Raw genomic sequence first — 72,089 nt, 5'->3', positions numbered from 1 at the left:
TCAATACCTGCACATGGGTGGGAGCAAGTAAACAAGTAAGTGAGGATACGTGCAGGCTTCACTCAATGTATACGCTAATAAACTTTAAGAGTGCTGGCCTGGATGCAGGGCCGGCGATTGCTATAGGCCAGCGGTTCTCAAAGTGTGGGGCGCGCCCCACTGGTGGGGAATAGAGACGTGACAGGTGGGGCGCGCCAAACGGGAGGAAATTTTCCTTTTTATGCCTTTATATCTTTATCCAGACATCCCAAATGTCCCGGAAGTTCCGGGAGTCTCCCGCATATTGATAGCGGCTCCTTGACGCCCGCAAATGAGATCCAATCTCCCGGAATCTGGAGCAAGACCGCGCACTAGAGTAGAGAGTGACTGCGCGCGCGCTCGTGTGTGTGTGTGTGACTATTAATGCAGCGCGCGTGAGAGCAAACCGTCCTTATAGCTGTGTGTTGCCGCTTATTAGACCGATCACCCCCGGGGGCGAAAACAAGTAACAGGAATTCCCCACCCCCAAAATAATGATTGATGTGACGTCGGCATATTAATTGTAGCGGAACAAACTTTTGCGCCCATAGATATGTAGCCTATGTTTCGCGCCGATGGCCAGGCGCGCTGGAAGCTGTTTCATGCGTAAGTGGGGGCTGAGGGCTGGGTTGGAAAATATGTGACGTCATTATGTTGTGGCTTACGACAAGACATGAAATTTCTCTGAACATTGAACATGATTTGAGAGTGGCAGTATCAAGCCTGCAACCCTGCTTTGAGAAATTGTGCAATGCAAAACAGGCTCATTGCAGTCACTAATGCAGGGATAAATAGACCTGTCTTGCCAAATGGATTTATCTTCTTTTCTTTTTTTAACAGATTGCAAAGTGGCACTTTTATTTCTTATCTATTTTTGAGGCACTTTTATTTTCTCTATTTTTGAATTTCATGCAAGTTATGACACAGATGCACTTCATTTTCTTTATTTTTGAACTTGCTGTTATTTGATGTAGATAGTTAGTTTGTATTTAGATACAACTTGTTACTATACTGATACTACTTGTTACTTCAATAAATTGGAACATTTTAAGCTTGTTACGTATTTCATTAGCATTGTGTCGGGGCGATGGGGGCAGGTGGGGCTTGAAAATTCCCCCTTGTCCAAAGTGGGGAATGACCGAAAAAGTTTGAGAACCACTGCTATAGGCGAACTAGGCGATCGCCTAGGGCGGCAACTGTGTTGGGGGCGCAGGCGCCCTCTAGTGTCGCCCTTTGCCTACTAGAATTAGAATGACAAGCGAAATAAAACATGTTTATTAAACATGATCATCATAAGGCGCCCCTCAGCCACACGTTTAATTACTTGTCAACTTGATTATTAGATTGAATTGATGATTATTGTCGATCATTTCCTAATGGGGGAGGGGGGAGTTGCGTTACGTTACGTTAGGTTAGGCAAGGCAAGTGCTGGTGCGTTGATCGAAAATGAAGCGGTCTAAACCCTCTGGTGCACAGGGTAGAAAAGAAGAAAGGAACAAGATAAAAAGAAAGCCCAGTATAGAGGTAAGTCTTCTCATCTCAGCCATTAAGGTGTCAAACGAAATAAATTTACTTAGTATTGTGCAAAGGCATGTACTGGCCATCGGGACTACCGGGAGATTCCCGGTGGGCCGACGTGCTTTTTGGGCCGATACATCTCAAATACTTTTATATATTTATTTTTTGTCTGAACGGCCCATAAAACTCGTACATCGGCGGTCCATTCGTTTTGTTTTGTTTAATTGGTGGCGCTGGGTTGTAACTTGCTTTCAAGTATAGAAATGTGTACAAAACTTATTAGGCTATGAAAGTTTCCTTTATTTTTATTATTGCATTTGTTTTACAATATATGGCCGTCACAGGTCGGGGCGGGCCAATCTGACCTGTACCCACCCCTAAAACCCGTACCACCCTTGGGGAGTCGGACGGGAAATGGAACAAGGAGGACAGACCAAAGAAATTAGTTAAAAACAAGGTCTTTATTCAGGATAAAATTATTCAGAAGAATGCAGGGTCCGGGCTACTCTGTGTCAACTTCTCCAGGAGTCAATCCGGGGGGAATTATAGCTCCTTGATCCTTTCGTTACAGGCTGGTGGTCGCCAACTTGTTGCAGGAACCCCAGGTTAGAGGGCTTCAGGCTGACGTTTTCGCTGCAAACAGACAGGTAAGTATGCAGGTACGTACTTCTCTTCAAGTGTCAAACAGTAGGTTTACAGTTGGAGGTTTTACTGCAAAGCAAACAGGTAAGTGTGCAGGTACGTGCTTCTCTTCAAGCATCAACAGAGGGCTTACAGCTTGAAGTTTTACTGCGAAGCAGCCAGGTCAGTGTGCAGGTACGTGCTTCTCTTCACTGACAGGGCCAACAGACACCGGGCTCACTGCAGGGGAGATTTCACTGCAAACAGACAGATAAATATGCAAGTACGTACTTCTCTTCAAGTGTCAAACAACAGGTTTACAGTTGGAGGTTTTACTGCAAAGCAAACAGGTAAGTGTGCAGGTACGTGCTTCTCTTCAAGCATCAACAGAGGGCTTACAGCTGGAAGTTTTACTGCGAAGCAGCCAGGTCAGTATACAGGTACGTGCTTCTCTTCACTGACAGGGTCAACAAACACAGGGCTCACCGCAGGGGAGGTTTCACTGCAAACAGACAGATAAGTATGCAAGTACGTACTTCTCTTCAAGTGGGCTGCCAAATGAACACACTCAATGATCCAGGGAGTACAACAGTGTGAGCCTCTTCTATACAGTCAGAAAGAGATGGAAAGCTCAGGTAAGAAATGGGCATCCAGCGGGTTTAGGTTCACTCTTCACACAGCAAGTAGTGCACCACATCACTTCATCTCAACAATTCAACACTCAGTGGAAGATATATATATATATATATATATTAGGGGTGTAACGATACACGTATTCGTATTGAACCGTTCGGTACGAGGCTTTCGGTTCGGTTTTCGGTACGCATTTTTGAACCGAACGGTTCGTTGGACCATTTTTCCTGCCGACCAAAATTTCGTTATTTCAAATGAAGGCGCGTCACGCGTGGCAAGCGCGCTCATAATGTGCGTGACCACAACATTGCCCAACATCAAATGGCAAATGTAATGTAAGCGGAACGAAACCACTCGTTATTGTGTGGTTGAAGGACCGTTTATCAGTTTGGACAAATACAGCGCGAGCCGATCTTAATCATCAGCACTGTTACTACACAGCCAAATCCAGTAAAGAAAGCATTTGAATTCGCCACTGAAGTAATAACATCGCTGCAAGATCTAGTGAGAAACATTCGCATTTCTCCGTTATTAACGGATCAAACAGCGCTGACGTGGAAACCAGGAAGAAACATTGTGCCATGAATGAACTATCCAGTGTCCACAGATCAGCAACATTCACCATGGGTTTACTGTAGTAACACTACTAACTGTAACCATGGAAGTTTGGCAGGAATAGTAGGCTATAATGCTTTCAAGTAACATCACGTCGGTTTTATTTTGACATTATGAATACAATTGCTGCCCTCAAATGTTAATCTGAACTAAAATAAACCTTTGTTTATAACTACTACAATATTACATTTAATTTTGTCCAAGGAGCTGTTTTGCTTTAAGCTCCTAAGAAAAGTCAAGTATAGCTCCATCATTGCTCAAAGTTAAAAAATATCATACTTTATGATGTTAGTTTTAATAAAAATATAATTAAAAAGATTAAATCAAGGAAATTTCTCTGGCATTTCTTTCTTTTTGCTGTATCGGAAACGTACCGAATCGTACCGAACCGAACCGTGACACAAGTGTATCGTATCGAACCGAACCGTGAATTTTGTGAACCGTTACACCCCTAATATATATATATATATATATATATATATATGGCCGTTACCCATCTCCTGACCGGGCATTTACATCGAAGATCTCACTGGCACAAGGGAGGCAGATGGAAATTGATTTCGATCACTCACTATCTCTCACAAACGATCTTCGGTCCCGAGGTTACCACCTTTCCATTGAATCAGCCTGCTCATCCTCCTCTTCGCCTCCCCCCCCCCCTCTCCACCCCCCAAGGAATGGATTTTGTCACCCCGTGACATGGCTATTTCTGTCATGGGATTAATATTATAACTATTATTATGCAGTAGTGTAATGTAGACAGACACTGTAACAAAATAATAATAATAACCTTTATTTTATAAAGCGCCTTTAAAAGCAGTTTCTCAAAGCGCTGAATAGGCCTAAACAATGGGCAATTGTTAAAAAGAAACACATCAACAGGTGAATGCAAGTTTAAAAAAGTATGTCTTAAGTTGACCTTTAAAAATGGCATAAGACTGGGCTTCCCTAAGTTCAAGAGGCAGATCATTCCAAAGGACAGGTGTTAAATTCATCAATCTGGTGCACTTTGAGAGTTCAAAATTAAAAGCTCCAACCCATATTCAGTGTTCAAATTTAACAGAGAGAAAATTAAAATGCACAACATTTTCTTAAACCCCCTTAGCCTTGTAGCAGCCCATTAGATTAGTAATAATGATGGTAGAAATTGTAATTTATCTACTACAAGTTACATGGTCAGATAAAATGCATTTGTACAATGCAACTGAGGGGGCGCAAAACTCAATCTCGCCTAGGGCAACCAAAGGGCTGGAGCCGGCCCTGCCTGGATGATTAGAATACCAAAAATAGGAGAGAGGCTGCACTATGCATATGTTCTTTTTATTTTTATTTTTATTTGCACAGACGCATTTCGGCACGTGCCTTCTTCAGATCTTCAATAAAAAGAACATATGCACAGTGCGGCCTCCCCTTTTTTTCGGGAGCAAGTAAACCAATGACCAATCACAAATAAAAACATACATGCTGGTCAAACACAAATTGTTTTACCGTATCACATAAATATTTACCGTAATCTCTATAACATTAGAATGAGTGAAATGCAATACAAATATACACTCACCTAAAAGATTATTAGGAACACCTGTTCAATTTCTCATTAATGCAATTATCTAATCAACCAATCACATGGCAGTTGCTGCAATGCATTTAGGGGTGTGGTCCTGGTCAAGACAATCTCCTGAACTCCAAACTGAATGTCAGAATGGGAAAGAAAGGTGATTTAAGTTATTTTGAGCGTGGCATGGTTGTTGGTGCCAGACGGGCCGGTCTGAGTATTTCACAATCTGCTCAGTTACTGGGATTTTCACGCACAAACATTTCTAGGGTTTACAAAGAATGGTGTGAAAAGGGAAAAAAATCCAGTATGCGGCAGTCCTGTCGGCGAAAATGCCTTGTTGATGCTAGAGGTCAGAGGAGAATGGGCCAACTGATTCAAGCTGATAGAAGAGCAACCTTGACTGAAATAACCACTCGTTACAACCGAGGTATGCAGCAAAGCATTTGTGAAGCCACAACACGCACAACCTTGAGGTGGATGGGCTACAACAGCAGAAGACCCCACCGGGTACCACTCATCTCCACTACAAATAGGAAAAAGAGGCTACAATTTGCAAGAGCTCACCAAAATTGGACAGTTGAAGACTGGAAAAATGTTGCCTGGTCTGATGAGTCTCGATTTCTGTTGAGACATTCAGATAGTAGAGTCAGAATTTGGCGTAAACAGAATGAGAACATGGATCCATCATGCCTTGTTACCACTGTGCAGGCTGGTGGTGGTGTAATGGTGTGGGGGATGTTTTCTTGGCACACTTTAGGCCCCTTAGTGCCAATTGGGCATCGTTTAAATGCCACGGCCTACCTGAGCATTGTTTCTGACCATGTCCATCACTTTATGGCCACCATGTACCCATCCTCTGATGGCTACTTCCAGCAGGATAATGCACCATGTCACAAAGCTCGAATCATTTCAAATTGGTTTCTTGAACATGACAATGAGTTCACTGTACTAAAATGACCCCCACAGTCACCAGATCTCAACCCAATAGAGCATCTTTGGGATGTGGTGGAACGGGTGCTTCAATGTCCTGGATGTGCATCCCACAAATCTCCATCAACTGCAATATGGTATCCTATCAATATGGGCCAACATTTCCAAAGAATGCTTTCAGCACCTTGTTGAATCAATGCCACGTAGAATTAAGGCAGTTCTGAAGGTGAAAGTGGGTCAAACACAGTATTAGTATGGTGTTCCTAATAATCCTTTAGGTGAGTGTATAACCACATAGCATGTATGCCAATTCAACCCATGAATGTCAAAAACATATTTACATATTAGGAATTGTGCATTTAGGAGATAATAAATAACCCTACCTGGGCTACATTTCTGGGCTACACTGTAAAAAAATCTCACAGAAAATAACTGTGATTTTTTTGACGATCATTTTCTTTCATTTTAAATTGTACTCAAAACACTGTAAAATTACAAATAATATCTGTAAAATAAAAATGCTGCTGTTATTTTAGGAATTGTGACATTAATGACAAATTCCAGTCATTCACATGTTTTATACAGAAAATGTATTGTATTTTTCATACAGTATTTTTTCTGTTTTCTTAAATTACATAAAAATGTATGTAAAATTATAAATATAATCTGTAATTAAACAGTAACAAAACAGTTAAATGATTAAACGGTTAAATGACTGGTTGCCCAAAAAACTGTAACATTGAAGTAAAACATCATAAATTAAATACACTGAAAACACTGTTATTTACAGGTATTTCCAGCATTATTATGATCATATACCTTCATTGTAAAAAAAAAAACGTAAAAAAAGAGTCAAATGACTGGCAGCTACGGCTGCCAAACAAAAACCATAAAATTAAAGTAAAATTTGCTGATTTAAATAAAGTGCAAACATTTTTTACAGAAATTTGATGTCACCATGATTGAGATCAGTGTTTGCTTTAGTTGGGCTCATGACCCTTGAGTTTTTAACATTAGTGTTTCTCTGGCTGCTTTAACTGTGTATTTGATATGCGTTTGTTATGGCAATAAATGCAGGAGAAAATATCAGCTGAAGTAGGTCATTTATTGATGATGTTATAGTCATCATATGGTGACCTGATTTACTGATATAACAGTGAAATTTCTGAATATATTAGTTGAGATTACATTATATATAGATGGACTTTAGTTTTAAACAAAGTCTATAGGGCCGTTTCCATTACAGATTTGCGCAAAACTTTTGCGATTTTTTCTAAATGTCGATAAAAAACTATTGCGAAATGACGGCGTTTCCATTAACTGATGTTATGCGACTACAACGTCCTTTTTTTCCTCTCGCGATGAGTCATTTAAACATCAACGGGTAGGTTTGAATGGTTTTCTAAAGCCAAATTAGAACCTGAAAATTATATTTTTCCCGCAGTGCTGAATGAGAAGAGCCACATTTAGGCCTATGTCTCTGGAACCACAGCCTACAGAAAGGTGATTTAGGTGAGTTATAGGTCAATGATAATAACTGTGTCTGAAAAAATAACGAGGCATTTTAATTTGATTAATAAACTATTGTTTTCTAAATTAGTGTCGGCTAAAAACATATCTCCATCTCCGCTGAGGCGCGCTGCGCGAATGCACCTTTAGAGAGAAATGCACCTTTCATACGGATTACATAATCAGAAGGTATTAGCTTTCGATTCGAATTTGTTCGTTTTAAAGTGGACATTTCAAGCTTTAGCCTACAGGCTATACTTTGTTTCAGTTCTCGCGCTACAGTTCACGGAGATCATGAAAGCGCGCATGATTGTTTTATTTTATTTTACAAAAGCACAACGTTTTCTTGTTATTGTGAGTTTACACAAATAAAAGCATAGTTGCGAATAATGTATTATTATTTTCTGTATGACCAGAAATTATAGAGTATTTTAAATTGTTTCCACTGTTGATAGGAAAACGCAAGTGTTCGCGCCCCCGTCTCCCTGCCTGCAGCGCGCTCACACCCCGCACAAACACTTGGATATGCGTCAAAATCTTGTGTTTATTTGTGATAATCTTAGCCCTGTATTATTATTGTCTAACCATTATGAATGACATTTGACGAATTGCTTTGTTCCTTTTTTTGGATAAAAGCATCTTCTAAATATGTAGCCTAATAAATGTTATAATAAGGATGATAATTATTAGCCTATTATTATTTGCGTATACCACGGACCCCAAACACACCGCGTCTTCTAAGTCAGGTGAATGTAAATGCGCAAAAACTGTTTCCATTGCAGTTTTGCGAAATATTCCTTTTTCGAATTGCCTGAAAAACCTCCTCATGCGAGCGTAAAAACTTTTTTGCGATAAATGGGAGTTTTTGCGAAATTGACGTGTTGACGTGTTGAGCGTAATTTCAATTCGCAATTTCAATTTGCGCAATTTGAAGGGTAATGGAAACGCGGCTTATGATTAATGTCACAATTTTTCCCATGAACCTTGAAATATTGAAACATCAGTATTAAAAACAATCTGAAATTTACTTTTTTTAATTTATTATAAAGAAAATGTTTTTACCTGGTTTTAGTATAGAGACATCAATAATCAACATATGAATCTCAACAATGGTGACAATCAACAAAGCCTTTATGTGACTTTATAGTAGTTTAACGAGTTCGTTTGCCCATAAAATCTTTAAGATATTAGGTTAAACTTATTTGGCTTGCTGTCCGCTGGAGAGGGGCTCAATGAAGCAGCTTCAACTCGAGCTCTGATATACCCCCCAGTGGCTAAATGTAGGACCTGTTAATTAAAGGGCAAGGTACCTAAGATGAAGGTGGAGTTTGGGGAGGTGGAGGGATACTGGAACAGCTGATACTAGGGAGAGGTAAGCGGCTGCTTATATACTCTGTTTGTTGATTGAAAGATTGGATGGGCTCGCTCCTCCCTAACTTACGTTTAGGAACTTCTTTTAACGAGTTCGTTTGCCCATAAAATCTTTAAGATATTAGGTTAAACTTATTTGGCTTGCTGTCCGCTGGAGAGGGGCTCGATGAAGCAGCTTCAACTCGAGCTCTGATATACCCCCCAAAAGTGTTGAATAAATATTTGGGACAGCAAGTTAGAATAACGTGATCAAATACAGGATGCCTATAAGCTTAAAGTATGTTACCCCCCAAAAGAGTTAAAATTGAAAGCTGTATGGAGCATGGATGGACGCTGCTGCGGCAGTGATATGTTTAATGGGGCTCCTGGCTGGAACTGCCTCTCCCTACTATGCCCACCATGTGGGGCTATGAGTGGAGCTCCGGCGGGAGCTGTGTTTGAAAGAGTGTGCCTGCGTTCGTTGTGGAGTGAAACGACATGGGCTTGTGGAAATTTGACTGGGGTACATCTCACCGCTGCACTGCTGCGGCAGTGACTTTCAGAAATTACTCCTGCGGGAGTATCTTGGGACTGGAGGTTTGAGTACGAGGTTGGAGAACGCCCTGCCACATCCATGACATGGAGCTCCATGGAGTTAGAGAACATAGGGCTTCCAGATGTCACAAACGGGGAAGAAGGTCCTCGTCCCTAAAGGCAAACGGGCCACCTGTATCTGAAGCGAAACTCCCTACGCAGCAAGAGGGAGCCTACGGTATACATAGGAAAAGCAGAACCACCATCCTTCTGACGCAGGGTTCGGAGATCACATAAAGACGTAATGGCCCGTCGCGTTCGAGGGACGTACGATCCTTGGTACCTCCAGTCCTGTTTTTCGGATAGGAAGGCCCACACTGCGATCCGAACGGGAGAGCCTCCATGGTTAAGAACATGGAGGATCACACAGCGATTCGGAAAGGGAGAGCCCCCACGGCGCCCGAACGGAAGCTCATACTGCGATTCGACCGGGAGAGCTCCCACTGCGTTTCGAAGGAGAGAGCCCCCCCATATGTATAAATAGGGAGTTCACTCGGCGATCAAAACGGGAGAGCCCACACAGCAAGTCGAACGGGAGAGCCTATGATGCATCTGAACGGAAGAGCCCACACGGCGATTTAGATGGGAGACCCCACTCCAGGAGTGGTAGGTCACGCACATCTGAAAAGGGAGAGCTCTCACTGCATCCAGATGAATACACGCCCTGCGGGGCTAGGTAAGCGGGGAGATGCAAAAATAGTAGGGAGAAGCGGTCCAGACTTAGAGGGATGCTAGTGTTTGCTGTGCTTGTCTAATGTTATGCAGATCTGAACGAACGTATGTTTCGAAGGCGAAGGACAACCATCGACCTAGAATTTTGATTTGGTGATCGGAAGAAAGCCAAATTGAACATGGCGTCTGGGGCTCTTGTTTTGTTAGGAAAAAAAGACCTGAGCGGAGAGTGGTTAGCTAGACGCTAAGAATGTCGACGGTTAAAGTTAGCTGAGGAGCGGTGCACAGGGCACATAGAATGGGCGTGAGCTCCGCCACAGAAATTACAGACATGGAGGAAGTGGCATCGTTGTCTGTTGCAACGTGATGAATTAAAGCTGTTGCACACTTGTCTGCCTGGAACTGAGGTAAAAATCTGGTTACGGTCATTCCTTGATTGAGGGACATATGAAGTGGATTTTTCTTGGAAAGGAGCTGGATGGGTTGGAAGATCTGAGTTGGTTTGGGGACATTCTGAACATAGAATGAATGATAGACCTGCAGATGGTGCAAGAAGGGCTTCGAACGCCTAAGAAGACTCTGTTATATAGTTCGAGGTCCAAGGCTCCCCAGTAAGGACACTGGTTCCAGTGTGTGACGCGGGCGGCGCATTTAGCTGGAAAAAGCTTATGGTATGTATAAAAATTACTACCTCCGAAAGAGAGACTGAGCTCTGCTATGGTAGAGAGGTAACGTTAGTCATTTAATTCCTTGCGTCTGGCTGGAAATTAAGTGCAAATTACTTCTGTGTATCTGGCAAAAGCAACGCAAAATTCTGAAAGTGTGAGAACTCGTTTTGAAGGTTGTACAGAATTTGTAAGATCAACGATTTAAGTCAAACGAGCGGTGGGATTCATTGAGAGGGACGAAAGTCAGTAGAGAAGGAAGATCGATAGTTGCACCTGATAGAATTAGGGAACGGAGATGGGCTGGGACTGGTAGTGGTTCCATGGCGATTGCATTGTTAGGAGCTGGAAGATGGACTGCTGTTGAGAGTGAATGGGCTGGCAAGCGGATTGTACCTGAGGAGCAAGTGTTAGTGTTGAGAAAAGTAACTTCAGAGATGAAGTTGACGATGCTGACTCGCGATCTTTGCGCCAGAGAGAAATGCGCATTTCATACGGATTACATAAACAGAAAGCAGACGACTAAACCTGAAAATAACTTACTTTAAGATGCTTCTATAGGTTGGAGGTGGAGTCTTTGGACGCTGAAAGGAGGTTGGTTGCTGGCAAGCAGAGGTTGCACTGCACAGTTAGGCTATATTTCGTTCTCCCTTCTCTTTCTTTAATGTGAAATACTGTTTGAATTTCCGAGATAGAAACGCATTCTTGCCCTGTCTCTGTTGTAGTTCCGGCTACATCTCTATTCTAGCTCCCGATGCTCCTCTTCCGACTCATTGTGACTGATCACGCAAACCGCGCATTTTTTCGTTTTCACATTTGGGCTTCTGGGAAATGCTGAGTTGCCTTAATTTATTAGAGAGTGACTAAACTCGTGAAACAGAGAAGTATCGTAATGTAATCCATTGATTTCAACAATGTAACTGTATTCTAAAAACCAACTATTTAAATTGTAACTGTAACGGAATACAGATGGGCGTACTCATAATTTGTATTCTGAATATGTAACGCCGGTACATATATTCCGTTACTCCCCAACACTGCTGGTGGAAACTGTGGAACATGTGTGTGGTGTTCTATAGTAAACCTCTAGAGGGAGCTCTGGTGTGTAAGACAGGAATGAAAAGAGAGAAGTGAAGAATATGTGAGGTGGAAGAATAAAGAGAATGACACGTTAAGTTCAGTAACGGTGTTAATACATTTATTTCGAGGCACTCAACATATTGGCGACGAGGATGGCTTTGAGTTTGAGCCAACCCACCCCGTTCCTGCAAACATCGGGAGAACCACCGATCCCGTTCACGGCATGGATTAAAACTTTCGACAATTTCTTGATGGCCCTGGGAGAGGAGCTATCTAATGCTAGGAAGCGTGCTCTGCTGATACACTGCCTCGGAGCCGAAGGGCAAAGATTGTTCTACACTCTGAATGTGAGTCAACAGGGAGATGATACGTACGCTTCTGCTTTGAGTGCAATCCAGGACTTTTTCATTCCTAAAGTTAACGTGGTCGCTGAACGTTATCGCTTCCGGCAACGCAGTCAACGCGCGGGCGAATCCACAGACCAGTATATCGCTGCTCTCCGTGAACTGGCTGCCACCTGCGAATTCGGCGCTATGGAGGATGAGATGATACGCGATCAGCTGGTTGAAAAGACTAATTCAACGCGCGTCAGAGAACGGCTGCTGTTGGAAGTACCACTCCACCTTAAAAAAGCTGTGACTGTCGCCCGGCAAATTGAAATTGCTACAGCGGAAGCCAAAGCGATGATAGCATCATCCGACAACTCAGTACAAGCAGTTCAACACAAGTACAAGGAGCAAACATAAAGCCGACGCGATGCGCGGACCATCCAAACCCGTCCGTGCACTTACTTGCTACCGCTGTGGCTCTGAGCAACACGCAGCTAATTTTCCCGGATGTCCTGCTAAGGACGCAGTGTGCAGGAACTGTAACAAAAAAGGACATTACGCTAAGGCATGCCGTGGAAACAAACGGGTGAGTGAAATTACAGTGCCTGAAGTGACTGTGTTAAATGTTGAACATTCTGCTCGTGACTGTGGCAAAATAATGTGTACAGTACAAATACGCATAAGCACAGGACAAAAACGGGACATTCAGCTAATGGTAGATACTGGATCAGCTGTGTCTATACTACCAATGTCAATTTACACTGGATCGTTCAGTCAAGCACCCCTCTCACCACCGAAACTCGGTCTAGTTAGTTTTGGGGGTGATGTAATTGATGTGAAAGGATGTTTGCCAGCCAGTATCTCATACGGTGACCGTTGCACTACTGCAGACCTATACATTGTACAAAAGGGCTCAGCTGTGCTGGGCAGAGATCTTCTTACGGGACTGTGTTTACAATTATGTGATGGCCAGGTCAGTACAGCTCAGTGTGCGCAGTCTGTCTCGTCTGTAGCTGCAAGTTCCGAAAACAGATTGGGATGTGCAAGAGGATTTGTGCATCGTGTCAAGATTCGGCCTGAGGTTCAGTCCATTCAGCAGAAACTGAGGCGCTTGCCTTTCTCAATCCGTGACGAGGTGTCCAAGGAATTACAGAAGCTTGTACAACAGGACGTAATCGAGCCTGTGGATGCATCTGAGTGGGTCTCATCGATAGTGGTCACCAGAAAAAAAGACGGGGGTATTCGGCTTTGTGTCGACTTACGGGAGCCTAATAAAGCCATTGTTGTGGACAGTTTTCCTCTTCCGCATATGGAGGAGATGTTCGCAAATCTGTGCGGAGCTACGGTGTTTTCCACACTAGACCTCCAAAGTGCTTACCATCAGGTTGAGTTGCACGAGGAAAGTCGGAACCTGACTGCGTTTATAACGCATGATGGGTTATTTCGTTTCAAAAGGATTCCATATGGACTGGCCTCAGCTCCAAGCTGTTTCCAGAGGATGATGTCTGAAATCCTTAAAGGTCAGTCTGGGGCTCATTGCTACTTAGACGACATCATGGTCTCAGGAGCAACACTTGAGGAACATGATGATAACCTACAATCCGTGCTGCAGCGAATTAACAAGGCAGGACTCAAACTGAACACCGCAAAGTGTCACTTCAGACAATCAGAACTATCATTTCTGGGTCACACGCTGTCTGAGAAGGGTTTGCGGCCTGATGCTTCACATGTCTCTGCAGTGGCAGATGCCCCACCTCCTGCTGACGAGGTTAGTCTTCGTTCATTTCTGGGTCTTACGTCATGGTATTCTAAATTTATACCAAACTTCGCTACCGTGGTGGAGCCACTGCGCATGCTTTTACGTGGCTCTGTTCCGTTCATTTGGTCACCTGAGGCTCAGGAGAGCTTTGAGTCTGTAAAAAGTCTGATCGTGAATAGTGCTGCCCTCACACTTTTCAATCCAGAGCTAACCACTATTGTGACCACAGATGCCTCAGACTATGGAGTAGGAGGTGTTCTTACCCAGCTGCATGCAGACAACACAGAGAGAACAGTGGCATTTGCCTCACGCACCCTTACGGCAGCAGAGAGGAAGTACTCCACGGTAGAAAAAGAAGCACTAGCATGTGTTTGGGCCACAGAGAGATGGAGGACCTACCTGTGGGGACGATACTTCATACTGCGGACAGATCACAGCCCAATGACCACTCTTCTAACATCTAAGGGTCAAGGCAGAGCAGGTATGCGCATAGCCAGATGGTCAGCTAGGCTGATGGCATTTACCAATGACATTCAGTATAAACCAGGACGTGAGAATGTGACTGCAGACTGTTTATCTCGCTTACCGCTGCCTAGTACTGAACCTAGTTTGGAACATGATGTTGAAGTTGTAGCACTCACTTCCACAATCACTGCAATAACCAGCTCTGAGTTCAAAGCAGCATGCAATTCTTGTCCTATTCAAGCCGAGCTACGCAGATTTCTCACTTCAAAATGGCCAAAGTGTGCAAAGGCACTGGATTGTGTTTTACGGCCATATTTTCAAATACGGCATGAACTTTCACTCCAGGATGGATGTGTGGTGCGGGGGACCAGCCGCCTCCTAGTTCCAGAATGTCTCCAGCCCAAGTTCATCGCGCTTGCGCATGACACACATCAAGGCATTGTGAGGACAAAAAGGAGGCTGAGAGAACTCTACTGGTGGCCTGGCATGGACGCACAAGTGGAAATGGCTGTGAAATCTTGTGTTACATGCCAATTACATGACAAATCTGCTGTCACACACATAACACCACTCCAACCTGTACCCTATCCTTCTGACGCCTGGGAAAAAGTGGCCATAGACATCATGGGTCCTTTTGACGCAGCACCCTTGGACTGTCGCTTTGTTGTCACTCTGGTGGACTATTACAGTAAGTGGCCTGAGATAGCGTTTGTCTCACATCCTACCACCCATTCTGTGATACAGTTCCTGTCTACTGTGTTTAGTAGGGAGGGGAACCCGAAAGAGCTGATTTCTGACAATGGAGTTCAGTTCACTTCACATGATTTCAAGCTATTCCTGCAAGCCAGAGGAATCGTACACAGGACATCATCTGTGTATTACCCTAGAGCAAACGGGGAAGTTGAACGTTTCAATCGCAGCTTGAAGGATAGCTTACAAACTGCATCACTGGAGGGAAGAGGGTGGAAGGAGTTCACCAAAGACTTTCTGCAGGCATATCGTGCAACGCCGCATGCCACAACACAGTGCACCCCAACTGAACTCTTGCATAGGAGACCCATGTTAACCAAACTTAACGTTTCGGGTCTTCACTTGCCACCTGCTGGTAAACTGCTCTCACCTCAACAGCTGGCTTCGCATGTGAGCGAGAAACAGGCAAAAAGTAAACAGTACAGTGACCGAAAACACAGCGCAAAGCATGTCTCATTTCAGTGTGGGTCTTATGTTCGTGTAAAGAGACCAGGAATTGTGCCAAAGACCCAGTCTAAATTTGGGAAACCCCTAAAGGTTGTGGGTAAGAAAGGACTATACACATACAGACTGTCTGATGGACGATGTTGGAATGCATCTCACCTGGCACCGGCACTTGTTCCAAGTAGAACAGAGTCAGATGAGTCAAGTGGACTGTCATTGTTAGACTCTGGGAACACTGAAACGTTAGGGAGTGAACAGCCTATAGTTGCACGGCCTGTTCGGAGTAGGCATGCGCCTGCATGGACTCAGGATTATGTGATGTAACATGTGATTTAACGCATTGCTAGCACATCATATGTGTCTTTGCATTATAAGAAAAATAATGAATAGCTGTTCTGTGAGTATTCTGCGAGTACTGTTTGTGAGAGTTAAATTTGAGTGTTTTGTAATTGCATTAATAGGTGACTACTTGTTCTGGGTGCAAATCATACTGTTGGGAGTAATATTATCAAAGGGAAGTTAAGGGGAAAAAGAATACTTGTTATCTTGTATCCTTACTGTTACTAGTAATAAGTCATTGTTATGGTATGTTTGTTCTTAAGAGAGAGGAATATGTGGTGTTCTATAGTAAACCTCTAGAGGGAGCTCTGGTGTGTAAGACAGGAATGAAAAGAGAGAAGTGAAGAACATGTGAGGTGGAAGAATAAAGAGAATGACACGTTAAGTTCAGTAACGGTGTTAATACATTTATTTCGAGGCACTCAACAATGTGCTGTTTGAGTGCATTAAATACTCAAATCGAATAATGGATTTAAGGAATGGACTGGAACATGAAGAAATCAAACAAATGAACATTACAAATATCTTCTCAAATAAATCCGGAAAGATGGTGCTTAAAATCATATCATCTTACCTACAACAAACTGGACTAAACCTAAGGATTTAAGCAAAAGTAAATAAGATACAGTAGGTGGCGATAATGCTCCATTTGGTTGCAAGTCGCCAGAAAAGACGAAGAAGAACACTGCTAGTGTCGAAGATGGCTGGCTTGGCTGAAGTGAGAGGAAGGGGAGGTTTTGTGTAAAAAGTGTAGAAATCCTTTGCTGAGGCAACCTCACGCTCTGATGTGAACTGGAAAGAATATTAGGAGACAATTGGAAGATAGAAGGGGAAAAAGGGGTGAGGCGAATTGGAATGGAAGGAAAGAGGGAAGATGGCTAGCGAAGGCATCCTCGCGCTAGGATCCGCTCTTTGAGTAGGTTGGTTTGAGGGTGAGAGAAATGTAACTGTGTGCGAGGGTGACTTGGCACAAGGTTTATTATAAAGAAGTTTAGAGAGAACTGGAGAAGCAGAGGGAAGTCGGAGGAATGTGTTTGTGAGTTTGGTTCTTGCCTGGGGAGTTGGGCTGACTGCATGAAGTTTGTGAGAGCTGGAGAAGAAGCAGAACTGTTTTTTGCGGCTGCTGGCCGGGTGGAAATACCGGCGGACAAGGAAGTGTGAGCCGCGGCGGCGCCGGCGGCCTTTGGATCGGCGCGTTGGGATTGTGTGGGTTCAGAACGCCGAACCGGGAGAGAAACGGAGGTAGAAGAGGTGCGAGTCTTGCTTTTATAAGATGTTGAAGTGTTTGATGGAATGCTGGAACTGTAAGAACTGATAAAAAGATCGTAGAGTTGAGCTTTTGCTGATCTGCAGGAGAAATGGATTCCGGAGCTGGAGAGGACTTGACGTAGGCTGTTGACTGAACATTTTGAAATGGGTGGAATCGGTGTATTAGCAGCGGAAGAATGGAGAGAAGATGGACGAGGCTCGGTTAAAACTGGCGATCTTGAAGATGGAGGAGAGCGTTGCCTTTTGGAACGTGGTTTATATGAGCGCTGGATTTCTCGATCAGAACGCTCATGAAGACACAACTGGCTGTGTCCCAGGAAGGCTTGTCAGTTCGTCGTCTGAAGGAAAGAGCTGGATTTCCGGGATGTCCGACATTATTCCTTGCGGCAGTAATGCATACTGGAACAGCTGATACTAGGGAGAGGTAAGCGGCTGCTTATATACTCTGTTTGTTGATTGAAAGATTGGATGGGCTCGCTCCTCCCTAACTTACGTTTAGGAACTTCTTTCAGTGTTGATCACCATTGTTGTGATTCATACGGTGATTCTTGATGTCTGTGTGAGTCTGTATGATCCTGTCAAAACATTTTCTGTATAATGACTTCATAAAATCTTAGTATCACAGCGCTCCATGATCTTCTATAGCAGTATTGGCATGAAAAATCAACAACTAATATTTAACGACTTAATCAGATATTACACTTCAGGTGGCATCAATAAAGCATGCAGCGGTTTTTGTTTGGCAGCCGTAGCTGCCAGACATTTGACCCTTTTTTTTACGATTTTATTTTTTACAGTGTACATGAAGCCTAACTAACTTGTTATTTGTTGTGTACTTGTGCAAAATAAGATTATTGAATTATTGGATCTAGAAAAGTCATGTTGTTTTGAGATATTACAGTATGTGAAGTCTGTGGGTGGGTGGCATCGTAGAAGCACAACAGGGTTTTTGTATCTTGAGTTTGAGATCTTTAAATAATGGTAACATATCATGATGTCATCCAGCTGCACTGACAGATTTATAGCATGTATGTAATTACAGGAGGAAGTTATCTTGGATTAATCAGTTTCTGGATCACTGCAGTAATGAAGCTCATCCAGATGAATCAAATACACCATAAAACTCTTCATGGGTTTCATCCTGAAAGTATGCATGGTCAAATTTTCCTCCTCCTTCCCACCCATTCATGGTCATCATCCCCCGATCCATTCATTTGTTCACAGAGGATGTTTTTTTTTCTTCTGAATTTATCTTAAATTAATTTGAATGTCTTCTTATATTTTGAATACATCCTAAAGAGCAACATGACATCATGACTTTGCGTAAACATACACGCCACTTTCAAGTCAAGTGGCGTGTTATCTATACGCATTTTGAGCTATCCGCGTGTATATGTCCACGCCGAAACGAACCGTCATCTTTTGCGTGTATGTCTACGCCATTAAATGTCCAAGTGATTCCGCGTGTATGTGTACGCCGTTAAATGTCCGAGCAAAACGAAGCAAAATCTATATCTACATCTGTGGAGCGATATTTTTTTTCCTAGGATGGTAGGAGAAGACTCATAAATGGTATTAACCCCAGTGACGGGTAGGTTTAGGGACGGGGTTGGGGTAGGTCATATATTTATATATACATAATACAGTAATGTAACGTTAAGTCAAAGGCGTTGATAAACACGCTGAATAGCGATTATGCGTGTTGATAGCACGCCAAAAATGGAAATACGAATTGGCGTGTCATACATACGCCATTTCATGAGATCAGTCTGTAAAGAGGACATCCATTGACTGTTCTGAGTTACAATGTTTGGTATGATAAGATCCTCTCAATATATTTTAAAAGTAGCTGACATCACAACAGACATCATTTTATGGAAAGAGGAACAATATATATATAGTTTGTAATTATAGATTGGATTTGATTTGAAATTGTGAATGAACACACACACACACATACACACATAAATCAGGACGTTTTTTCTAAGCAGGATATCTTTTCTTTTGTAAACAGCAAGCCATTTTGTCAGCGTCCTCATCAGGACTTGGTGCATGTGCCCCTGTACTACAGATAAACAGAGTAAAAATTATTGAACTAAAAAGGTGTTTCCTATGAAACAAAGACAAGTTGTCACTTTTTTTAAACCACAATTTGCTCCCCAAATATATTAAAGAATAATATAAATAGACACCGTGTATAAAGTTTAAACATCTATTTTTGCCCCTTTATATCAATTGTGTATTAAAAAACGTCACATTTCCAAAAAAAAAAATTCTGTAAGCAAATCATTCTGTAATATATTTCTAACTATATTGTGAAAATATGAACAAAGTCTGGTCAATGCAGGTACTGCTAATGAACATTAGTGTGAATACACAAATACAAATATTAATATATTTTGTTACCGTAACCACAGTTTTCAACATTTTAATGTAATTAGTGTAAAAAGACTGTTAAAGTGTCACAGTTCCAACTGTTCGGATTAGGGAGGGGGAAGTTAAATACTTTGTATTTGGTCATTCCATTTGGTCTTTCCAACTCACCAGCGCTCTTCCAGGGACTTGTTAATGACGTGCTTAGAAATATTTACATTGACATTTATTAATTTAGCAGACACTTTTATCTAAAGCGACTTACAAATGAGAACAATGGAAGCAGTTAAACTAAAAATAGGACAACAACATGCAAGTGCTATGACCCTTCCCAGTTTAATCTAAGCCAATCCGTGTACTTTAATTTTTTTTCTTTTTTTAAGATAATAGATATAGAATAGAAGATAAAGTGTTAGTATTAAGGGATAGTGTTGCCGAAAAAGATGCGTCTTCAGCCGTTTCTTAAAAAAATGGCTACGGACTCAGCAGCTCTGGTTGAGTTGGGCAGATCATTCCACCATCATGGAACAGACCAGGAAAAGGTCAGAGAAAGAGATTTTGTGCCTCTTTGAGATGGTACCACAAGACGACGTTCACTTGCAGAGCGCAAGTTTCTGGATGGCACGTTAGTCTGAAGTAATGAGTTTAGGTAAAACTGAGCAGAGCCAGTGTTTTTTCTGTAGGCAAAAGTCAGTGACTTGAATTTGATGCGAGCGGCAACGGGGCAACCAGTGCAGATTTGTGAGGAGAGGAGTGACGTGTGCTCTCTTCGGCTCGTTAAAGACCACTCTAGCTGCAGCATCTGGATCTGTTGCAGAGGTTTGACAGTGCAAGCTGGAAGACCTGCCAGGAGAGCATTACAATAGTTTAGTCTGGATAGAACAAGTGCTTGGACAAGGAGTTGTGTAGCATGCTCTGATATGAAGGGCCTGATCCTCCTAACGTTGTATAAGGCAAATCTGCAGGACCGGGTAGTAGCAATGTGGTCTGTGAAGTTCTTTTGATCCTTAATCACAACTCCAAGGTTCCTGGCTGACGTTGATGGAATTATGGATAACGAACCTGGCTGAATGGAGAAGTTGTCGTGTAGTGATGGGTTGGCCGGGAGACATGGTCAATCGATAATTTTTTGTCTATCTCGACGATATCTTGATCTTTTCTCAAAATATACTTGATGGTGTCCAGCACATCAGGTACAGAGCCCCTAAGGGACATGGTGGTGGAAAATATATGGAATATTTAAAATATAAAAAATATTTTTCAAAGTTCTCTCGCACTTTGCAAACGGTCCCTTCGGACTTGTCTCTCTCATTGGACTTGTCACCTGCTCTTAGAGATCACTTTATATTAAAAGGCTAGTTTTGAGGGAAATAAGGTTGTAGCTCGTTGTCAATGTTACTATGATTGGAAAAAGGTGTCATTTGTGTTTTAACAATGTTTAGCTCACGAGTTATTGATCCGGGAAGTTCAAATCTATGATACCCTATCAGTCGGTCACTCTGGGATATGTCATGACCAAAGAATAGGAATCTCGCTAGAGAGGCCAATCTACTTTGAGTGAAACTAAACAAGCCAATTCACAGCTGTTTTCACAGCTGGTACCAGCGAGAGAGAGACAGCGCACAGACAGGTGCACATTCCTGACTGTGTTCGTGGTGACCGTTCCCCTGTGTGCTTCAGCACCAGCAAGAGCAGTCCCTAAAAGAGCTTACACAGATAGAAGGCATCTTTTTAAAGATGACTTTCTATCTGTGTGTTTCTGGATGCGGCCGTTATCTGGTGTCACGGGATGGTCACGATCGCTGCCTCGTGTGTCTGGGCCTCGAACACGCTGAGGTAGCTTTTGTGGATGAGTCATGTACCTATTGTGGGAAAATGACCATCGTGGAGCTGCGGTCGAGACTCTCATTCCTGCAAAGGGGCGAGGGATCTTCTGACTCATAGATGGGGCACCCTATGGCACCTGCGTCCGGACCTCTGAAAACTCCATGTCTGGTCCCTGACTTCCATCAGGTACAACATCACTTCTGCATGGGCACCGCCCACGAGATGTGTGTACGCCTTGAAGTGGAACCTGTTCATCGAGGGGTGTTCCTCTCGCCGAGAAGACCCCCGAAGATGATAATAGGGTCTGTGCTTTCCTTCTTGCAGCAAGGGCTGGAGTGAAGGCTGTCTCCCTCCACCCTCAAAGTACATGCTGCCGCTATTTCAGCATATCACGACCACATAGATGGCAAAACAGTAGGAAAGCACAACCTGGTCGTCAGGTTTCTTTGGGTGGCGAGACGATTAAATCCTCCTCAACCCCCCTCCATTCCCTATTGGGACCTTTCCCTAGTGCTTCGAGCACTTAAGGATGCTCCCTTTGAGCCTTTGCACTCAGCAGACTTAAAGCTTCTCTCCATGAAGCTTTATGGAGCTTTATGGAGAGGTGACAACCACGTTGTATGGAGACCACGGCCTGGCTATGTGCCCAAGGTTTCTACCACTCCCTTCAGGGACCAGGTAATGAACCTGCAAGCGCTGCCTCTGGAGGAGGCAGACCCTGGCTTTGCTCTGTCCCGTTCGCGCTCTGCATCTGTACATGGACAGAACTCAAAGTCTCAGGACCTCAGACCAGCTCTTTGTCTGTTACGGAGGCCAGCAGAATGGAAAGGCTGTCTCCAAGCAGAGGATGGCCCACTGGATAGTGGATGCCATCGCTTTGGCTTACCAAGCACAAGGCGTGCCCTGCCCGCTCAGGTTGCATGCTCACTCCACGAGAGGCGTTACATCCTCCTAGGCGCTGGCACATGGCTCCTCGCTAACAGATATCTGTAGAGCTGCGGGCTGGGCAACACCTAACACGTTCGCTAGATATTATACCCTACGTGTAGAGCTGGTCTCCTCCCGTGTTCTCACCCTAAACGCGTAAAAGCACTGAGAGGTCCGGCTCTGTCGGCTTGCTGCACCCTACTGTGCACCCTTATTGCTCCAGAGTGAAAAAACCTGTTGAGTCCTGCAACACCCTCAGCCCGGATGTGGCAGAGCGTCTGGCACCAGGCCTTTATCCGCTGAATCCTTGAGAACTGGGTCAAGGCTGGGTCCCATATGTGTGACCCTACAGGGATTCCTATTCATCGTCACAACGTACGTAAGAGTGACCAACTGATAGGGAACGTCTCGGTTACATATGGTAACCCTCGTTCCCTGAAGGAGGGAACGGAGACGTACGTTCAGTCGCCACATCTGCTGCTGCCCACCGAGGCGGACAGCTTTTCAGCCTTGGCTCCTAAACAAAAAACTGAAGTGCAATCGCACCAGCTGCTCATTATATACCCGGGCTGCGTGGCTGAACAGCTGATGCAAATGATTATACGCGAGATTCCTATTCGTCAGTCACGACGTACGTATCCGTTCCCTCCTTCAGGGAACAAGGGCTACCATATGTAACCGAGACGATATTTTGCCAACTTTACTGAACTCTTTGAACTAACCTGACCGTATTTCTTTATATTTGAGTGCAAGTTCAAAATATGACCCGCTCCATTGTTAACGTATGGAGCTGTCTGGAACACTGCCAGCAGGACATTAAACAGGAAGTGTTTGTCCAAACTCACAATAGGTTTTACAAGAGAACTCAAAAGTTTTGCGAGAGAACGCACAGTTTCGGGGGAACGCAAAAGTAATAAAAATATTTTTCCTCCCATACCATATTTTTCCACCACCATGTCCCTTTAGGGTCTCTGTACATCAGGAAAGAGCACTTCAACGACTACTAGATAACCGTTTGTTCGTCAAGGCAAAGAAGTGTGAGTTTCACGTACAGTCGGTTCCGTTCCCGGGGTTCCTGAATTGACACAGCCAAGGTTATGGCAGTTGCTGATTGGTCAACTACAGATACACACAAAATGGTCCAGTGCTTTCTGGGGTTTGCCAATTTTTACTGGTGGTTCATTCAGAATCAGTTAGTCGCTTTGTTTTAGCCTCTATTCTATCTAATCCTGACCCCTCTCTCGTGAGTTTGTGGTGGAGGTTGATGCATCAGAGGTGGTGGTAGGGGCCATTTTGTCCCAGAGATCTCCCTCAGATAGGAGGAGCTTTTTTTCCCTGTACCTAACCTTACCAGTATCCCACCTCAATTGCAGCACAATTGTTCTGCAATACATAAAGCAAATAAGTACTTTGAACTGAACTATTTTTTTTCATGTACTGTAATACTAATTTAAAATTCCTAATATAAAGTGTGACCATTTCATAGGTTTTAATTGAAGATGTTATGACATACAGAAAAAAAAGAAAAAAAATCAGAGACAAAGGGCCCTATCTTGCACCCAGCGCAATTGACTTTGTACACCGACGCATGTATCATTCCTATTTTGCACCCGCGCAAAGCGCGATTTTACCTCCACAGAAGCACGTCGCTAAACTAGGAAATGAACTTGCGCTCCCCGGGGCGGTTCAGCGCAAAAAAGGAGGCGTGTTCCGGCGCAAACAATCCCTTTTGCTATTTTGCTGTTCCATAAAACAATTGCGGCACTGACCAGAAAAAAACTAGTCTAAAGTAAGTGGCGCGTTGCGCATTGTTCATTATGCTATTTTAAGGGCGCATGCTTGGCCATAATCAATGTAGCGTGTGCACAACGCGCATACACTTTGATTCTCTCATCTAAGCAGCAGTTTTCATTTTTGCAAATCATACATTATTACGATAGATAGATAGATAGATAGATAGATAGATAGACAATTTATTATAAAAGCATACATGTAGCTTACACATTTACCCAAATTATCAGACGCCTGTTTAACAGAAGTTAATTTGGGTGGGTTTCTCCATTCCCAATGTCACTTCTCTGTGTTTTACAGCCCTGACGAGAACGTTGCTCTCCTCGGCTGTGAACCGCTCCTGGCGCGCGCCTGGCAAATCGTCTCGGTTACGGATGTAACCCTCGTTCCCTGAGTAGGGAACGGAGACGTTCCGTCGGATGACGACGAATGGGGGTTTCGCTTAGAAAGCCAATCGACTTCGAATACTTCAAAACGAGCCAATGGCAAAGAAATGCCATGGGTCTGCGGAATTTGCATAGCGTAGCACCGCCCCACCTCGTGGGTATTTAAGGAGCACGCTGGCAGCAAACCGGCATGTTTTCTTCGCTGAGGAGCCAAGACTGAGGTCAGGCGATCCTCGCGGCACAGCGGAAGTGGCAGACAGACGGAACGTCTCCGTTCCCTACTCAGGGAACGAGGGTTACATCCGTAACCGAGACGTTCCCTTTCGTTGTCACTCCGAGTTCCGTCGGATGACGACGAATGGGGATACCAGTCTAATCACGCCACCTTCCCAGCTGTCTTCCAGTGCCCTGCGTAAATCTGAGATCCCTGTCGTGAGACTAGCACGGACGAAGGACTCCTATTTAACACAGGAATACCAAGGTACACTGGGGAGCATATCCCAGGTCTTAGGGAAGTATGCAATTACTGCCAACCCAGAGGGGGGGACTTAGAAATACACATATGACCCGAGGGATGCATATGGGGAATCACTGGGGTATCCAGCCGCAGGTGGAATATTTCAACCCCAGGGGTGGCAAGGTGGCTTGCCAAGGGAAAGACACATGCTCAGAGAGGCTTACAGTGGGAATACACATGTGGGGGTAGCTCCGGGAGGTACCATGCACACGGGAGGCACCTAGCCGACGCGCAGGCAAGAGACACTGGCGCCGACGTCAGGAGTGCTGGAGGAACTCAGGGCTTTCGGAGAAGCTCACCTGAGGAGAATATCGCACGTATCCAGTCCGTAGAGTGGAATGGCGAGCAAGCGAAGACACCTGAGCGGGTCCGGTACTAGCTGGTTGAAGCGAGTACATGAGAGGACACAGGCTCCACTCGGAGATTGTAGAATCTGGCGAATGTGTTAGGTGTCGCCCAGCCTGCAGCTCTGCAGATGTCTGTTAGCGAGGCGCCATGCGCTAGAGCCCAAGAGGATGCCACACTCCGGGTGGAGTGGGCAGTCACACCAAGGGGGCACGGTCGACCTTGCTGCTGGTATGCCAAAGCAATGGCGTCCACTATCCAGTGAGACAACCTTTGCTTGGAGAGAGCCTTTCCCTTCAGCTTCCCACCATAACAGACAAAGAGCTGGTCTGAGGTCCTGAAACACTGCGTCCTGTCTACGTAGATGCGGAGCGCACGTACTGGACAGAGCAGTGCCAAGGCTGGGTCTGCCTCCTCCCGGGGCAGCGCTTGCAGGTTCACCACCTGGTCCCGAAAGGGAGTGGTAGGAACCTTGGGCACATATCCAAGCCGGGGTCTCAGGATCACGTGAGAATAGCCCGGCCCGAATTCTAGGCACGCTTCGTCAACGGAGAATGCGTGCAGGTCCCCCACCCTCTTAACGGAGGCCAATGCAGTCAGAAGCACTGTCTTCATAGATAGGAAGTTTAGCTCGACTGACTGCAAAGGCTCAAAGGGAGCACTGCGCAGGGCAGCTAGGACCACTGCGAGGTCCCAAGAGGGTACGAGAGGAGGACGAGGAGGATTCAGTCTCCTCGCTCCTCTCAGGAACCTGATGATCAGGTCATGTTTCCCCAAAGACTTACCTTCTATAAGGTCATGCTGTGCGGCAATAGCGGCTACATAGACCTTAAGGGTGGAGGGAGACAGCCTTCGCTCCAACCCTTCTTGAAGAAAGGAAAGCACAACACTGATCGAACAACTCCGGGGCTCTTCTCGGCGAGAAGAGCACCAGCTGACGAAGAGGTTCCACTTCAACGCGTAGAGGTGTCTCGTGGACGACGCTCTAGCGGAAGTGATGGTAGCCGCCACCGCTGGTGGCAGGGTACTCAAACCTGCCTAGTCCCGTCCAGGAGCCACACGTGGAGGTTCCAAAGATCGGGACGAGGGTGCCATAGGGTGCCCCGTCCCTGAGAAAGGAGGTCCTTCCTCAGAGGAATCGGCCAAGGAGGTGCTGTCGCGAGGAGTACAAGTTCGGAGAACCAGGTCCGGGTGGGCCAGTACGGCGCGACCAGAGTGACCTGCTCCTCGTCCTCCCTGACCTTGCGCAGGAGTTGCGCAAGAAGGCTCACTGGGGGAAACGCATATTTGCGGCCCCGCGGCCAGCTGTGCGCCAGAGCATCCGTGCCGAGCGTGCCCTCGGTCAGGGAATAATACTGGGCGGAATGGGTCGAGTCGTGAGAGGCAAACAGATCTATCTGTGCGTCCCCGAACTGGTCCCAAATCAGCTGAACCGTCTGGGGATGGAGTCGCCAATCTCCGGGGAGGGGCTGAAGCCGTGACAGCTCGTCGGCTGCACAGTTCAGGGCTCCAGGGATGTAAATGGCTCGAAGCGACCTCAGATGCTTCTGACTCCAAAAGAGGAGGTGGCGGGCGAGTTGCGACATACGGCGGGAGCGCAGACCACCTTGACGGTTGATGTACGCTACAGTGGCGGTATTGTCTGTTCGGACTAGTACGTGTTGATTCTTGAGCACGGCCCGGAAGCGGCGCAGAGCAAGACGTACAGCCTGCAACTCGAGGCAATTGATGTGCCATAAGCGGTGGGGTCCTGTCCAGGAGCCCGCGGCAGCACGTCCATTGCACATGGCACCCCAGCCCGTGGTGGAGGCATCTGTCGTTACAACAACATGCCGGGAAGCTCGTTCCAGAGGCACTCCTGCCCGTAGAAAGCTGAGGTTCCCCCACGGGGTGAAGGTCTGACGGCAGGTCGGAGTAACTGGTACTCGGAGCGTGCCGTGTTGCCATGCCCACCTCGGGACTCGGTCGCGAAGCCAAAGCTGAAGCGGTCTCATATGAAGCAATCCGAGCGGCGTTGCCGCGGCTGCAGATGCCATATGCCCCAGGAGCCTCTGAAAAAGTTTCAGTGGAACCGCACTCTTGCCCTCGAACTGTCTCAGGCAAGTCAGCAGTGACTGCGCGCGCTGGCTCGTAAGCTGCGCGGACATGGCGACCGAGTCGATCTCCATACCGAGAAAAGAGATCCTCTGCACGGGGCAAAGTTTGCTCTTCTCCCAGTTGACCCGAAGGCCCAAACGGGCTACATGGCGAAGTACCAAATCCCTGTGTTCGCAAAGCTGATCTCGAGAGTGAGCTAGAATCAGCCAGTCGTCGAGATAGTTCAGAATGCGAACCCCGTGTTCCCGGAGGGGAACAAGGGCTGCCTCGACGACCTTCGTGAAGACGCGAGGGGACAGGGCTAGCCCGAATGGGAGAACTGCGTACTGATATGCCTGTCCCTCGAAAGCAAACCGTAGGAACGGTCTGTGTCGAGGGAGAATGGAGACACGAAAGTAGGCGTCCTTCAGGTCGATCGCTGCAAACCAATCCTGGTGCCGCACACATTCGAAAACGCGTTTGGCGGTGAGCATCTTGAACGGCAGCCTGTGAAGGGAGCGGTTCAATACGCGCAGGTCCAGGATTGGCCGTAACCCACCGGTTTTCTTCGGAACAATGAAGTAGGGGCTGTAAAACCCGGACCTCATTTCGGCTGGAGGGACAGTCTCGATCGCACCCGTCGCCAGCAGGGTCGCAACCTCCGCTCTCATGATAGGGGCATTGCCACCGACCATAGTGGAGCGGACTCCCCTGAAGCGGGGAGGAGACCGCGCGAACTGAATCGCGTAGCCGAGCCTGATCGTTCGTGCGACCCAGCGGGACAGGTTGGGAAGCTCTAACCAAGCTCCCAAGGACTGAACCAGCGGGGTCATGCGAACCACAGACTTCCCGTCGGTGGGGCAGCGAGGCGGTATGACTCAGACCTGCAAACTCCTCAGAGTAAAAAAGGTGACAGTGTTGCGGGGGGGGGGGGGGGTTGGGGGGGGGGGGGGGTGTTGGGTGCTTGTACAACATTGTAGCAACTATCCTAGCAACTGAGCAGCAAAGCTGAGCAGTTGCTAGGATAGTTGCTACAATGTTGTACATGATTGCATACGAGCCAACAACAATGTCTTAACGATGTTGTGGAGCTGCAATATGGCTTCTATATGTAAGCAATATGGTTGCTAGGTAGCTTTAAACGGTTGCTAGGGTGTGGTTACACAGTTACATGTTGTTCTGGATGAACACTATACTGTATAAAATTATCATAGGATTGTCAAAGGAGAAAAAAGGCAGTAAAATATAAATGAACCATGATGAGCAATACATTTGTTACTGTATTTATTATTCTTTGTTAATAAAAATACAGCTGTTCGTTGTTTGTTCATATAACATCACAGTGCATTAGGCTAACTAATGTTAACAAATAGAACTTTTAATTGTAATAAGGCTACTAGTAAATAGTGAAATTAACATTACCAAAGATTAATAAATGCTATTTATTTATAAAGATTAAGAAGTGCAGTTTATGAATAGTTAATATTAACTAGTTTGGTGTTATCGATTTGTTATACACCGATTCAGATCTCTTTTGAAGAGAGATGTTGGACAGATCAGTTATTTTAACCATTCATGAAAGTGAATCGGTTCAAATGAGTCATTAGTTCGCGAATCGGACGTGCCATTAGCTGACACACACGGCACGCGTTGTGTGATTATCCTAGCAGATAAGGACTAAAGGACATCGCACAAGATTTGTGTCTACACAGAAAACATTTAATCACTGGATAGGTTTTTTGTTTATTCAAAATGTGGTTTATGTCAGCCGAATGTGCGGAACGCTTTTCAGAGAGGATAGGGCAATTTTAGTAGGCTACAATTCACACCTAGCGGTAATTCAGGAAAAATAATCTCTGAAAATGCTCCACGTGAAACTTTGGTCTTTTGATCTTTTACTATAGTGTCAATTCTCAATAGATTTTGATTAATATGCGCGATGGAGGGAGAGCAAGGCAGTTTGAATACAGTGAGAGTGCGCGCGCGCGACCGGCTCTCTCTATGCTCGTTCTTTCAGCGCCCTGTCACGAGCGCAGCATAACAAAGCGGTAGCTAACGTTAATTGAATCAAGCAAACAACTAGCTGTTGTTTTTGCTCCAAAAAAAAAGAAGTTTGATTTACCTCGAATTTCACATAAGATTCCTTCACGTTATGAGTTTCCATCAGACTCGCGTGGTAGTAGCCAGGTGTCTCATCGATTCTGACGCAAGTGCTAAGATTCCGATTGGCCAAGAGAAAAAGTACTAAGATTCCGATTGGCCCAGAGAAATGTCAATTATAAGAAGTATCCAATAATGTTTCGCAATTCTAGCCTGCCTGTATGCAGATGAAGGGCAGCCTACCCCCCCCCCCCCCCCCCCTAAAAAAAAACTCTCCGGTTCTACGCGATTCACGTGAATGACCCAATTGACCAAAAAAAACGGCGATTATCGCCGAAAAGCGACAAGTTTGCAGGTCTGATGACTGACCCAGACGTGGACGGCATAGCGGCCGATGTGGGGGTGCAGTCATGAACCGCGCCCTGACAGAGGAGACCAGGGAAGGACGAACGTTCCACGGGGGTCTGCTCTGCCAGGGGTCTGGCGACAGAGGGGGATGAGAGTGGTACGGTCCGGAGACGGCGCGCACTGTCATCCGGCTCTGGGACAGAGGAGGACGAGGGGTGCACGGCCCGGGGGCGGCGCACCGTGTCGTCCAAGAACTCTGTGTGCTCAGGGATGAACGTGTTATTTCTTTCTTTAACCACATTAGGGTGCTGCCCACCCGTGGGTGAGCAGCGGGGAGTGGAGAACAAAAGATTTTCCCCCGGCCCTCCACCGGGGGAAGGAGTGGTCCTGCTACCACCTCCTGAGAAACACACGTCATCCCTGAGCAGCCCGTCTCAGGAGCGCCGCTTGGCCCGGCGTTTAGCGGGGGGCGGGGCTGGAGAGGGCTGGGGCGCCTTCTTGCGACTTCCTCCGCGACCGGGCCCGGGTGGAGGCTGCTGCTTGGGCCGGGCGGGAGGGGCGGGAGTCGCAGGAGGGCGCCCTCGGCGGCGAACAGACTGAGTACTCTGCCCGGTCGGCTGGGTGGAGGCAGCAGCGGGCCGTCGGGGCAGAATATGCTTAATAGCCTCAGTCTGTTTCTGCGCAGTCGAGAACTGTTGGGCAAAGTCCTCGACTGCACCGCTGAAAAGGCCATCTTGCGATATGGGGGTGTCGAGCAGCCGGGACCGCTCGGCATCCTTCATATCGGCAAGATTAAGCCATAGATGTCTCTCCTGGACCACGGCTGTGGACATCACCAAACCCAGGGAGCGTGCGGTCACCTTCGTCGCTCGGAGAGCAAGGTCGGTGGCGGCGCGCAGCTCATTGAAGAGCCCTGGGTCCGTCCTACCCTCGTGCATGTCCCTGAGCATCTGGGCCTGGTAGACCTGCAGAATGGCCATGGCATGCAAAGAGGTGGCTGCCTGTCCCGCAGCTCTGTAGGACTTCGCCACTAACGTAGACGAATACCTACAGGCTTTGGATGGGTGCTTTGGCTCACCACGAGACGAAGCGCTCTGAGGACACAGTTGCATCGCAACAGAGCGTTCGACCGGGGGAAGCCCAGTGTACCCACGGGCAGCGGCCTCATCGAGGGGAGGAAAGGCGGATGAGATCATCGAGCGGTCACGGGAAGACATGGGAGTCTTCCAGGACTTCGAGATCTCATCATGCACGTCCGGGAAGAAAGGTATCGGGGCCTGACGCGGACGGGGGTCCGCAGCCTGACCCAAATACCAGTCATCCAGCCGCGAGCGCTCGGGACAGGGCGGAGGGTTCCACTCTAACCCGATGCTCGCGGCGGCTCGAGACAGCATGGCCGTCATCTCTGGATCTGACTCTGGCACAACTGTAGTCACACCCGAAGGCGGCAGCTGTGATGAGTCTTCACTTCCAGCAGACTCCGACCCACCTTGTGATGCTGCAATAGACATGGCATCTTCCTCTGGAGCGCCAAAGGAAACCCGCGGGACACCCGAAGATGATCTCGCCGGAATCCCCTGAGCACTCACTGGTTGCAGCATTGGAGAGGGTGCGGCTGGGCACGGACTGATAGTCGGCGCTTGGTTCCAAACCGTCACCCTCAGATCACCCTGGCCACCAGCCGAAGTACTAGCTCTATTTCTAGAGTCAGTAGATCGGGGTGTGGATGAGGGGACCCTCACTCTTGCGAGATCACCGAGTCTTGACCGTAATGCTGCGATGGTCATGTTCCCACAGAGAGAACATGAGTCATCCACGAGTGCTGCTCTAGCGTGATCAATGCCCAAACACACTATGCACCACTCGTGCCCATCAGAGTCGTCAACCAGCCTACCGCAACCAGAAGTGCACGGGCGAGGCATCTTTAAAAAGACGTGCCACGTGCAAGCTCTTTTGTGAGAATAGAAACCTGATTGTGTTGAAGCGCTCGGGGAGAAACACACTCGCTGTCGAACCACAGACAGATACGCAGGAAGTGCGCGCTCGCCGAAGATCGCCGTCACACCAACACCAGAGAATCTTGCTCGTTTGAAGAACTGACAAATTCAGGAATGGCTTGTGGAACGAAGGATCACCTTGGCTCCGAAGCGAAAACATGCCGGTTTGCTGCCAGCGTGCTCCTTAAATACCCACGAGGTGGGGCGGTGCTACGCTATGCAAATTCCGCAGACCCATGGCATTTCTTTGCCATTGGCTCGTTTTGAAGTATTCGAAGTCGATTGGCTTTCTAAGCGAAACCCCCATTCGTCGTCATCCGACGGAACTCGGAGTGACAACGAAAGGGAACCGCCGTTATAATAGGAATCCGCTTTAGAACAAGCGCGCCTGCTCTTAAAGGGAATGTGAGATGACGCTCTGATTGGTTTATTTCACGTTACGCCCAAACCACACCTATGAATAATGAAGCTACTTCAGACCAACCCCTTTTAGATTTGCGCCTGGCGCAAGAGTCATTTATCCCGCCGGGAAAATAGCAACAGCGCCCAAGACCCGCCCACAAAGATACTTGCGCTTTGCGCTTAAAACTTGCGTTTTAGATCGTTAAAATAGGGCCCAAACACTTTTCACAGCACTGTATAATGTGTATATCCAGCAGTTTTTATGTTTTCGTTGACATGATTTTAACCCATGCCTGTGTTGTCTGTCAAAATGTCTGATACACGTTGTTTTGTTAACGGGCCTTATTATGAGGCTGGATTGAACCTGGTCAAGTGGCATTTTAAAGCTAGCACTAGATTATGTAAAGTGTTGTCAGCTTAGTGGTTCAAACACACCCCCAAAGGTTAACAAGTGACAGGTAGGAAACTAGCTGTGGTGGGACAGCGATAAGACGTGCAAATATGAAGCGGTGACTGTGTGGCAAGTAAAAGTGCTGCATGTTGGGAATAAATAGGTTGAAAAAACGGTTGAACGGTTCAAGGGACTTGTCAAAATAAAACGTAACTTTTGCAGTTCCCAAATAATGAAATCATTCATTCTGCTTTTAGTAGATTTTTATTAAGGATTTATTGTCTCGCATATGTCAATGTACATATATAAACAATTGTGACAGTTAAACATTTTCACAACAATGTCTAAAAAAACACCTAAACCAGCAGCGCTTGTTTTCTAGCTGACAAATGTTGCACTCAAGGGAACAACAGACCCAGATATGTCACAGGTTTTTGCATTACACAGTCACAGTAGATATTCTCTTCAAACATGCTTATCAGCAACAAAAACTGCATTATTTTTTTTATTTGACTCCATTCAAATGTATGATTTATACTATAAAATCCAAGTTTTTAAAAATTCAACATAGAATGTACAATATTAAAAAATAACGACAACATCATAATAATATTTCGGAACGTTATATTTCTTTCTGAATTACACTACCGTTCAAAAGTTTGGGGTCAGTGAGAATTTTATTTTTATGTTTTGGAGGAAAGAAATCAATACTTTTATTTATCAAGGAATAATTAATTTGATCGAAAGTGACAGTAAAGACATTTATAATGTTACAAAAGATTCTAACCCTAACCCTATTCATCAAAGAATCCTAAAAAAAAAAAAAAAACTGTACAACTGACAGACCAACAACTGTTTCAACATTGATAATAATAATAAATGTTTCTTGAGCATCAAATCCTCATATTATACTGATTTGTGAAGGATCATTTGACACTGAAGACACTGACACTGGTGATGCTGAAAATTCAGCTTTGATCACAGGAAAAAATTACACTTTACTATATATTCACACAGAAAACAGCTGATTTACACTGGAATAATATTTAATACGATAACTAATTTTTGTTGTATTTTTAATCAAATAAGCGCAGCCATGGTTAGCAGAAGAGAATTATTTTAAAAGTATTTAAAATCGTACCGACCCCAAACTTTTGAACGGTAGTGTATATATTTTCTCCTGCAGCCGACAGAAAACAAGACGTGGCGCTGAGAGTCACAACAAAACATTTATTTACACTGACCCAAAACCAAAAACCCGACCGACCTTACCTAAAACATTAACACTATTAAACAGTAGAAAAATCTTTGAAGACCCTCGTTCCATTTGTCCTGAATGTTTGACCCAGCATCCCTTATCTTCCAATATTCTGTATCAATATTTTTGATTTCATGCATGGTTTCGTTCAGTATCTTGTTTTCAAAAACTCTGCTACACTTCTTGAGATAACTGTTACCTTTGCATCAGGTCAGGTCTGGAAATTATTGCTAGTTGACTGAACCTGTTGTCCAGATTGATAAGCATCTCTGGATGAAATTCATTCTCTGAAACAGAGAGTGCATCCAGTTCGGCATTGTCCATAGCTTGTCCTTCATCTGCGTAGCAGTGCGGCTCATAAACAACAAACTCCTCATCACGGGTTTGGAGACCAAGTAGTTTCTGAAGAGAAGAAGGGGGGAAGGAAAGCGCAATGAAAATGGTTGACCATCCTGTCAAACATTTGAACATGTTTCTTATGCTCTAAAGGTTCTAAATGCTTCTAAATTATTAATGATAAAGAATGAGTAGATGTGTCCAATCCTTTTGATTAGTAGTGTATGTTGAAAGAAGCATAAAATCACCTCGTTGATGACAACAGCAAGGTTGTTGCTCAGGTAAGCCGCATTGCCGTAAAAAGCACTTGATCTGATACTCGATCGCTGCTTAAAAAAACACAGATTATGATGTAAGAAAGGCTGAGCTGAGCTGATGTTTGCATATGTTATTATTATTACTGTCACTTCATTCTTACTTTGAAATTTTCTCTGTATGAACTTCTTGTGGAACTCTAGAAAACACACATAGCAGAAACAGTCCATCACAAAACCAATGAAATGACCAAAACTTTGGAAACTTGCTGTGGTTGTAATACTCACCCTATGTATTGAGCGTTTGAACATCTGGTCGGTGAAGACTGGCTGTGCAGCCACCTGTTTGTTATGTATCACCTGGATATTTTGAAGCAACAAGATGATTAAAAAAAGTTACATCTCCTGTATATGATAGCAAACAGCATGCAAAATTACACTTTAAAGGAGTAGAAATAAAATTGAACTGCTTATTAACTGTATTTTGACTTGAATATTTCAGTTTGAATTACTCATGAACAAATAATCATACACATAACATACAGAAACATTTCCAGAAATGTTAGATGATATTATTTATATTTGAAATAATTTTGAAAGATAAATATTATTTCCCAGAATGCTCTAATTAACCCCAAAGTCAAACATGAAGAGCTTTATTGTTACTCACGGTTTGTGATGTGACCTTCTGGCTTGAATTTACATTTGTAGACTCATTTATGCCAGTATTTACGTTGGAAGAATCTGTTTTCTGAATGCCTATACTGGAAGGAACCTTTATGAAGACATTCTGATGATTTAAATTAAAACAATCATTCAAGGCAACAATGAATGTTTTATATAAACATGAGTTACACTTATCAATTCTTTACACTTTACAATAAGGTTCGTATAAAGTTAATGTGGTAACATTTTATTATACAGTGTTTCTTACAAATCACTGTAATTTTTTTTCTACAAATAACAAGAACTATGTATAATTTCAATCTTGTCAAAAAATGTCACATCAAGTACATGTACACCATACAGTACTTTTCAAAAGTTTGGGGTTAATTTGAAAGAAATTACTAATTTTATTCATCAAGGACATATTCAATTGACCAAAAGTGACAAAGACCTTTACAATGTTATAAAAGCTTTCTATTTAAAATAAATGTTTTCTTTTCATTAATAAATAATATGTAAATATGTATCACAATGTACCCCCTCCCTCTCCCAGAAAACAATAAAAAATAAATAAAGCAGCATCAGCATCAAATCAGCATATTATAATGATTTCTGAAGGATCATGTGACAATGAAGATTGGAGTAATGATGCTGAAAATTCAGCTTTGATCACAGGAATAAATTACATTGTAAACTATATAACAATAGAAAAGAGAAATTACCATTAAATGAACAAATGCTGTACAATAACTGTTCATTATTTCATGTTATTACATAATGTTGACATATATAACCTTGTTGTAAAGTGTTGCCTAAAACTGAATAAAATGCACCAATTCAAATATTACTGAAGGACCGCTACTGTGGGTTGTGTAATGAAATTACCATGCAGTCTGTTCCTGGATTTTCCGTATTTGTTTTGATGAGACGACCAACGCCATCGTCCATTTCAATCATTATTTTATCTGCCTTGCAGGAGATCAGAAGGACCATCAAGCACATTGCTGAAAAAAGAGATAATTTCTGTTTACCTTGGTACAACCGTGGTTGGATTAACAGTGGAAGACTGCCAGAGATCGTTAGTCATAGTGGAAAGGTTGAGTGTTTATGTTCCATACAGAGAATCTTGCATTGATTCAATCAGTACCGGAGCCCCATGGGGTCCAGACACACAACTTCAATCTCTCCGGAAATGGGTGCCATATTGTCCCATCCATCTGAGTCAATAGGTCTATGAACTGGCAACGGATGAGGTGGAGCAGTTGTAAGGGTTAACAGGAGACTGAACAAAATCATTGTTGGACAGTAGGAAGCTATTAGTATTAGCATGTGCTGTCTCTCCTGCACACGTCTCAGGACCGCCCAGATCAGTGGAAGAGGAGGGTAAGCATATAGCAGGAGATCTGGCCACATGTGAGCAAGGGCTTGTACTTGAATTAGTACTTGATTCTGCTCAACCATAAGGAACAATGTGTTATTGTCCTGCTGGCAAGGAGGTCCACTGACACCATCCCATACCTCTCCCAAATTGATCTAACCACTGCTCTGTGGAGACACCCATCCACTGAGCTCAGGCTGCAGCGAGAAAGGGAATCCGCCACACTCTTGCTCTGACCAGGAATATGCATGCATTACAGTAGGTGCAGTGTGTTGTTGTTGACTGCTTGTCGATGTTAGAATTAACAGGCCGTCCCACTGCAATGGTAACTTCCAATGCTACCTGAATACATTGTGTGAACACACATGGGGAGAGAGAAAGTCCAAAGGGAAGGACACAGTATTGGTATGTTCTGCCATGTAATCTGGATGTGCAAATATGCATCCTTTAGGTTTACGAAGGTGAACCACATGCCGGGTTCAACAGCACGCAATACATCTACCACATGACATAAAATGCAGAAAGGAAGATGTTTGAGGTGACTGTTCAAGCATCTGAGGCCGAGGATTGGTCTGAAATTCCCATCCTGTTACTGAACAAGAAAGTGTTTTGAATGGAAGCCCCTGGGGTGGATCTGAAGCAAGAGCCTGGCAAAGGTAACAAACTACTTTGGGCCAATACAGGTACACAACAAGAGTCTGTTACTGGCTTGAAGACAATAACCGTTTTCTAGTGTATCGAGGAGCCACACATTGTTTGTAATGTCCCTCCACTGTTGCATCTGAGAGACTGAAAAATGGACTGTCACAGACCCTGCGGGATCAACGGTGGCGAGGGGCATTTCTCCTATATAAATGAACACATTTATTAGAAGGAACAAAAAACAAGAATCACCACTTGACAGGGAGGTCCAAATGTTATCACAGCAGCCAAACACAATACTCTGGTAAACCAGTGAGCGTTCTTTAGATCAGGCCTAGAAATCACATACAAACACTACTAGACCCGGTAAGATGGTAATGAGTACCCTGGTTAACTAATAAGTTCTACTAACATTCACCTCAATACTGTTGGATATTCCCCTGACGAGAGACCCTGAATAACCAATGAGTCCTTTAAGTCAGATAAATCCTTGCAGATATATCCCCTGCGGCGATTGCCGAACAATCTGTGCACATTCGAGCATATACGATTATGATAAACGGTAGCATATATGGATTCCGGTATGTCATTGATTAGAGTCACGTGTGACTGGGTCAACATGAAATTCTCATAAGTGTACGCTAGTGCACACACTTTTCCACTATGATTCACCATCTTTGGCCTGGAACAATAAAATATAAGTGTATTTCTCAAAAGCATATATCATTCAAAAACCGGTTTCTACAGGTTTCCACAGCATTTTTGTTGTTGGTTTACCACACCTTTAAAGTCCCTGTAAAGTCAAAATTAAGTATGTGTTCTGAGGTTGTCACACCACAGAAAAATGTGTTATTAGCCACCCAGACAAATTTGAATGATAAAAAAAGCCGGCAAGTACATAAAATAAGCTATCACAATCTTGAAAAAATGAGCAGTATTCTCTGCTCTCAAACGCTAGGGGCGTGTCAGCTGGCTGCGCTGAAACCACGCCCACTCGCGGGAAAGCAGCCGATGGTGATATTAAGTGATAGTGCTTTCGGGACGGGGAGATGAAGGCCGAGGCGGAGATAGTCGGTTCGGCCCCATTCACCGGTAACAGCGGATTATCAGTGAATCCCAGTTGTCTCCGACGAAAGTTATAAAACTATCCCGTGTAAAATGATCACTTACAGAGACGGGTGTTGGTGGTGATCCTCAGCTCTACATCAAGGTTGGCTCTTCAAATAAATTAATCTCCCCCTTATCTTGATGTGATCGTTTTCAAGAAATTTAAATAAAGACACCGATCTGTTTTGTACATGATCACATCCAGGTAGTAGCCTACGCATTTCCGTGTCGAAGGCATGTCTAGCTAGCAAACTGTAGACTGTAGTAACTAATAATAATACTGACAGTAACTCGCGATTGAGCGACAAACTGATGCGAATGTGCTCTATTGTTAGGGGAGCGGACAGCCTCAGTGGCCTCAGTGCGTCATCAAGTAGGGGCGTGTCCAGGAGCTCAGGGGCTCCAGTGCGTCATCGAGCCCCATTTTAGCCCCGCCCAAAAAATCCGGAAAATAGCAATGGTGAAAAACTGTTTACTCCACAATTCAGTACTTCACAGTTCACAGTCTTTGTAATATGTTTTAGCAATACATTTCTAACATTTATAATGGGTTTAGAATTTTTTTTCAGAATTGCCTTTACAGGGACTTTAATGGTTGGATTGACTTGTACTGAAGGATGGGTTTTTCATGAAACTGTTTCCTTCATCACCTATTAGGACTGTTAATACCATCAAAACATTTTAAATCACTGCATTACCTATGAAGATCAGAACTGTAAGAACAACGATCCAGGCTGCAGCAGGTCCCATTTGAGCCATCCGAGCCATCCTGACATGGCAGTTGGGAGTGATAGAGCAGTCACACACTGTGACCAACAGGTTTTGGATGGAGGACAATCCCTGCTGGTCTAATATTTTGATCTGGAGGAGGTGATGACCTGAATACACACTTTGTTCTTTTACAAGACTCACCGTTGTGCCTTCAAGAGAAAAATATGTGTTAGTATTACTGCTAAAAGATACAAAAATACAACCTCAAAGAGGTGGTGGAAGAGCGCTGTCTTTCTAAGGGGGCTTTTACACTGGGCTCGTTTGCTGCGGTCCGAGCCCGAGCGCCCCTTAGCCCCCCGGTTTGTTCCCGGCGCCCCCTGCAGCGTTGGTCTGGTTTCACACTCAACTTGATTCTATCAAACCCTGGTGCGTTTGCGTGCACATTACGTCATCGCAAACATGCACGGTGCATGATAGAAAACAGAACGCGGGTCAATATTGTGTTTTTTTATTAATTCGCTGCTATTATGCGCAGTTGAGTGAACAATACAGGTTTACTGTGCGTGTGTCACATAAGGTGTCCTTCTGCTGCTTGCAAACGGACTCTTTTGAGGAGACAGAGGATTTCCAAATGTGTTGCCCTGATTTCACGTGCAATGCACAAATACACTGCCGGCTCACTCTCGCTCGTATCCAAGGTAAATCATCAACACTATCATCCCTTACAAGTGTTTTATTTAACTGAATACATCACATTAAGCTAAAACGCATGCGCAGGTCACTTTACTTCCTGAACAAGTGGGTACCCGAGTCTGTGTTGCTTTCACATTCACGCGAACCGCAGCACGGTTCGGGAGCAACCGAACTCAGAGCGCCTCCTCCAGGTAGTCTCGGGTTCGGTACCCCAGTGCGCACCCGGGTCCCATGACAGCGTTCACATTAGCGATTTGTCATGCGAACCGTGCCCCGTTCCGAACTAAACGGCCAGTGTGAAAGCCCCCTAAGAGATCTCTGGCATTATTTGTAGGGATGTGCACGAATATTAAAATTTTCGAATATTCGATCTGTAATTATTATTCGAAAAATAAAATACTATTCGAATTTTACTACATTGCTTTGCTGGCCGTAAAGGCAGTGAATCCATGATAAATCCCAAGCACTAACTCGCAGTTATAATTAAATGCACTGGGTGGTGCTGTGGAGTGTATTAACAAGTTGTGTGTATTTGATCACATAATGTTGTCGTCTGCCTCGCGAAGTTTGGAATTACTTGAAAATGATCTTACTAAATGGAATTACTTTTGATCGAATTAATTAATTAATCTGAGTTACAATATCATCACCACAATGAGAAATCACATGAAATCCAAACAGTCGAATGAGGCAAGATAGCTGTCCATCACTGCATCACGACTGCAGGTAAGCGCAGCTGGACCCCGCGTGATCCGAGATGATAACTTATCTTATAGCAAAATGATTTTGAGACATATACTTCCTTTAAGTTTCGTTGAGGGAGACAGGTTTAAGAACAGAAAACGCAAAGTGCTGTTAGAAACTTAGAACACCGTTATCTTTGTGTCTGAAGCGTCTGTCAGCAAAGCGCCTTTTCTCCCTCGAGCATAAAGTGCTGGCGGCGCCCCTGCATGTGGATATTGTTTTTCTCAATAAAAACGTGAAACAATATAAACACGATAATCATATGCTGACTCGTGTGTGTGTGTGTGTGTGTGTACGTTCTGTACGATATCTGGCGCAATCTGCTTTATTAGAGTTTTTTTCCCGTTCGCGCTGCTTAAGCATGCTTTTATTAATGCTTTTGTTTTTTATATTTTTTGTTTACACATAGGCCTACTGTTTAATGTTTTCAACTAAAAGAAAACTTTAACATATATTGTAAGCTTGTTGTGTATATTGCCTAATTGTAAGCTTGTTCAGAAATGGTGACAAAAACGTGAAAAAAATGTAACTTAAAAAATAACGTCTTTTTCATTAAACGTCATTTTAATAAACGAATATTCGAATATTCGATTTTTATGAGCCCGAATATTCGAATGCAATATTTTTGAAAAATGCCCATCCCTAATTATTTGTCTAGAGCAAGGGAGCCCAATCCTACTCCTGCCGATCGACTGTCCTGCACAGTTCATCTCCAACCCTAATCAACCACACCTGAAGCAACCAATTAAGATCTTCAGGGTCACTTGAAAATGAATGGCATGTGTGTTTGATTAGGGTTGGAGATGAAGTGTGCAGGACAGTCGATCGGCAGGAGTAGGATTGGGCCCCCCTGACCTAGAGTAACGTAACATAACACTGTTCATAACTTATTTTACTTCTGTGATGTGTTTTCCAGATTTAAACAGGACATTCAGTGAGGAATAGTGTAGGGTGGATTGGGATGAGTGAAGTAGATGGTGGCATTACCATGGGTTGGTTCAACTCTCCATTTGTCCTTAACATCTCCTAAAAGCTCATAGTGGAAAGGTGAACTGTGTGGAGGAAGGTCCAGGTCTACAGCTGTGATGTTGGCCACTGTGGGCTCTGTATCCAGGCACATGTTGAGTGCGGTCACTTCCAGCATTGGTACGTTATCATTTTGATCATTCAGGTGAATAAATAGAGTTCCAGTGCCTGTCAGCGGTGGGACACCTGCCAATCGGAGACATGGGGTAAACAGAAAATCATTTGGAGTACAAAACATGATAATGTCATCCATGATCATTCATGAGTTTAGCTTTCTTAATGATGATAAGAGGACAGTTGTATCACCCTAAAATTTCTGACACTGACTGCTACATAATGTCCTGCAATTGGCGACAGACCTTGTGCAATTATCCTAAGTCTGGTTACACAAGACTAAATGGCTAGATCATTTTTTCATGCATTTTCCGCTAGATGGATGTTAATGTTGGACCCTGTGTGGTTAATTACTTCATTAAATTTAATTTGTAAATAATTGTGTAAATAAAATAACTTATTTGTCCAGGTATACTTTAAGTATAAGTTTGTGGTCAGTCATATTTCTCTTAAAGGGGAAATGAAGCAGTCAGTCAAGTTTACATAATTTACAAGATGGATTACCGCTATAATCAAAAATTATATAAGAAACATGACAAATGTTAACATATAAAAGAAAAAAGAAACACCGTTATATCTTTCGCGGCAAGGGCGCCGCCATTGTGCAGTATTATAACTGGTGACGTCACGGGGTTGGTTGGCTTTAAGCCTGGAACACACCAAGCCGACGCCGACGAACTAGCGCCGATGAAAGCCGACTGTGTTGTCGCCTCTCGTTGCCTCTAGTCGGGGTAAAAAGCTGCACTTGAACACACCGAGAGAACTACAGCCGACTGTCAGCTAGAATGCGCGTTCTGCGCCTACGTGTAAATGAGACAGCTGTCTATTTCTGCAGATATATTCTCTATATTCGTCATTCAAAAAGGGGAAACTGTCGGCTGCAGATACACAAACCATAAACAAAGCAGTGCGTGCTTACCGTTTTAAATATCAATCCTGCTAAACACTTTCTTTATTCCACTCCGCTCGTGTTAATATTGAAATATTCGCCAAGGAACACCCAGGTAAGATGACGTAACATAAGAACCCCAGATAGCATGGTGACATTGATACAATGTTGAGTTTTGATCTAAACCATCATTTTGGTTGAGATTGACATTTCAATGTTTAAAGTGTGCTGGATCAGCATTGACATTTTGATGAAAGCCAACAACACACATAAGTGGAGACAGTGACATTGAACTAACAGTGATTTGTAGTTGATGAGCACAAGATCATTTAGGCGTATCTCTGCAGAACACTAGTGGGTGTTTCTCGATCAGTGGGGCGTTTTCAAACCACAATGGGCATTTTCAACCGCTTTACCCGATTTGCTGTAATCCACTGTGGGCTTGGTTTAAGGGTGGGCCTTCATGATTTTAGCAAGTCTGTTGAAAAATGGTTGAAAAACATTTACCTGTATTGTAGTTTGAAATTGGCCACTGATTGGTAAACGCCCATTTTGTCTTTGCATGTGCACTTTTCAGTAGTCTAATGCTTCCTCATTAGAGAGAAAACAGGTGCATCCTATACAGAAGTCTTGTTTGTTGAATCACCTGACATACTTACACGACTAGCAGAGTTTCAAACAATGGTGCATCTACCTTATTTCTCTGTTCCTTTGTTTTGCATGCTTATTTGCGTTTGATTTGTGTTGTTACTCACTGTAATTAGATTACAAAGTTATTAAAATGTTTGAATAAAGCATCTATTTTTCTACATTCTTAAAAAATGCATCTTGCTTTAGTAAAGTTTATTAGGAATTTCCTGAATAAAGTTATGTCATTTAACAGATTTCTTAAGGTGCAAGAGACATGAACATGAGCAAGAATGTTAACATAGCCCATGTCTTGTCTCGGTCAGTGCTTGCATGCAGAACACATTGCTCCTTTAGTAGGAGTGAAGGCAGATGAAGATGGACAATTAAAAAAGCACCCTCCTGAAAATGCTGACATTGATCATACATTGAGTTGTTGTCGACAGCATAATCACCTGACCTGGGACTTGATGATATCCTGTATCTTATCACTGCTTAATCAGGTAATCATTCATATTCCTGAATCTGTATTAAATTTGAGAAATAACTGATTTCCATTCAGTTTAGCTTGTTTCCACTGAAACACACACACACAAAAAAAAGATCTAGTGTTTATTAAGAAACTGACTGACATGGCTATTTTGTGATATTTAAAGAGATTAGGGTCTACATAAGGTGAATATGCAGCTTTAAAGGGATAGTTCAGCCTGAAATTAAAATTATGTCATCATTTATTTACCCTCAAGTTGTTCCAAACCTGTATGAATGTCTTTCTTCTGCTGCACACAAAAGAAGATAGAGTGAAGGATGTTGGCAACCAGACAGTTGATGGTAGCCATTGACTTCCATGGTAATTATTTCCTACTATGGAAATCAATGGCCACCATCAACTTTCTGGTTACCGACATTCTTTAAAATTTCTTATTTTGTGTTCAAAAGAAGAAAGAAACTCATACAGGTTTGGAACAACTTGAGGGTGAGTAAATGATTACAGAATTTCTCTTTAAAGAAATTTTCATTGAAAAAAACTAAGATATTTTTTATTCTACAAGATAAAAGTGTTATTTGAATGCTGTAGTTTCACAGAAAATGAACTGAGATGTAGTTAATGGCTATAGCTCAGAGGTGTTTGTTCCTCTTCATGAAGAGTTTAGCTCCAGCACCTGGAAGTGTTTATTGATCTGATGACCTTGATTAACTGCCTCAGGTGTGTTTAATTAGGGCTGGAGATAAAATCCGACACCCCTGCTAGTGTTTTCTTTTGATATTAAAGCATAGAAATAAATAAACAGAATTTTATGATACTATAATCGTAGTTAGAATATTTTGTTTTCAGTGACTTTAAAAAAAAAAAAGTGAATCATATTGTGTTTAGTATATTAACATTATTGAATGTGACTATGTATTACAACTGAATTGATTCGTTCTTGAGTAACATCATGCTTTCTTTTTCAGATTTCAGAGAACCCAAAGGAAAAGAGGCAGAATCTGATGATGCAAGACAGATTTTTAAAAACCTGAACCGCTGGACCTGTAGTTATGATGACATCAGACTTCTGAAGCCAATTTTATTTTTAAAGGTTGAAATGCTTTTGTCCTATTTCTCCCCCTTTCTTTTAAAAAAAGTGATATTTTAATATATTTGTTGTCATTGATTGATTGAATAAAATAAATTGACTCAACTGCTGGAAAGGTGTCATTTATATTTTAAAAGGTTTTCGACAAATTTTGAAATGGTCAGGAATTTGTTGACGCACCATTGAAGTGTGATTGAAATATTAATGTTGTTTCAACATTAATTGGTACATCAGATGGCAACATTGTTTGACATTCCTTTTCAGTCTTTCAACAAAATGTATTTGGAATCAACATCACATTGTAACATTGATCAAACCATATTACCAAAGATTTTTTTTTGTTAATTTCAGTGTTAATTCAACAGCAGTGATTTAGATTCAACATCATAGTAACGTTGATTCAACAATATTACCATTGATTAGTTTTGTTAATTTCAATATTGATTCCGCATCAGTGATGTAGAATCAATCATAGTGTAACGTTGATTCAACAATATTACCATTGGTTATTTTTGTTAATTTCAATATTGATTCAGCATCAGTGATATAGAATCAATCATAGTGCAACGTTGATTCAGCAATATTACCATTGGTTATTTTTGTTAATTTCAGAGCTGATTCAACAGCAGTGATGTAGATTCAACATCATAGTGTAACGTTGATTCAACAATATTACCATTGAGTATTTTTGTTAATTTCAATATTGATTCAACAGCAGTGATGTATAATCAATCATAGTGTAACGTTGATTCAATAGCATTACCATTGATTTTTTGTTCAACATAGTTTCAACATTAACTGAGGGCGCAAAAGTGATGTTGATAAAATATCACTTTGTAATGTTGAATCAATACTAGGGATGGGCGATATGGACTTAAAAATATATCACGATATTTTCTGCCATTTATTGCGATAACGATATCAATGACGATATAAATACAATACCATATTCACCACTGTTTTTGGCTACAAGTGATAGCTGCATGCAAAGTAAAATGTACCCTTCACCAAATAGGCTCCTATAAAATACCAATTACCATACATAAAATAATAATCAAAAAACAGTAAAACAGTAAACACCATCCCTTGCAGAAATGGAAAAGTTGCATACGTTTCTTCTGTAAAAGTGCAGATAATGTTTAAATAGTGCAACTATACTGAAAAACATCACACAGTAATAATTCAAATCATTTACAAGTTTGAAATATAAAAAATCTAACAACGAATAGTTATACTAATACTACTACGAATTCTGATACTAATAACAATATAAACCACATTAAGGATTGATGAGCTGCTGGGTTCATGAATATCATCACGTCTGCGTTTGCGCATTAGTTTCTGCTTGCTCAAAGCTGAATAATTCCAAATGAACTCCATTATTTTTACAGGAAAATACAACAAATAATATAATTTACATGTAGACGTCATGTACACTTCAATTCTGCGTGGTATGTAAGACTCTCTCTCTCTCATCGAGTGCGTGAGAAACACGGAGCGCTCTCAGCAGTGACAGCACGTCATGCGCCTCAGTGTTTACTGCGCGTCAAATACACTGTGTATTCATTGAGATGAACTGATATAGTGGGCTTTACGGATCACTTGACGGAGAGCGACACTCTCAAGCGCTCAGTCAGTGTTCGGCGAGATGGGCGGATGAAAATCTGTGTGTACCAGTTCCAGATTGTAGAGGTAGTTACTCGTTTAGCGATAAACTTCACCCATAGACAGTAAAAGAAATGGACAGAGCCATCTCATTGGAACTCAGTTGAGACAGTTGAAGCCCATTTTTAGCGATTTCTAAGCACTTCGGTTCCTGACGCGCAGACTCAGACCGACTCAAACTAAGCTTGATGACGTGAGCAACCTGTCTGACAGACGTTAATCTTCTAGTAGCTGTGCCAAGAGGAATCTGAATCATTCCCTTCCGAAACTTGCAGAGCCGGAGATCGTGAGTATTAGCTGTCCATGAGCTCGCAGCAGGAGCAGCTTTACAACTCTCTATGGGCTTCTCCCTTGACTTTATGCCTCGACGTCCCCCCGATTGCGCGCGAGTTTCTACTTCTGTCTATACGGTAATTTCTGTACAGCGCGACAGAGAGTCGAGTGGTTATGACGCAATCGTTAGCCTATTTTTACTAAATCTGTTTCTACGGGGCCATAACGTAACATAGAAGGTAATGGAGCCCTTTATACATTGTCGTGTTTCTTTAGAAATAAATAATGGACAAATGGAGTCTTCAAACGCCTCAGATGTAAAGTTATTCGCTGTCAAAGTGACGCCAAAATGAATGGGAGTCAATGGAAATGCTAACGCAAGTGAAGTTCTGCTACAAGATGGCGGCACCCGGCCGACTTCAACTTCCGGTCGATGGATTACCCCCTTGACTTCACCTCAGCTCCACGTCCGCCTTCCGCCATGCGCGTGAGCTGCGAATGCGTCCCGTCATAGGCTTTATCGTTATTATCGCGGGGAGACTAATTCTTATCGTGAGGAAAAATTTTAACGATATATCCCAAACGATAATATATCGCCCATCCCTAATCAATACTATTACCATTGATTTTTGGTTGAATTCCCAACATTATTTCAACATTAACTGAGGGTGCAAGAGTGATGTTGATAAAATATCACTTTGTAATGTTGAATCAATACTATTACCATTGATTTTTGGTTGAATTCCCAACATTATTTCAACATTAACTGAGGGTGCAAGAGTGATATTAAAGCAACATTACTTTGTAACGTTAATTCAATGCAATTAGCGTTGACGCATCAACACTGAGTCAACATTGTTTCAATGATTACATGCTATCTGGGAACAGCCTTCTATCTGTAGAGTTTTGACTTCTTTGCTCGCTGTTTTGCTATTATTCTCGTGCATGACTCTTTCACTAAGCTGAACAGCCAATCAGAGTTCCCTCTTTCACCGACGGCCCGACGCCGATTCAACATGTCGAATCGGCCGAAACAAAGCCGACGAGGACCAATTTCAGCCGACGGCACGGAACCGTGCGGAACACACCGAGGAAACTCAGTCGGCCGACGCACAAAAACTGCCCGACGGCCGACCGTTGGCTTGGTGTGTTCCAGGCTTTAAAGGCTCTGTGCTGAGTTCAGTAAAATACAGTGAAAGATGCTTGTAAGCTGGTCGATCCAGCGAACAACTAACGTCATTGTTAGCTAACAGCTGTAAGCATGAACTAGCTAATGATATCTTAGTGTTTAGTGAACTTTATTAGTACCAGACAAAAAGACGACGTCTAACGTTAACAAACTGCACATGGAAACATATTGTTCGTGATGTCTGCAATCATATTCCTGTCTCTTGTCAACACCATGGTTGCAATACATGGTCAAGATCAGCGTCTTGACAGCAGATGGATCGTGCTATCGTGGCGTAATAATCTGTTTGGTTGTAAAATGTATTACCTGAATGAAATGAAATCGAATGTATCGTCCTGTGGAATCATTCATTCACAGACAGCATACGAAGATGTTCAACTAATAAAGATCTTCATCCCTGGCAAACAATATGATAGATTTGCCGATTTGCCTTCACTAGACTGTAACAGGTCCACGGCCACTTCATCCAACGCTCTTGATGTTCTTAAATCTTCCTGTTACAACTCCGAGTCGAGTGATTGTGAATTGAAAGCGCTTAAGTGATTCAGTGCGTGCAGGAAACTGAACAGATCATTCAAACTGATTCGCGAACCGATTTAGACAGATCTGCCAACTTGTTTGATGAACAGAATCGAGAAAAAAAAAAAAAAGAGTGATTCATTTGTTAATTGAGCATCGCTCGTGAGTCGTGCCCATAAAAAAAGATACAGCCCAAATGGCCCAAATCTCGTTATATGCAGGGATGCAAACGGCGCACTTTATTTTAATACAAACATTAAATGCGCAGTTTATTCCAAGCGCGCTGTATCTTTTTTTATGAGCACGAGCGATGCTCAATTTACAAATGAATCACTCTTTTGTTTTTCAATTCTGCTCAAAGACTTCATCAAACAAATTGGCAGATCTGTCTAAATCGGTTCGCGAATCAGTTTGAATGATCTGTTCAGTTTCCTGCACGCACTGAATCACTTAAGCGCTTTCAATTCACAATCACTCGACTCGGAGTTGTAACAGGAAGATTTAAGAACATCAAGAGCGTTGGATGAAGTGGCCGTGGACCTGTTACAGTGAAAGCAAATCGGCAAATCTATCATATTGTTTGCCAGGGATGAAGATCTTTATTAGTTGAACATCTTCGTATGCTGTCTGTGAATGAATGATCCCACAGGACGATACATTCGATTTCATTTCATTCAGGTAATACATTTTACAACCAAACAGATTATTACGCCACGATAGCACGATCCTGCTGTCAAGACGCTGATCTTGACCATGTATTGCAACCATGGTGTTGACAAGAGACAGGAATGTGATTGCAGACATCACAAACAATATGTTTCCATGTGCAGTTTGTAAACGTTAGACGTTGTCTTTTTGTCTGGTACTAATAAAGTTCACTAGCTAAACACTAAGATATCATTAGCTAGTTCATGCTTACAGCTGTTAGCTAACAATGACGTTAGTTGTTCGCTGGATCGACCAGCTTACAAGCATCTTTCACTGTATTTAACTGAACTCAGCACAGAGCCTTTAAAGCCAACCAACCCCGTGACGTCACCAGTTATAATACTGCACAATGGCGGCGCCCTTGCCGCGAAAGATATACGGTGTTTCTTTTTTTCTTTTATATGTTAACATTTGTCATGTTTCTTATATAATTTTTGATTATAGTGGTAATCCATCTTGTAAATTATGTAAACTTGACAGACTGCTTAGTTTCCCCTTTAAGTCTGTTATGCTCACCAAGGCAATGTTTATTCGATCAGAAATGCAGTAAAAGCAGTAGCATTGTGAAATAATATTCCAATTTATCCCTGTGATGTAAAGCTGTAATTGCAGCATCATTACTCCAGTCTTCAGTGTCACATGATCCTTCAGAAATCATTCTAATATGAAGATTTGATGATTCAGAAACATTTCTGATTATTATCAATGTTGAAAACCATTAATAAACTGCCTAATATTTTTGTGGAAACAGTAATAACTTTTTCATCATTCTTTGATGAAAAGTTCAAAAGAACAGCATTTATTTGAAATAGAAATCTTTTGTAACAAAAATGTCTTTACTGTCATGTTGGATCAATTGAATGCATCTTTGCTGAATAAAAGTATTAATTTCTTTAAAAACCATCATCTTACCATCATCCACAGCATATAGGGTTGCTCTATAGGTGCCGTTCATCCCAAATGTCGACTCTCTGTCCAGAATTTTATTTGTGGATACTAGTCCAGTCTTTGCATCAACAGTTATCCATCCATCAATATCTTCACCTTTAACAAATCTGAGAATCGAAGAAACACCAGATGAATTCACCTTTGTTTATATGTGATCCTGTACATCCAATAAACTACAGTGGCATTAGTTTTACACATATTATTAGCTTCTCGTACTTAAATGTGTTTATATGGCTTCCGTCCATGTCTTTAGCAGTGAAGGTTGTAAGACTTGTTCCTGCTGCTATGTTCTCCATTATGTGGACATGTTTAACAGAGGGTATAAATACCGGAGGGTCATTGACATCTTCAACATAAATGGTCACTGGAATGGTATTATAGAGGTTTTCAACACTCATGCCAGAGTTTGGGGGTATTTTGTCGAGCTCCCACATAGCATTCGGTACTTGCTTTTTGACCTTACATGAAAAGTAAGGAATTTCGTTCTGCACACTGATGGATAGATTTTGGTATGCTTGCTCCTCATAGTCCATTTGCTAGGTGTTGGAATGTAAGAATGAGCCGAAAAATAAAGATAGTTTAGAGAAGTGTCAACGTGAATGTATGCATACAATTTTTCATATTTTTTTTTTTTTTTGTCAAAATAGTTCCTATCCCAGCAGAGGCAACAATATAACGACAAGGTCTTTCAGTGCAAACTCTGGTTCTAACACGATCAAAACATTTTGCCTACCTTAACAACTGTTAAAATCCCCTCGTTTGTATTAGGGTCTGTTTCAATTTTGAACTGCTCTTTTTTATCTCCATGGATAGTGTATTTGGCTTTCCAGGCTTTTGAACCACGGGTGTCTTTGTCTGTTACTTGCAGTCGCAGAACTTCAACACCAGTTTCTCGCTCCTTGACCTTCCCAGGTCCCTGAAACACAAGTCAAATATTTGGTTGGGTTTTATAGAACAATCTGTTTAAAAATAAATAAAAAATAAAACATTTAACAAGAATATCACAAGCATTAAAACTTGGAAACTTCCAGTCCAATATGAAACCTACTGTTTTGCCAGAGAACCCTGGAAGATTGTTGTTTTCGTCCAAAATATTGATTATCACTGTACTTGTACTTGACAATTGTATCTTTTCCCCTTTGTCCTTTGCTTCAACCAGGATTGTATATTTCTGAGCTTTCTGGAAAAGTTTAATTTAGTAGATTTATTGTGTAGGAATGGAGAAATATGTATAAAGCACAAAAAGGAATGCATGTTATCTGAATGTAATAACAGGTAAATCATTGTTACCAATGAAAGAAATTAGTTTCATACCTCATAGTTCAAACACCCTCTAAAATAAACTGTCCCGTATTCTTGTCCTTTTTGCTGCTGAATATAAAATTCAACATTATCTGGTTTTGGTGTGAAAGACTTGATTGTTAAATCAAACGTTCCATTGTTTGTACTTGAATCATCTTCATCAGATGCCACTACTGTCAGTACATCTTTACCTAGGAAAAAAATGTGCTACACATGAATGTAAAGTAATTTCTTTTCCCTCAAAGTATTTATTTAATATTGAAGAATATTTCACCCAGTCCTTATTTATTCTCTCTTATGTTGTTTCACACCTGAATGCTGTTATTAATGCTATACTACTACATAATCCAATCCTATCTGTACATACATGATTTTACATTGTATTTATATTGTTGCATACAATTGCATACAATCGTACCTGCATGCAATTACATCTGTAATGACGTCTAGACGTCTATATTAAACTGTTGACCCCTTAAACCTACCCATACTACCAAACCTAACTATTATAGTAGTTAAAGACACATCATATAAAGTGACCACTTTTTCAAATCTGAATTAAGACAGGAATTAAGACACCTTGTGTGCTATATTCTAAATATAGGCTAAGTTGTTTATAACAACTTAAATTTAAATAAGTTCTTTATTCATTGAAAATCCTCCACTCATATCTTGTAATAACCATGTTACAATGACTCAAATAAATTTAAATTTTGGTTGTATAAAAATAATAGTTGTGTCGTGTGTAACAATTCTAATAATTTATAAATGTTGCTTCTGTGTCATGAGATAAATATATATAGTGGTCTGCAACGACATTGACATTTTTTTGGTAACACTTTACACTAAGGTTCATTAGTTAACATTAGTTAACTACATTAGTTAGCATGAACTAATAACGAACTGCACTTATACAGCATTTGTTAATCTTTGTTAATGTTAATTTCAACATTTACGAATACTTTATTAAAATCTTGTTCACATTAGTTAAATGACTTTGAACTAACATGAACAAACAATGAACAGCTTTATTTTTATTAACTAACATTAACAAAGTTTAACAAATACAGCAACAAATGTATTGCTCATGGTTAGTTAATGTTAGTTAATACATTAACTAATGAACCTTATTGTAAAGTGTTACCGGTTTTTTTAAAAATGAATTGTTGTGTGTGAACTAATCATTCAATTTTACAATTTTTATAAATAAATGAGTGAAGTGCAAACTATACTGGGTTACCTTGAGCATGTGACTCATTTACAGTCACTTGATAGACCGACTGCTGAAATTTTGGAGCGTGATCATTTATATCCAATATTTGGATATGAACCCCGAGTCTTGCATCCACTTCATTGTTTGACTTGGTTTTTGCTTCAAATGTCGCCTGTAATTGAGTCCAGCGCATGTCAATATACAAGCCTTTTTTGCAGTGTATTTACATGAATTTCAATGCTATTATGAAATGAGTGATTTGTTTATTAGGGAGAACTTACTTTGAGAACTTTAATTCCTTGCTTATTTTCAAAGTCCACCTTTCTATATACTGAAACCTTACCATCTCTATCAATATCGAGAATACCCGTTGGCTCTAAATCCACACCCTGACCCTTTAGCTCGTATCTGACTAAATAAGACCTATCAAGTTCAATCTGAAACACAAACAACATGCACACTTAAATGTTCACATAATCATGATCATCCAGTACACATATGTAATGTGAAAAACATTATACAAATGAAAAAGAATTGAACGACAAAACTGGTAACTGTTTCTAACTCCGCTCACCTTGCCTAGTATATATGGAAATGGACCAGGGTGTTCTTCCTCAATAGTGAAAGACTCGATGATCCATGCGCGCTTCTGTCTTCCCCTGTCAGCCCACACACACACGGTCCAGGTAAACTGAGATAAAAATAAGTCGTCATAAGTAATGTTATGAAAGATATGTTATAAAGGTTATGTCAATGCGTGAATCTCACAAATTCCCAGTGGCACCTCATTGCAGTACACGAGATCCAGGGGGCGGAGTTGGATCCAGATCTAAGGGGTGGAGATGGGTAGGATTAGGGATGGGGTTAGGGATCAGGGGGTGGATTTGGGTAGGATTAGGGGTGGGGTTAGGGATCAGGGGGCGGAGATGAGTAAGTTTAGGTATATGTAAGGTGGGAGGAGTTGGATCTGGATACAAGTCCTCCCCTGATTTCGTGTTCTGCAGTGAGGACCATCTCCGAATTCCGGCCAAAGCATGTCCTATTTTACCTACACAGGGCCGGCCCGAGGCATAAGCGAACTAAGCGGCTGCTTGGGGGCCCCTGGCCACCAGGGGGCCCCCCAATCGAGTCGAAAAATCGAAAAATAAATATTTTTAGATGACTTAAACAAGTGACATAAATGAATGTATATGAATGAATGAATAATTCAAAACAAGAGAATTCTGATTTCATGATCAATATACTGCCTACAACTGCCACTGTATCTGCCAGCGCTTAAGTCATGCGCATAATATTTTATATCTGGGGGTGGTGTATTATTTTATATCTGGGGGTGGTGATGGCGCAGTGGTTAAGACACTTGCCTTTGGTGTGAGAGACCTGGGTTCAAATCCACTGTCAGACACCAATGTGTCCCTGAGCAAGACACTTAACCCCTAGTTGCTCCAGAGGCGTGCGACCTCTGACATATATAGCAATTGTAAGTCGCTTTGGATAAAAGCGTCAGCTAAATGAGTAAATGTAAATGTAAATGTAAATGCATAATCTACACACCTCGCGCGTGTATAGACAATTCGTGCGCAACTGCGTATAGTCACGGTAATGTTAAGCCATGTAACAAAAAAGGACGTATCCCTCTGGTGGCGAAAATAGAAAGAAGAAAAGGACAGAGGAGGAGAAAAAAAAGAGCAAGATAAAACTATATCTGTGTTTTTTCTTTTACTATTTATTAGAGAGTCGTATTTTTATATTGATCTAGATTTCTAGGCTTTACTGTTGATGTTATTTGTAAGCACCAGGGGTCTGAGAGTAACACAATTTTAATTCTCTGTATGTATGTACTGTACATGGAGTAGAACTGACAATAAAGCATACTTGACTTGATATTTGCATGATTATTTACGGTATGTTTTGTGCAGCAATTGACCCATTCCTATCTACGGCAAGCCCCGAGGGGAAAAATACAGCATACACACATACAACGAGTGCCAGTACATCATTACCGGTATTATAGTAACAGACTTTGTTGGATTCTGTCATGTACAATCCAACCAAGTCTGTTACAATAAGAATAAAAAAAAACTTACACTGTATTAAGACCGTTGAGAAATAATAATATTTTTAGTTTTCAACAATAATTGTCATTGTTGAACCCTTGCTCTTATTGGCCCTCATTTATCAAAAGTGCGTACACCAAATTTCCAGCGTACACCTGGCGTACACCCAAAACCACGGTGACTTTGAGATTTATCAATTTGGACGTTGGCGTACGGCACGCTCAAATCCTACGCCAGCTCAGGAGGTGGTGTACGCACGTTTTGAGTTAGTGCGGAAATGTGCAGAAAAACAATTCCTAACACCACAAAACGCACTGACAAACTAAAAGATATTATATATTATGACCCACAGTAAAAAACAACAACAACAACAACATAGTAATTATAAACTTCAGTGTTTATTTTTGTGCAACATGGACTTCAATGTTTAATTTGTGTGACTTTACCAAAGCATTTGATTTGTAGCCATATGTATTCCTTCAGTTGCGAGCCTGTGCGCTTTACCCTGACGTTTCATGGTTTGGCCCGGCAGGTGCGCACGGACTGAGTTCGGTAACGAAAGGCTTTCAATGACCAAAAAATAATTCAGACTGACAAAATAATAAAAAATACATTCTTCTTCTTTTAAATAATAATAATAATACAAATAATAATAATGACATTCTTCTTCTAAATAACAAAAAGCGTCATTAATAATACAAATCATACTAATAATAAGAAGAATATTACAAATTGTCATGCAATTATTAATGTGAATGAATGGTACTCCACATCACATCATCATCATCACTATTGTACACCCCAATACATGTAACGTGATTCGAAATTGAATGCTAATCATAGACTGTAAGATGCTAATTCAAAAGACGTGCTGTAAAATAATGCATTGTGATAGGTCATTTCGGCTCCACGTCAGAGAAGTTTCTCTTCTTTGCCGTCTTCCGTGTGTCCATGGCGTAAAATGAGGGCGTGGGGGAAGCGGAGACTTGAATATATAGGGGCGTGTTATTCTAATGACGATCGTTTTTAGCCGCGGGATTTATCAAGGGCAGGCATTGCGTACACCTGGATTTCAAAGGTACGCACAGCTTCATAAATCAGGCGGTGAGAGGAGTGTAAGCATAATCTTACGCCAACATATACGCCCGTTTCTACGCAAGAATGATAAATGAGGGCCATTATGTTTCTGATTTCTCAGTTTTGTCATTATTTTAGCAAATAAATTATTTGATATGTTTTGAGACAGTTTGTTTTAAGAAGTTTCAAAGAGTTAGTAAAAGAGTAAAATAAAAGTTAAAACTTTTTTATTTATTTATTTATTTATTTGAGCCGTTCACAATCATGTTCGTTACAGAAGTCTTAAGATTACACAATAATGGAAGCTCAAAAGGGGTAGGCTGAAGCAAGGAAGCTTATGTGCGCCTACCCCTAAGTTCAATACTCTCAGTACTCATAAGAAGATTTATGCCTGATGTTAGCAAAAACAAAAACAAAACAAGAAAACAAAACAAAAAAGACAAAAAAAACAAAACAAAACAAAATAAAAACAAAACAGAAACAATCATATCTGACACAACTGACATGACCAGTCTCCATATAGTTTGTTTCTTTAAAATATTGTTGTTATTATTATTATTATTATTGTAATTTTTGGGTAACCATATGTTTATTTTAATTTTTATCCATTCTATTATGCCAGTATTAGATTCAGAAGTATCATCATTATTAACAGTAATGTGTAAAAATAAAATAAATTTACCTTATACACATTATTTCTTGTTATTACCTTGTTGTCATTACTATTCTCTACATCAACTGGGTATACATTTGCAACATTCATTTTAATTATGAGGTGTATCCTATCTTGTGTTGTGCGTTAAAAAGCCAGGGTGTGGGCCAGTTGGAGAGTGGGTCTTAGCCCCCATCCAACAGGCTCGCCCAGCTACCCTAAATAATTGTCTAGGCGGGTGATGTTTGCAACCTTTGCTGTGTGATGCGTTTAAGAAGACGGTGTTTCATGAGCCAGTCTGGAGAAGGGGGCCCTTCACCCGACAGGTCCATGTCTCGTCTGCCCTAATTCTCTTTTGTTTATTGTGTGTTGCAATAGTAATGACAATGGTAATAAATAGCGTTAGTTTAACTAGTTTCCTAATTTTAAATATGATAGATCATATGGAGATATTGGTGACAGTAGCTGTGTCAGCATGATTTGATATATTTTACTCATTTTAATAGACAGTGACAGAAATCCTGCTTAGTGGTTACATTTGACATATTGCGTTTAACATTATATATTCATTTTAATAGGCAGTGACAGAAATACTGCTTAGTGGTTACATGTGACATACTGCGTTAAAATACTTTTCTTATATATTTTTTTGAAATGATGGAAATTTACAGCATTCTTTAATTCATCCTTTAAGCCATTCCATAAGTTCACACCTCTCCGAGTGACACATTGGCTCCTAAGGGTAGTACGAACACGTTGCACCTTAAAATTGAGCGTTCCCCGCAAATTATATCCGCCTTGTCTATTGATGAATAATTGCTGGATGTTGCTAGGAAGTTGGTTCGCTCTAGCTTTAAATACAATTAAAAGCACTTTTAGCCTTATTAAATCTTCAAGTTTTAGAAGGTTAGATTTTATAAACAGTGTATTAGTATGGTCCCTGTACCCAGCATTGTGCACTATCCTGATAGCTTTCTTTTGTAATTTAAATAAAGTCACTAGATGGCTACTGTAGGTAATTCCCCAGATCTCCGTGCAGTAACTGAGATAAGGAAGTATGAGCGAATAGTACAAGATAAGGAGAGCTTGTTGGTTTAGTAGATATCTACACTTATTCATAATAGCAATATTTTTTGCTAATTTAGTACGTATGCTGTTTATTTGTGGTCTCCAGCTAATATTGTGTCTAAGAATCACTCCTAGGAATTTATACTCTTTTACTCTTTCTATTTCGGTTTCGTTAATTTTGATTTGGAACTGTACATCCTCCTTATGTTTACCAAATAACATCACTTTTGTTTTCATTATATTTAATGATAATTTGTTTTGATTAAACCATTTTTTAAGTTTCTCTAACTCCGCTGTGATCTCATTCACAAGTAGCTGAAGATTTTTGCCCGAGTATAATATTGTTGTGTCGTCTGCAAATAATATAAGTTTAAGTTTAGATGATACATAACATAGATCATTTATGTACAACAGAAACAATATTGGTCCCAAAACCGAACCTTGAGGGACTCCACAAGTGATGCTTCTCCACCTTGATCTTTGCTCCCCTATCTGTACAAATTGCTGTCTATCAGTTAAGTAAGATTTAACCCAGTTATATGCAAGACCCCTTATCCCATTTTGTTGTAGTTTCTGTAAAAGCATTTCATGGTCTATAGTATCGAACGCTTTTTGGAGATCAATGAATATACCCACCGAGTACATTTTGCTGTCAATTTTGTCACTTATATATTCTATTAGCTCAATCAATGCATGAGCAGTTGACCTATTTTTTCTAAAACCGTATTGACTGTCGTGAAGTAAGTTATGGCTACTAATAAAGCTATTCAGGCGTGCAACAAAAAGTTTTTCCAATATTTTTGATAATTGAGAAAGTATAGAAATAGGTCGATAGTTTGAGAATTGATGACTATCCCCGTTTTTTAAATTGGAGTGACCTTTGCGATTTTCATGAGCTTAGGGACTTCTCCATTTAAGAAAGATGCGTTGCAGATATAGGTTAGAGGTGTTGCTATATTACATATTACTTTCTTAATTATGGCCATATCGAGCTCGTTCCAATCTGTGGACTTTTTATTTTTACAGTCATTGACAATATTAATGATTTCATTCTCATTTGTTGCAGTCAGGAACAGTGAGTGTACAATTTTGTTTGTGTAGCCAGCGTAATTATGATCTGTGGTGGCAATCTTTGATGCCAATTGTGGGCCGATGTTAACAAAAAAATCATTGAATGCGTTAACAAGTTTATCCATATTTGTTACTTTTTGGTCGTCTTTAATCATGTAATCAGGTAGGCTATCTATTTAAGTAGGCTATCTATTTTTTATTAAGTATTTATTTTGTATTAATACATAACCTCACTGTATTCATTTATAATGTATCATTAGTGCGTGATATTTGTGTCAATAATCGTCAAGCACATGTGACTCCGCGGAGGGGGCCCCCAAATCAAATTCTGCTTAGGGCCCCCAAAAGGCTCGGGCCGGCTCTGTACCTTTTCATTACCTTCAGTGCTGGGTAGATTACAAATTGTAGTCCATCCCTAAATACAATTTATTTTGACCTCACTTGTTTATCACATTGATTTGAGTAAAATCCTTTATCATGTTGATATAAAAAAAATACAAAGAGAAAGAAAAATTATAAAATGTTCTGTTCTTACTAAGACACATGGCAAAGGATCACATCAGCTTATCATTCAATGGAAACCAAACATCAATTGGCTAATTGTACATAAACCTGGATTTCACCTGACTTTATACAGTGTCATAGACTTAGTTTCTGCAACATAAACACTATCTGTCTAGGAATTTGAGCAGAGGAACATGAGCCGGCGTGATGGCTATTGCTGTATCACATCACACAGGCCTTGAACTCACCAGCACCAGGAGCAAACTGACAGGAAGGGTCTTCATGTTGAAGCAGATCGTCAAGCAATCCAGTGTGAATGAGTCTGAGTTTCCTTCTTTCTCATAGCGCAATAGTGTTGGCCGCTGCTCATATAACAGATGGGAGAGGGGAGGGAATATTCAAATCAGGAGGGCAGGGATTGGCTCAGTGCTATTTTACTGTCATTGATACACTATTATAGTTTTAGTTCATATTTTGAATTATTTGTGTGTGTGTGTTTTAATATGTCTATAGTTTTATTGAGTTTTAGTTTATTTAGGTTTAGTTATTTTAGTCCTTATCTTAAACTAAACCAAAATGAGAAATATTGCTTTGGCAACTATAGCTGAAATAAAATACGCTTAATTGTTATGTTATGTTGACATGCAGAAGAAAAAATACACATCATATAATTCCTTCCATCGTTTCAGTTAAATCATGGCCACATTGTACAAATTAATTTCTCAATTTTTTTAAATTTAGTTAAATTAGTACAAAGTAGCAGATTCATAATTCATGCTTCGTAATCCAACAACAATCTCGTCAACAGTAACATTGAACTCAATTACTAAAGCAAAGTATGCATGTGAAATGCCTATATTAATTTCTTGATTTCACCATAAACAAAAGCTAAATTAGCTATAATATGAAAGTAGACTTTTCACTGAAGTGAAAATTTAATTTAGTTTAATTTATTTTACTTACCATAATGACAAGTTTGAAAGAAAAAAAAAAAGCTTTTTATTGAGCGTCAGCGTCAGTTCTGGCAGGCCAGGTAGTCAAGCCGCTGCTTATGCTATTTGCTATCACAGTGTCCCGTCAGCTGATCTGCTCCAGCTGAGCTGCATTAGCTGGTTAAAGGGATACTCCACCAGTTTTTCTTATTAAACTATGTTATTCCCTTAACTAAGACGAGTTGATACATACCTCTCTCGTCTCAGTGCGTGCACTATATCGCTCTGTATTGCCGAAAACTATGTTAGCACTTAGCTTAGCCCATGCATTAAATATGGGCCAAGCAGAGAAGCGACCAAACACTTCCACGTTTTCCCTATGTAAACACAGTTACTCGAGTAGTGTAACTTGACCTGGGCTGGTGACACAAAATAAACCGTTGCGCTTTTCTAAGCGTTTAAAATTGATGACTATATTGTATGGCGGAATACCATAACAATTGCTTTTGAGCACTTCAACTTGGCGCAATAATATCTTCACTCGTGAAAAGTCCTCTTACCGGTTCCCGCTTCCTCTCCCCCTCCCTCTGACATTTCCGTCAATACAACCAACGTGACATGCGCCGGTAGTAGTAGTTCGAGCGGAGTTGACGAAGTAACAGGTTGTTGGAAGCTAGTTTGTGTACAATAATGGTTAAAGCGTGCATCGTAAAGGGTTGTGAAAATAAGGAGAATGTACATAGTGCTGTCATTTTTCACCGAATTCCAACACACCACATACAGCGGAGAGCTTGGTTAGCTGCTTTGAACAAGAATCCCAAAACACCATTGATGACTCTGAAGAAGTGGCGTGTTTGCTCCGAACATTTCACAAAGAAGGACTATACCTGCACAGGAACACGCCTAAAGGATGAGGCTACACCAACAATATTCAGATCACTTACAGAAAGCCCGTGGTCTTTCGCCAGCTCCGGTCTGTTCTGGATCATATCTTTCTTGCCTCTCACGGTCCACAAGAGCTAATTCCTCCTCCGTGTACTCGGGTTCAAACAGATATGGCTCTGGGTCTTCTAAAAGAAGTCATAATCATCTACAAAGTCCGCCATTGCAAATGATCTGCAGTTTGCTAATAGCACAGGTAGTAAAAGTCACGTTGGTAGTATTGACGGAAATGTCAGCAGCTGGATGCTATTGGAGGGAGGGGGAGAGGAAGCGGGAGCCGGTAATCTTTTCACGAGTGAAGATATTATTGCGCCAAGTCGAAGTGCTCAAAAGCACTTGTTATGGTATTCCGCCATACAATATAGTCATCAATTTTAAACGCTTAGAAAAGCGCAACGGTTTATTTTGTGTCACCAGCCCAGGTCAAGTTACACTACTCGAGTAACTGTGTTTACATAGGGAAAACGTGGAAGTGTTTGGTCGCTTCTCTGCTTGGCCCATATTTAATGCATGGGCTAAGCTAAGTGCTAACATAGTTTTGCGGCAATACAGAGCGATATAGTGCACGCACTGAGACGAGAGAGGTATGTATCAACTCGTCTTAGTTAAGGGAATAACATAGTTTAATAAGAAAAACTGGTGGAGTATCCCTTTAACTCCCCTCGCTGCTCAATGGCCAAAGCTCAAACAAGGCGCCCTATTTAAAGCTCATTCACCTTGCTCATACATGCTTGCTGCTCGCTCTGCTGGCTCGCTGCTCGAAGCTTCTGCTGCAATATTGACACAGGATTCGACGTGATTCGTTCTCCATTCATCTCTGAAGTTTCACGAAGCTAAGTTCCTTTTAATATTCATTGCTAAAAGCATCAGTGTGTTGGCAACATGCTTGTTGTTAATGCTATCCGTGTGGCATTTGGGCTTATCTAATAGTCGTTTTCGTAAAAATGCTATGTGATCATATTGGCTATGTGCGTTACTATTGTTGTCATTGGCAACTGATCGCGTTGCTCACGCTGGCTTTTACCACTATGCAGCGCAGATTCAAGCAGCTTGCTGTGATAGGATTTAACTTCTGCGGACTTCCTCCGGACCGTATACAGCTCATTCTTACGCATTGTGCAGCAACCACGGCGGCGACACTCACTCCGGTTTAACCCTTTAAGCTATGGGGCGGTGGTTTCTGCTGCTTACGAACGATACCTCCGTCCCGATGTTCGGGATATTCTAGACGCCCAGAAAGCCATGAGCTCAAGTCTCTGATTTGTTTCGTTAATAAAACACATTTGATCATTTTTTGCTCGCGCTCTGCTCAGTTAACGCCCCTGAATGCGCTATCAGCTGTTAATTTATTCATCTAGCTCGTTCTCAGAGGTGGATTAGTCATCTATCATAGAACTACACTGTAAGACAGAGCTGTCAAACAGTTTAAAGACAGATAATCTAGGTAACAGCATGTTTTAGCTATTGCGGTCTTGATTAGTCATTTCAGTAATTAATTCATATTTTTACTATTATAAATCGCTAAATTAGGGCGGCTCAGTCGACACCGTTCGAGACACTCAATTTTGTTTTGGGGGGAATAGCTCATGTAGTCAAATAAATCATCCTCTGTATCACAGAGGATTGCCAGGCGTGGTTTTGTTTGGGGGGATATTTTAGCTCTCACAGTCTAAAACTGTGTGAGCGTTCCCTAATGCTGCTGCTGCTGTCCTCTGACTCTCTGCTATTTCATGGTGCTCATGAAAGGTCAGAGGACTCCCTGAACAGAGCCATACCGCCAAATTTCAATTCAGGAACATCAACCTGTTTGCAATCTATTCAATTAAATTCTAAATTATTTTGTCTGTGTGTTCTTGACTTAATGGACCTGACAGAAAAGATATGCATCATATTTTCTGTTATTTTATAAAAAAAATATTTAAAAAAAACACCAGAAAAAATGTATAAAACCCACAACAGTCATTAAAGCTAGTAAGCATGTGTTCTGCACATCAACACTCTGGTGTCAAGCGAAAATTGAACAAAAAGCTGAACAAAGATTTAAACCCGAAACTGACTTTCTTTTTTAGTATATTATACAGTATTAATTAGTAAAATGTGCAGTTGTAACCTTGAGGAGCTGCATAATTTGAATTCTTTGGAAACATTGTCGAACAGTAAATTATGAAAATTATCTGACACAAGGCACACCTAATTCCCCAAAACAGGGAGACAATGTTATCAGAGGGTGACATCAGAGAACTTGCCTGCACTTTTACTGCACATCACTGCATGGTTCCTGAGAACAAAACAGGCTTGGCAAGTTAGCACACGCTAAGTGAGTCTATGTTAGTACATTATTTGTATTTTACACATTTTACCTTAGCATTCCTTATTTGGTCAACTGTGTGATGTTACAGTATGTCAGTTGCTGAGATGTAACATTAATAAAAAACATGGATATTGATACGTTTGTAACGAGTTAGCTCAAAGGGGAAATATTAATAATCAATCATAACTTGTTATGATTGATTATGAATATTTGGGTCAGTTAATTGGATTAACTTGATGTAGCTAAATTAATATTACAATCAATTAATCAGTTCGTCCAAACACACTCTTTTGATTATTCATTTATTCTAAGAAAATGGTATCTTTCATTGCCAGAGAAAAATAATTATTTCTTAGCATGTACAGTGCTTAGAGCATGTAACAAGATCAAGATCGTAAAATAAACTTTGTTTGTAAGCAGAGAATCAGAACCAAATACATATAATGCGCAGGTTTTATTAACTATGTAACGAACACATAACTAACATACAAACAATTACACAGACAGACATTGGGTAATGGTTAAGGTGACAGAATGAAACTGAAAGCAGAAAATGGAACAATGGAAAAGATCCATTTAACCCTCTGGGGACTAAGCCCTTTTTGGTCCGTTTTCTCTATTTTTCCATTTGGCCTTATAAACCATATGTAATGGAGATGAAACACTATGGGCCCTATCTTGCACTCGGCGCAAATGACTTTGTACACTGACGCATGTATCATTCCTATTTTGCACCCGCGCAAAGCGGGCTTTTCCCTCCACAGACACACGTCGGTTAACTAAGAAATACACTTGCGCTCCCCGGGGCGGTTCAGCGCAAAGAGGAGGCGTGTTCCGGCGCAAACTTTCCCTCATGCTATTTTGCTGTTCTATAAAACAAATGCGCCACTGACCAGAAAAAACATAGTCTAAAGTCAGTGGCGCGTTGTTCATTATGCTATTTTAAGGGCACATGCTTGGCGTGTGCACAACGCGCATACACTTTGATTCTCTCATCTAAGCAGCAGTTTTCATTTTTGCAAATCATACATTATTACAATAGATAGATAGATAGATAGATAGATAGATAGATAGATGGACAATTTATTATAAAAGCGTAGCTTAAACATTTACCCAAATTATCATACGCCTGTTTAACAGAAGTTAATTTGGGTGGGTTTCTCCATCCCCAATGTCACTTCTCTGTGTTTTACGGCCCTGACGAGAACGTTGCTCTCCTCGGCTGTGAACCGCTCCTGGCGCGCGCCTGGCAAATCCGCCGTTATAATAGGAATCCGCTTTAGAACAAGCGCGCCTGCTCTTAAAGGGAATGTGAGATGGTGCTCTGATTGGTTTATTTCACGTTACGCCCAAACCAGACCTATGAATAATGAAGCTACTTCAGACCAACCCCTTTTAGATTTGCGCCAGGCGCAAGAGGCATTTATCCCGCCGGGAAAATAGCAACAGCGCCGGGATCCGCCCACAAAGTTACTTGCGCTTTGCGCTTTGACACTTGCGTTTCAGATCGTTAAAATAGGGCCCCAAGTGTTTGGTATCTATGGATTCAGAAGACCCAAGCTAACATAAGCATGCATGTAATGTGTTTATAAAGGAAGTATGAGTGAAAAAATGTACTATAAATTAGAGAATTTCAAAAACTAGATTTTTGTCATTTATTTCTGAAAATCACACATCACACAACAATAGTGAACAGTTTTTGAACAAAAAATATATTTGTCAAAGCCTTTGCTTGACAGACATGTGTAATTGTTAAATAAAATGTGTAAAGAACAATGAAAAATGTAACTTTATTTACAAATAGTCCTAGACGTTTTTCTTAGGAATGCTTAGAATTTTCTAAGCAATGCTTTCTCCTCGTCACTCTCCAGTAATTGTTCCAGAGCTTGTTCAACCGTAAATCGTTTACTGCTTGCCATCACAAAAGTGCTAAAACAATAAATAATGCTATGTGTATATATATATATATATATATATAATAATTGTTCTGTCGCTCTCTCATATAAATCTCTGATAATCCGCTCCGTAGGCCTCCGTTCGCTCTCTCTCCTTCTCTCCATTCAACGCTGTTTGCGTCATATCCCTAACTATATAGTCAGTGATGTAGTGGTGCCTGGAGAAGTGGGTATACTCTTATTTTATGCCCCCAATATTTTTTTAAGCGTCCCAGCAAAGGATGAACGCTCTTTGCTATAAACAGTGACATGTAAGACTAGTCTTGCATTAGTATTGAATATGCAAGACTATAGAATAGAATATAATGAATACAATAGAACATATAGAATCAGTAGTATTCTTGCATATCAGGGCCGTACGTAGGGTTTTCTAAATACCCAGGTCCTATAAATGACATTGCTAGGGGGGTTGGGGGGCCCCCAAAGAGAAGTGGAAGAATAATTTCACAAGGACGGAGCCCACCCCCAAAGAACTGTAAATAAATATACCCACCAGTCGTGGGTCCTGCGGTTCCTGAAACGAGAAAGAAGAATACAGATAAGATGATGAATATTTATTTACGAAATTATTTATTTATATATTTATTTATATAGAACCGGGCCCAATGGACCATCATGCTAGACCACATAAACATGAGGTCAGCTTGACCACAGGCCATGATAGACCGCATAAACACAAGGTCAGCCTGACCACAGGCCATGATAGGCCACATAAACACAAGGTCCGCTTGACCACAGGCCATGATAGGCCACATAAACACAAGGTCAGCCTGACCGCAGGCCATGATAGGCCACATAAACACAAGGGGCCCTATTTTAACGATCTGAAACGCAAGTGTCAAAGCGCAAAGCGCAAGTAACTTTGTGGGCGGATCCCGGCGCTGTTCCTATTTTCCCGGCGGGATAAATGCCTCTTGCGCCTGGCGCAAATCTAAAGGGGGTTGGTCTGAAGTAGCTTCATTATTCATAGGTGTGGTTTGGGCGTAACGTGAAATAAACCAATCAGAGCACCATCTCACATTCCCTTTAAGAGCAGGCGCGCTTGTTCTAAAGCGGATTCCTATTATAACGGCGGATTTGCTAGGCGCGCGCCAGGAGCGGTTCACAGCCGAGGAGAGCTATCGTAATAATGTATGATTTGCAAAAATGAAAACTGCTGCTTAGATAAGAGAATCAAAGTGTATGCGCGTTGTGTACACGCTACATTGATTATGGCCAAGCATGCGCCCTTAAAATAGCATAATGAACAACGCGCAACGCGCCACTGACTTTAGACTAGGTTTTTTCTGGTCAGTGGCGCATTTGTTTTATAGAACAGCAAAATAGCATGAGGGAAAGTTTGCGCCGGAACACGCCGCCTCTTTGCGCTGAACCGCCCCGGGGAGCGCAAGTGTATTTCTTAGTTAACTGACGTGTGTCTGTGGAGGGAAAAGCCCGCTTTGCGTGGGTGCAAAATAGGAATGATACATGCGTCAGTGTACAAAGTCATTTGCGACGAGTGCAAGATAGGGCCCAAGGTCAGCTTGACCACAGGCCATGACAGACCACATAAACACGAGGTCAGCTTGACCAACTCAAGGTCAGCTTGACCACAGGCCATGATAGGCCACATAAACACAAGGTCAGCTTGACCACAGGCCATGATAGACCACATAAACACAAGGTCAGCTTGACCGCAGGCCCTGATAGCCACATATAGAAAAAGGCCATGATGGGCCACACGGCCATGAGAGACCACAGAGACGACATGAAGACAAACCTATAAGACAGAGCTGCTAAGCCACACAGAAGGTCGCGATGGACCACGGACCACGGATGGCCACATGTAGGACAGGCTTCAATATGCCACACATAACGAGCTAATCATAGACACGGCCATAGAGCCACATAAAACCAAGACCTCTAGAGGTCACTAGACCACGATGGACCTTGGAGGACGAGGCCACGGTAGGCCACACGGCCATGGGAGACCACAGAGACGAGACCGCTTAGGAGCCACACCGGCCGCTAATGCCACATGAAGACAAACCTATAAGACAGAGCTACTAAGCCACACAGAAGGTCGCGATGGACCACAGACCACGGATGGCCACAAGTAGGACAGGCTTCAATGTGCCACACATAACGAGCTAATCATAGACACGGCCATAGAGCCACATAAAACCAAGACCCCTAGAGGTCACTAGGCCACGATGGACCTTAGAGGACATGGGAGACCACAGAGACGAGACCGCTTAGGAGCCACACCGTCCGCTAATGCCACATGAAAGACAATATTCACGAAACAAGGCCACTAGACCAGACAGACCAGGCCGCGATGGACCGTAAGGAGAAAGCTATGATAGCCTGCACAGACCACGGCTAGACTAGTGGCCGAGGAGGATCACATAAAGACAGAAGACGAGCGGAGACACCGCGGGACAAAACACAAACACAGAGACGAGTACAGAGGGGCGTTATCAGATAGTGCAAATTGAACTGCGCTCAAGTGGATAACGTAGTACCACCACCACCAGTAGTTGCAAGAGGAATTACCTGGATTATTAATGGAGAGCTTGCTGGGCTTCAATGATAATTTTTGAATCATTTCTTATGTAGGATTCAAAAGCTGAGGAAGACCATCTTCCCATTATTTTGATAGCTGATGTAGACACTCCTCGTTCGGCTGCTGTGGTGGCTGCCCCAATCCGGAACGAATGACCGGTATAAAGGGAGGGGGGTAAACAGCAGCTTTTGAGGGCAGAAACTAAATGAGTCCTAAACCAGGTTTTGGAGAGAGGTGCTCCGTTAGTAAGAATTAATAAAGAGGCATGACTGGGAGTAGAGGAGAAGAAATTTAATCATGGAGAGAAAGGGACAGAAAGTGTTATTAATCTTTGAAATAGTTATTGTGACACCCGAGCCTTGAGAGTCGGTCTTAGAGTGTTTAAGAAAGAGAGTGAAGAAATCGGGTGAAAAGCGAAGGTCGGAAAAAGAAATACCACGGGCAGGATCGAAATTTTTGGTTTCTGAGGTGAATTCACCTGCACGCATGAAACCATAGAAAGCTGATAGAAAAACAGCCTCAAGCAGAATGTTTGAATAGGTAGAAAAGAGACCGAAAAGAGAAAAGAGTAATAAGCCTGTGCAATAAAGGCAATGTAATTGGCAAGCGTTTGTCTGGTGTTTTAGTAGAGGATTTAGCTAAGCCTTTAAGTAATAATCGGACGGAATATGCCGAGAAGAGACTTGGAAAATTAGGATCGAAGTATTTAGCATGGAATTGAATACCAGCGAGCAACCTACGTAAAGAAGAAATTTTAAGGTTGCGATTTTCAAAATTGAAAACTAAAAAAGAGCAAACGGTCGAAATCAAAATGGGAAAAAACGGAATATGCATGGAAAAACAAAACATAACGAAAGCGGACCATGCTGAAATGTAAGCTTTAAGTGTGGAGGGAGCGACACCCAGTGAGATAAAGCGTCTAGCCGAGCTGAGCAACTCTCCTAATTTAGCATTATGGCTGCTAGGGGAGGGCATGGTGTTGGATCGGTATTGGCTGAAGGGCAGAGCTGTCTGAAAGCCTGAAAACGAAAACGAGATAGCGCATCAGCAATAGTGTTATGGTGACCAGGAATGTGAGCCGCTTTAATTATGAAATTAAAGACGACAGATTGCCATACTAGGCGTCTCAGGAAAGGCATGATCTTAGGGCAAGAAGATCTGCCTTTATTAATGATAGCAACGGTCGCTTCATTATCGCAAAACAGCAAGATGCGTTTGCGCGTCCATGCCGAACCCCAGATGACGCTGGCGACGGCGAGAGGATAAATCTCATAGAACGCGGAAGAGATTGAGCCAGAATCAGATTTAGGAAAATCTTTTGGCCATTTTTCGGCGACCCATTGGCCTTGAAAAAAGACGCCGAACCCGGTGGAAGGGGCAGCGTCGGAGAATAATTGTAAATCAGCGGATGATTCGAGAGCGTCATTATAGAAAGAGGAAATCCCGTTCCAGTTATTCAGCAAGCGAGTCCAAAATTTGAGATCGGACAGACAGCCTTCGTCGAGTAAAATCGAATCACTTAAATTTGGGACAGAGTGAGCCAATGCGGCCATCATGAATGGGCCTTACTTTTTCAGCACCACGGACAGCGTTTGTCGTGTCGCTGTTGAAAGATTTAGGGCAAAATGGAGCAGAATGTCCGTGAGAGCTACAAATAGAGCAAGCCAGAGTTTTTTGACCGCCGAAATGGCAAATGAGCAGTTCGGAGTCAGTGACAGACCAGTCTAGTTTCGAATTGTACAGCGTGATAAAAGATGCAGATTTAGCGGAGAATGACTTGTGGTATTCATAGAAGAGGGTGTCCCCGTACCTTTGGTTAAAGTCAGGCATCATAGCTAAATAAAGGTCGAGCTCTTCCCTTCTATCGGGAAATGTCTGACACAGAATGTCTCTGAAGATGCTAAAAGCGATAACGAATTCAGAAAAAGAAAGATTGCGTTGCAATCTGGGATCGGATGTCTTGAGAAAGACTGCCACGTCACCGCAGTCAACCATTTTCCTGTCTGCTGCAGGCGAAGGAAGTAGTAGAGAAGCCAAATTAATGTCCTTACCTTGAATGATATTGGTTCTGACATTAGAAGACACAGTGTCGGCGGCTGGTGAAACAAATCGCCTACCAAATGATTGAGCTGGTGATGCCGTAGCGAGATTAAAAGCTGGAGTTGAGAGAGGAGCAGGAACATCCAGAAATGGATTTTGGTTCGTTGAAGGAAGGGCTTGCTGGTGAGATGAAAGCATGCTCAATGGATCGCTGGATCCGGCAAAAGAAGGACCGGCCTGAGGAATGACTGAAACGTTTATGGCGGGGCTCGGGCTGATGAGAGGATTAACGAAAGTATTTTCAAACTTCGCCATCTTTGATTCTAATCCTTTGACGGTTTGTGAGAGGCTTTGTACTGCTTGGATGAGGAGATCGTTTGGATCTGCACGATCAGCGGTGTCAACAGGAGAAGAAGCCCGGGCTTGCTGCAAGGATCTTTTTGCTGAAGGGGTTGAAGAAGATTTCGCTGTTCTCTTCCGGCCTGCTTGTTTTGGCTGAGTTGACGGAGTACTTGTAGAAGAAGATTGATCCGTTGGATTAGGAGGATTGCCCAGAGTATTCTGGGCCAAGAGAACCAGATCCTCCCTGGACAAGTCGTGGTTAAAGGGAATACCAGCTGCTTCGAGGGAGTTGGTTATGATGTCCGAAGACGAGAGTGTCCATAGAGAGTCGCGGCGCTGAATACGTGTACTGCGCCGTGCAGTAGTAGACGGTGGCTACTACTGCACAAAACCCCCCAAAAAACAGGGACGGATGATGGACGCCACGACAGAGACGGAAGGCACTCCTGCCAAAAAACCAAATCCCTCATGTAATACCGCAATCATTGGGACAGCGAATTTACTTTTCTGAAGAGGAGCAGCGTGGGGGACAGTCATGCGTTTTGTAAGTTTTGTAACTGCGACTTTAACATCTCACACAGGGGAAGGAATGATGTATGTAAGCACAAGAAATCCGGCAAGCACAAGCACGGGCTAGAGGCACAAAAACATGCCCAGGCGATGTCAGCATTCGTGACGAGAAATGCTACCGATGCAGACCAGGTCACACGTGCAGAGGTAAAAATGGCAATGCTGTGTGCCAAAAACAACATTACTTTCTCCTTCCACGACGACTTCAACAAGTGTGTAGCTGACATGTTTCCGGACTCTGGTATTGCACGAAAATACTCAATGGGAAAAACTAAAGGCTACTCAAATCATCAAAGGTAAGTTAGCTAGCCATATAGCTACCTATCTGTACGTTTGCTAAAAAAGTATAAAATGGGTTTGAAATATGTTTGAATATTCTAACATTTGAGCAGAGGTGGGTAGAGTATCCAAAAACTGTACTCAAGTAAAAGTACAAGTACTTATAGAAATATTTACTTAAAGTAAAAGTAAAAGTAATAATCCTAAAAGTTACTTGAGGAAGAGTAAAAAAGTATCCAATGAAAAAACTACTCAAGTAGTTAGTTACTAGTTACTTTGGATCACATAGGCCTATATATATATATATATATATATATATATATATATATAACATGATATTATTTAGATATTTTTTCATTTAAATGAATATTATCATCATAATTAGATAAGCTATATTTGCAACAAAAACAGAAGAGACAAACATTATTTCTGTATATCTGTAAATTATATCTGTAGCCCGAAAATCATTGCCTGTCCTTTGGTTTGTATAATAGTATAGTAACTTATACAACTACATTTGGATTATTAGACAATGTCGGAATAAAGTGACTCTATGGAGTTTTGCATTCACATGTAAAGGGATGGGAACCATTGACACAGATTAGAAAGTGTTAAAACTCTTCACATGCTCGCAGTCATGTCATGCCCAACACAAACAACGATCAAATACACGGATCTTCTTCTGTCTGTTCTCCAAAATGTATTTAAATGTAGGCTATATTTATGAAAGCATCTTTTAACTGAGTCTAATAAGGCAGGCAAAGGCATTCGTTTTCAAGTCTAGTTCGCACGCCACTGCGCAATACACACATTGTGTGTGTACATCATAAACTGGACGATGATAGCTTATTTAATGTATGAAGTAATGTATATGTCCAAAAAAAGGGTAATGCCATACTTTGTAGTAGTGCTATATGGGCCATGGCGTAATAATCTGTTTGGTTGTAAAATGTATTACCTGAATGGAATGAAATGAAATCGAATGTATCGTCGTTTGGAATAATTCATTCACAGACAGCTTACGAAGTAACAAACGAAGATGTTCAATCTTCATCGCTGGCAAAAAATATGATGCATTTGCAGATTTACTTTCTAGACTGTACTGTAGACTGTGGACCGCCACTTCATACAACGCTCTTGATGTTCTTAAATCTTCCTGTTACGACTCCGAGACGATTCAGTGCGTGCAGGAAACTGAACAGAACATTCAAACTGATTCGCGAACCGGTTTAGACCATAGACAGTATAAGAAGTGGACAGAGCCATCTCATTGGAACTCAGTTGAGACAGTTGAAGCCCATTTTTAG

At 42.2% G+C, this 72,089-nt stretch overlaps 1 protein-coding gene across 4 annotated transcripts; it reads right to left on the bottom strand.

Annotated features, from left to right (window-relative positions):
• Window positions 1-33,808: 33,808 nt before the first annotated feature.
• Window positions 33,809-59,238, bottom strand: LOC130104213 (cadherin-like protein 26). 4 transcript variants are annotated; one of them, XM_056270687.1, is made up of 17 exons: window positions 59,115-59,238; window positions 53,012-53,128; window positions 52,719-52,874; window positions 52,465-52,609; window positions 51,237-51,415; window positions 50,971-51,102; window positions 50,656-50,838; window positions 50,139-50,458; window positions 49,887-50,029; window positions 41,375-41,599; window positions 38,938-39,159; window positions 35,998-36,116; window positions 35,117-35,236; window positions 34,735-34,821; window positions 34,611-34,646; window positions 34,441-34,521; window positions 33,809-34,258 (listed from the first exon to the last, which is right to left on the bottom strand). In XM_056270687.1, the coding sequence occupies exons 1-17, from the start codon at window positions 59,148-59,150 to the stop codon at window positions 34,052-34,054; spliced, it is 2,508 nt and encodes an 835-aa protein (XP_056126662.1). In that variant the 5' UTR covers window positions 59,151-59,238; the 3' UTR covers window positions 33,809-34,051. The 4 variants fall into 4 exon arrangements, with proteins under 4 accessions (XP_056126662.1, XP_056126664.1, XP_056126665.1 ...); XM_056270689.1 differs by having other exon boundaries at window positions 34,441-34,518; XM_056270690.1 differs by having other exon boundaries at window positions 34,735-34,806; window positions 59,115-59,237.
• Window positions 59,239-72,089: the final 12,851 nt, after the last annotated feature.

Source organism: Rhinichthys klamathensis, unplaced genomic scaffold (assembly GCF_029890125.1).
Source record: "Rhinichthys klamathensis goyatoka isolate OS25496 unplaced genomic scaffold, OSU_Roscu_1.1 h1tg000305l_1, whole genome shotgun sequence".
Classification (NCBI taxonomy): domain Eukaryota; kingdom Metazoa; phylum Chordata; class Actinopteri; order Cypriniformes; family Leuciscidae; genus Rhinichthys; species Rhinichthys klamathensis.
The sequence above is the reverse complement of the archived record's forward strand: the minus strand, read 5'-3'. Positions and strand labels throughout refer to the sequence as shown.

Bases quoted from the DNA above. Each gene is read 5' to 3' on its own strand.
- LOC130104213 (XM_056270687.1), bottom strand. From the start codon at position 59,150: ATGAAGACCCTTCCTGTCAGTTTGCTCCTGGTGCTG. The intron at 52,875-53,011 runs GTGAGCGGAGTT...TTTGTGTTTCAG, and splicing joins TTCCATATATACTAGGCAAG to ATTGAACTTGATAGGTCTTA. The intron at 34,259-34,440 runs GTGATTTTATGC...TCTTCTCTTCAG, and splicing joins TTGCTGTTGTCATCAACGAG to AAACTACTTGGTCTCCAAAC.